The 70,137-nt window shown below is 38.3% G+C and overlaps 1 protein-coding gene across 1 annotated transcript; it reads left to right on the top strand.

Moving 5' to 3' along the window:
• Window positions 1–23,831: 23,831 nt before the first annotated feature.
• UHMK1 (U2AF homology motif kinase 1) lies at window positions 23,832–49,879 on the top strand. The gene is made up of 8 exons (XM_082834412.1): window positions 23,832–24,245; window positions 25,575–25,867; window positions 26,502–26,693; window positions 28,594–28,688; window positions 35,313–35,389; window positions 35,540–35,638; window positions 38,868–38,956; window positions 42,772–49,879. Exons 1-8 carry the CDS (start codon window positions 23,978–23,980, stop codon window positions 42,916–42,918), a joined length of 1,260 nt encoding a protein of 419 aa, XP_082690538.1. The 5' UTR covers window positions 23,832–23,977; the 3' UTR covers window positions 42,919–49,879.
• The last annotated feature ends 20,258 nt before the right edge of the window (window positions 49,880–70,137 follow it).

Here is a 70,137-nt window from a genome sequence, read left to right as displayed (position 1 = left end):
GAAGAGGCAGGATCCTCTAGAGACTGTCATCTAGAGATCGTTTATACCATACACCACTGAGCCACCAGAACTACAGTGATATCAAAACCCCAGCTGTGACATGGGAGAGTATTTCATAAATAGGAAGTCATAAGAGTTAAAATTTAGGGATAAGGAAAAAGAGGGGCTGGGCAGGGTAAGGCTGGGCCCTGACTTCCCCTGCCATCTCCCTTCTAAGCTTCCAGGGCCAATAGCCCTCAGTAGGACCCCAATCCCCAGGTTGGAGAACATGATCCCAGCAGGAAGGAGAGTAAGCTTTGCTCAATTCCATCTCCGGCCAAAGCAGCACCGCTAGGTCTCACATTCTTTTGGGCCCCAACCTGGTAGGGCTATGACTGACTTGGAGACTTAGGGAAAAGGGAGGGTATCAGCGCCAGTTTTTATAGTCATTTCCTTCCTTGTGTTCACAGTTTCACAAATCAGCTCAACCCCATTGATTGTGAACGGGGTCCTGGGGGAGTCTGTAACTCTCACCCTGAAGTTTCCTGTGGAAGAGAAGATCACGTCCATCACCTGGCTTCATGATGGAAAATCTATCGTCTTCACAGAGCCAAATGAAACGCTAAACCAGGTGACTGACCCAAAGCAGAAAGATCGATTGAATGCCACCGAGTCCTACTCCTTGCAGCTCAGCAACCTGATGATGGCAGGCACAGGACCTTACAGAGTCATGATAAGCACACCGACCTTTTCACTGTTTACCAGTTATGATCTGAGGATCTTCAGTGTGTAAGGGCACAGAGGACCAATTCGCTACTGGTCAGGGTGAATAAGACCATCCTCTATGCCACGGGGGTTGGGGGCTAGATGGCCCCTGGTAGATTGTCCCTTGGTTTCACTCTTTTGGGGTGTCCAGAACCTCTCTTAGGTAGATCTTTCTCGTCCCTTTTCTTATTCTTTTTTGTCCTCTTCAGTTGTCAGCAAAGTCTGGCTGATGGCCCTGGCTGTGGCTGGTTAAAAAGCATCACACAACTAGCTTCTTCCTCCATTCAGCCCCTTAAGGGCTGGAATTGGAAGAGTCAGAAATCTTTTCTCCAAAGGGTTGTGGATTCCTTGCTATGTTCTCTCCCATTTATTCCCCGTGTCCTCTCCTCCTGGGATGGCCTAGTAAGGCCCCTTATTGCTATTTTTATCTTTTAAAACTATTGCTTCAAGCAGAGTGACTGCCAAGGCCTCAAGTTCAAGTGGATTCCTTCATCTGTGAGCACAGCACCTGTAATGTCACCTTGAGATGTTCTGTGGAGGCAGGAGGAGAGAACACCATATATGGGTGGACACCAATGGGACCAAGGGCCATTCTGCCCCAGGAAGGATCAGTCCTCAGTGACTCCCAGAACTCTTGTGACCTGAATTGGACCTATACCTGCACACCTATGAATCCTGTTAGCAAGAGTATCTCTAGCCTCAACCTTGTTAGGCAGCTTTGTGCAGGTAACTGACCCCTTCTAGCCTTTCTAGGGCTTCTGGGAAATGCTTTGAGAATCTTTAGAAAGAGCTGGAGGGAGTAGATGCCAGCTCTCAGCACCTACCAACAACACCCCTTCCACTTACACACACATGCTCTGATCCCTCTCACACTACTTTCTCTCTTTCAGGTTCTGAGGCAGCTGCAGGCACTTTCTTCCCAGTGACATGGACTCTCCTAGGGAAGGGGCTTCTTCTCCTTATATTCCTGGGGGTACTAGGAACTTGGTACATCCAGACACAGGTGCTCAGAAAACCTTTTATGTCACCTCAGGGCAATGAAAACTGCTAGTGCCCCAAGGAGAGCCAGGCTGTTTCCTGGATGAGACCATCACTCCTCCATGGCTCAGTTAAGTCACATTTACTGACGTGTAGTCCTTTCAAGGTGTGGTACTATAGATTGTCAAAGGTCAATGGGATTTTTATCCCATTCATATCTTGTCATGTGTGAACCCATGTGCATGCACATTGCATGAGAATGAGGAAGTTTGAGTAAGAAAGGATAAAATAACTTCATAAAAACCCTATTCTAAGAAGAATTTTCCCCAATAATTTAAGGTTTCGGAAATCAAGGTGAGTCAAAATATTAGTGTGTATAACTAAAAGAGATAGGGTGCTTTTCTCTTGAAGGGCTTTTATTAAAGTGATCCTGCATTTAAAAATAAATGGTGTCTTAGAATTCTTAAAATACTGTAGCTGTAATCCAAAGGCAGAGTTTCCTATAGAGGAGCATACAGATTTGAGGACTGAAATTTCTAAAGTATAGGGCATTTTAAGTGAACTTTCAAGAATGCTGATGGTTGGAGATGAGAGAAGAGGGGCCAGTCAGGGCCATGCTAGCCCATTGGAGTAAAATCATAATCATCAATAAGCTCCAACTGTAGGTAAGTGCTATAATACGTTATGGTGTTCACCAGAAACTAATACAACATTGTAAATCAACTATACTTCAATTAGAACAAAAAAAGAAGACGACCCTAAGAGGGACTGAGTAACTTCGCCCAACTCATACAGTTATAAGTGATGAAGTTAGATAGGTTGAGTGACTTAGTGGATTAGTAAGGTAGTCTAAGATGCAGCAGCAAATAGACTCCTAAAGTTTCAGTAACATACACAGTAGATTTTATGTCTTGCTAACATAAAAGTCCTGGATGGAAGTTCACATCAGCAGACCAGCTTGTTTCCACATGGTCTTTCAGGGACCCCTGCTGACATTGCATCTTCAACACACTGCTCCCCATGGCACCCTTGGCATCAATACTGCAATCTGGGGAAAGTGAGCACTGAGGCCACACCTGGGAGAGTCCTAGGACCAAGCCTGGAAGTGGCACACATTATTTTGGACCAAATTTCATTAAAGACAACATAATTATATAGCCATACTTAAGTGAAAGAGAGTTTGATAAGTCATCTAAATGTATGCCCAAAGAGGAAGTTGATTTTGGTGGCTAAAACATACTAAAATAATGTTTCTCTTAAAAAGCTAAACTTTAGCATTGGATGGTGACCAATTCAACAGAAATTCCAATGGGGTGTGATAAGTAATATGTTGGAGGAACTGTGGTGTTGGAGGAATATGTGGTGCAGAACAAGATTGTACGATGAGGGACCTAATCTACTGTAGGGGATTAGGGAAGGTCTTTCAGAGAACACTTTTAAAAAATGTCCTTAATAATTTTTTATTGTGGTAAAATACTTACAATTTACCATCTTAACCACGTTTAAGTATATAGTTCAGTGGCAATAAGTACATTCATGGTGTTGTGTTCCATCATCATCATACATTCACAGAACTCTTTATTTTGCAAAACAGAAATTGTACCCCTTAAACAGTAACTCTCCATTCCCCCTCCCACCTGAGTCCCTGGCCACCACCATTCTACTTTCTGTCTCTATACATTTGACTACTCTAGGTGCTTCAGATAAGTGAAATGATATACTATTTGTTCTTTTGTGACTGGCTTATTTCATTTAGCATAGAGTCCTCAAGGTTCATCCAAGTTGGTGAATTTCCTTCTTTTTAAGGCTGAATAATGTTCTATTTTGTGTGTGTGTGTGTGTGTGTGTGTGTGTGTATCATATATATCACATTTTGTGTTTTCACTCATCCATCAGTGGACGAGTTGGGTTGGGTTTCTTTCACATTTTAAGGTGTATCTGAGCACATTACTTTGCATTCATTCTATCATATGCTTGATAGAATGGTTAATCACTCTATCATATGCTTGATTGAAACAAATAAAAAAACTCACTTCAGTTCTACACTCAAAAAAAAAATGCGTTCCCCTCTATTTCATGTCACTCCTATTTCATACCACAATTACTTTTGTGGTACTTTTCTTACTGTTTTCAAGTTAATCTCCTTTTTGTCTTTCTCCGTTCCTAAGTTTTGAATGCCTCAAGACCAAATTTCTCTTTATATCCCCTGGTGCCCAGCTAGCATAGTTCCATACACACAGTAGGTGCTTAGCGAAGTTTGCCATCAGCAACACTACTTTCTCCTCTCCTGTCCTGGATCCCCTCACTGGGCCTGTCTCAGGCATTTCCTTGACACACATATCTCGCTGTTGTACTACTCATCTCCTTCACCAGTCTGTCTTCTGAATTGTCCCATAGTTCCCCTGATGAATTGAGATACTGGAATGTACATTAACAACAGGGGAATAGGAGACTTTCTCCCAAGTAAAATATAGCATCTCCCAAGTATAAAACCTTTTTTTTTTTGCCTGGGCCCTCAGAGACAGTTCAGTTGCCTCATTGACTAACCCAGGGGTAACTCCAGGTTGTACTGAAGCTCTCTCTAGCACTTGAAATTTAGATAGAATTTCCTCGATCCTTTAATTTAATGAGCTGGGGAAGCATCCCCAAGATTTCTACAAATCCCCAAGAACTTTCTCCTGGAGAGCAGAAGGAGTTAGGAGCATCCTGAGAAGCTGGCATGTGTATATCATATGTGTAAGGCTGCAGTAGGTGTCAAGATAAAATGGTACAGTTGATGGAGCTGTCTCATGAATAGGATGGGGGCATGGATGGGATCAGGAAGGGTGGCATGATACAAAATACTGCATCTAATTTGTAAGAGCAGAAAATATTTCACAAAGGAGTGGCATTTGAGATATTGATCTTGAAAGATGGAAAGACTTTTTTCAATAGGAGGAGGAATACAGGTAATGTATAACATTATTGTTATTTATTGAGCATCTCCTATATTCCAGGTGCTTTGTGTGCTAACTCAACAAATATCCCCAGCAATAGTAGGAAGTGGGCATGCTTACCCCTATTATTCAGATTAAGAAGGAATTCCATTACATTAATATTATATTTCCCTAGTTTTTTTCTCTCTCTAAATGTTACTACTATCGAGCTAGTCTCCCCAAAGCTGGAGATTATTCAAAATTCCTTCTCATTTATCCCTACATCCAATGATTAATCATGTTCTTTCCACCTAAATAGTCTTGTATCCATTCCTTGCCATCCATATGCATGACATAACTTAAATGTACACTCTCATCATCTTTTCTGAGTGGTTCAATTATCTCTCTGCTAAGCCATACCTCTAGTTTTACCCCTTCCAAATCACCAGCATGATCGTTCTGAAATTAAAAAATGATATTTATTTTCCTACTGGAATGTATGAGTTAAGATGGTTTACGTTGCATATAACAGAAAACTTATCTCAAGTTGATTCAATAAGGAAATTCAATAGGGAATGTTGGCTCATGTAACATGAACTTCAGAGGGAAGGCAGACTTCAGTGTTGACTTACTCTGGTGGTTCCAGTACTGTTTCCCTGAAGTTCTCTTATGTCTGCCTTTCCCACTGTGAATTTTGTTCTTCAGGCTGGTTGCAAGGTGACTGCAGCAGTTTTGGTACTCACAGTTACAATATGATGTTCATGGAGAGAGAAAAACACTGCCTCTTCCTTCCTTTCTTAGGAGAGAGAAAACTTTACCCAGAAGCTTTCAGCAAATTCAAATTTCATTAGAACCTATTTCATCATGTGTACAACTCCTGAACCTGTCTCTCTGGTTAAGGGAATCCATCCATGGATTGGTTTAGAGATCCTGAACCAACCACTGGCAAGGTGTATGGAGTTATTAAAATAGCTTAGAGTATTCATGACCTGCTCCCAGAGACAGGGGTCAATCTTCATGCCATTTGGATGGCACACGATGGAGGTGGTGCAAATTTGATATTGAGTAGAAAATCATGAGATCATTAGCATAGGTAGGATGCAAATTCCTTAGCCCATCTGAAAAGAGCTTTTGAGTTTTGGCCTCTGCATGTCTCTCAGGACTATTTCCCTTCTGCTTTTCTTTGCATACATAAGATCCAGCCATATGGAACTACCTGCACTTCCCCAAAGAGAACATGGTCTTTCAAATGACCCCATTTTTATATATTTATATTTACATTTACATCTATGTCTATATTTATGCCATATATTTTCCACTTCCTGGAATACCAGTCTCCTTTGCTTAACTGACAAACATACCTTCAAGATCAAACTTAAATACCTTCTCCCATATGAAGCCTTCCTTGATCTCTTGGACAAGTTTGACCAATAACTCCTCTGTGGCTATAACTGTACCTAGTTCACACTTCAAACATTGCTCACTTTTTTTGCAATTATTTGTTTTGTTTTTCTCCTCAACAAGATTGTGAGCTCCTAGAAGGCAGGGTCTATGTCTTCTCTATTTCTCTCTCTACTGCCTAGTAGAATTCCTAGAACATACTATTCTCTTGAATGAATGAAGCTTGCCCTCAACATCACTGTTTCCCCTCACTTTGTAGGCTCCCCTTGCCTAGTTTTCCTAGCCCTGGCCAGGCTACCCAGTGCTGCCTTGCTGGTCCTCAGATCTTGTATTATCACAGTTCGGTATAAGACCTATACTGGGTATCGCTCCCAGGAGCAATTATTTCTCTAGTTGGGTAACTCTCCAGGTAAACTAATCCACTTACAAGTGCTAGTGGTAAAGGCCCCCTCCCAGATTTGTGCTTATTTCTTTCACCATGTCCTTCAGTGATAATGTCTCTGCCTCTCTGCCTGCCCTTTGAGTGTCTCTAATGGGCATTGGTACCAGGCTGGAGGATAAATTTGGATCCATCACTGGATTACTGCGATAGCCTCCTACTATCTTTCTGCTTCTTGTTTTGCCCCTTTTCAGCCTATTCTCAATACACTCATCAAAGTGATCTTTTAAAAGTTTAGTCAGATTCATGTCTTTCTGTTGCTCAAAATTTTGCAAATGGTTTTTCCTTTCACTCACAGTAAACATCAAGGACCCTACCGGGCTACAGAGTCTGCATGACCTGTTCCCCTACACCTCATCTCTCTGGCCTCACCTCCTACTCTGCCTCATGCTCACTCTGCTTCAGCCACACTGGCCTCCTAATCACTCCTAAACACACCAGGCACGCCTCTGAACCAGAGCCTTTGTACTGACTCTTCTCATTGCTGGACTGCTCCTTCCTCATTCACACGGATAATTCTCTCACTTCCTCCAAGTCTTTGTTCAAATGTCATCTTCTCACTGAGGCCAACCCTTACTGCTTTTTGCAAAACTGCAGCTTCCTGCATACCACCTCCATGAACCCTTGGTTCTCCTTACTCTGCTTTTTCTTTTTCATTTTTACCATTGCACTTATAGCTTTCACATGTACTATGTAATTTACTAATTTATTTATTAAGTTCATTGTTATTGTCTGAGTGGGGTAAAATGTAAGCTGAACAAAAAGTCAGGGATCTTTATTTTGTTCACTGATATATCCCAAGTCCTAGAATAGTAACTGTTCTATGGGTGTATCATACATGCATGTGGAATGAATGAATGAAAGAATGAATGAGTGGATTATCCAGACACCTTTTTTTTTTTTGACACCTTTTTCACAGTGGTCCTCCTGAGAGCAAAGAGGACATGGATTTGCAGAATGCAGTGGTAGAATACTTTTTTTTTTTTGCGGTACGTGGCCCTCTCACCGTTGTGGCCTCTCCCGTTGCGGAGCACAGCCTCCAGACGCGCAGGCTCAGCGGCCATGGCTCACGGGCCCAGCCGCTCTGCGGCATGTGGGATCTTCCCGGACTGGGGCACGAACCCGTGTCCCCTGCATCGGCAGGCGGACTCCCAACCACTGCGCCACCAGGGAAGACCCTAGAATACATTTTTGATACTCACTAAAAGGAGTTATATTCGCAGAAAAAGCTCAAAACACAAACCACTCATATCTTATTACCCAAACTCACAAGAAACTTGCAAGATGTATCATTTGAGCAGTGCTACTGTGAAACTCCGTGCATTGAGAATGTTCAGCCAAACCATTCACATAGATTCTACACCCACTGTATCCATTTCTTCCTCTCTTTAACACTTTACAATCCAGCTTCAGTTTCTTTAATGACTGTATTTATGCTGTGCTTATACTCAGTCTGATTCTATGATTTTTTTAGTTTCCCAAGGCATCTGCTGAGAACCTCCAGTGTAAGAACTACTTCTCAAAGGTAAGAACTCTATTGTACTACTTTTTTTTTTAAATCCCTAACACCTAATACAGGATATTGCACAGAGCAGGTATTCAATAAAAGTTCACTGAATGCATGAGCGGAGTCTCACCCTCTTTCAGTACATTTTCTGCATTATATCACATGAATGATTTTACAACATATTTGATGTGCATGGCTTCAGCATCCTTGAAGGACCTCAACTTTAAATACATATACCTCTGAAACCCAAACTCCTATCAAAATATAGAACTTTACTGGACTTCCCTGGTGGTCCAGTGGCTAAGACTCCGTGCTCCCAATGCTGGGGGCCTGGGTTCGATCCCTGGTTAGGGAGCTAGATCCTGCATGCATGCCACAACTAAAGATCCCACATGCCACAGCTAAGACCAGGTGCAGCCAAAGAAATAAATAAATATTTGTTAAAAATATATAGAACTTAACCATCATCCCTAAGAGTTTACTTGTGTCCCATCTCAGTTAATTCCTGCCCCCATGCCCACCAGAGACAATCACTATTCTGATCTTTCTTTTTTTACTATAGATTAGTTTTGACTGCTCAACAGTCTTCTATAAATGGAATCATAAGGTAAGTATGCATTTTTGTAAGGCTTTTTTTCATTCAGTATAATTTTGCCAATATCTTATTTAGGATATCTGCAATTATGTTCATGAGTGAGACATAAATTTCCTTTCTTGAACTGTCCTTCTTCTGGTTTTAGTATAAAGATTATTTCTTCTCTCCCCATGTTGGTTTCTCCTTTTTGCCCAACAGCTAATACAATGAGTTATACATAGTGAATGAAAAAATATCTAAATAAATGGAGCTATAATAATTTCATAGTTGTTCTGCTCTAGCAAACTCATAGTCCGTGTCAAACTCTAAGGCTGTTCATAAAAAGGAACAAAATTGGGTCATTTGTAGAGATGTGGATGGACCTAGAGACTGTCATACAGATTGAAGTAAGTCAGAAAGAGAAAAACAAATATTGTATATTAATGCATATATGTGGAATCTAGAAAATGGTACAGACGAACAAGTTTGCAAGGCAGAAATAGAGACACAGACGTAGAGAAAAAAACATATGGACACCAAGCGAGGTGAAAAGGGGGTGGGCTGACTTGGGAGATTGGAATTGACATATATACCCTAATATGTATAAAATAGATAACTAATAAGAACCTGCTGTATAGCACAGGGAACTCTACTTCACTTTGCTGTACAGTAGAAACTAACACAACATTGTAAAACAACTATACCCCAATTTAAAAAAAAACAAAAATTCTAAGGCTGCTCAGTTAAGAATGGCAATACCATTAAATTGAACACTGGAAAGTTAGTCTTGACCAGATCCCAATGGCAAACTTGTTAATAACAATCAAATTATAATTTTAATAATAATAAACAAACATTTTTACTATATATTGCAGCTTACACTAATAGTTGTCACACAATATTCATCCATGGTTAACACCTTTAAAGCAGTGGCCACTCTGAAGTACATTATAACATTTTAACCAGGACAAAACATATTTATTCAGATTAAAAATATCTCCCTCACAAGGAAGAGAAAAAATTTTTTGTAACTATGTGTGTTGACAGATGTTAACTAGACATTGTGGTGATCATTTCTCAATATATACAAATGTTGAATCATTGCACTGTACATCTGAAAACTAATATAATGTCATATGTCAATTATAATTTTAAAAAAAGAGAGAAAGAAAAGCTCCCATACAGTCTATCACTGCTTGGTAACTTCTGAGACTGTAACTTATCGCACATGGAAAATGTCAGGCAGAAGTCACCAGTGGGTCCTGAAATTTTAGTCCAGTCAATAATCTTGTTCTATAAACCTCATGCAAACATCTATTTGGTGTCCCAGTCCTTCCTGACATCTGTCTTAGTCAAGTCACGCTTCTGTAACGAAATACCATAAACTGGATGGCTTATAAACACCAGGAATTTATTTCTTCCAGTTCTGGAGGCTGGATGTCTGAGATCGGTGTGCCAGTGTGGTCAGGTTTTGGTGAGAGCCCTCTTCTGGGTTGTAGACTGCCAGGTTCTTGGTGTATCCTCACATGGTGGAGAGCAGAGCACAGGAAGCAAGCTTTTGTGACTCTTATAAGGGCACTAATCTCATGCATGAGGGCTCTATCCTTATGACATCATCTAATCCTAATTATTTCCTAAAGGTCCTGTCTCCTAATACAACACACTGGGGGTTAGGGTTTCAACGTATGAATTTTGGGGGGACACAAGCATTCAGTCCATAACAGCACTCATTCCCTCCCTGTATACCCAAAGCAAAGGGGGTGGTGAATATATAACCAACAAGCCCACAGATATTTCTTGAGTTCTGTTATTATCAGCTATAAGAAACACTTCCTTCCCTGGCAATTCATGTGAGCATAGATATAAAAAGCTACATAGAATGAATATCAATGGAATAATATTAGCAAGAGCCCTGCAAAAGATTAAAGAGGGGAGACCCTGACAGGATGGCATCATCAAAGGCAGAAAATTTCACGGTGGAGGAGAACTTGGAGCTGAGCCTTTAGAAAGTGTTTAAGCTTTTGTGGTACACAGAAGATTCCAAGGAACACACAGATTGCAAAGTGCTTTCATACACAGACCTGTGACGTAGGTTTCATTACTATGAAGACCGGTGGCTTCTATCCTGGCTACCTAACTCATGGACTGAAAAAATGGAATGACCTAGAACTAGAATGACCTAGAAGAAGATAAGTGGACTGCCAAATGAACTGAGTGTGAAAATATCTTCTTGATCTGGGTGTCACTTACCTGGGTGTTTTTTGTTTTTTTTTTTTAACATCTTTATTGGGGTATAATTGCTTTACAATGGTGTGTTAGTTTCTGCTTTATAACAAAGTGAATCAGTTAAGGGTGTTTTTACTTTGTGAAAATTCATTCATCTATAGACCCACAACTTGGACATATTTCTATATATGTTATTTTTTTATTATTATTTTTTGTGGTACGCGGGGCTCTCACTGTTGTGGCCTCTCCCGTTGCTGAGCACAGGCTCCGACGCGCAGGCTCAGCGGCCACGGCTCACGGGCCCAGCCGCTCCGCGGCATGTGGAATCTTCCTGGACCGGGGCACGAACCCGTGTCCCCTGCATCGGCAGGTGGACTCTCAACCACTGCGCCACCAGAGAAGCCCTATATATGTTATATTTTAATCTATAATTTTACTTCAAAATACTTCTTCATTTAATTTACATATTAGAAAATCATCTTTACATCTCTAGAAGACTTAAGGGGGTTGGTCATTCACAAATTGGAATAAATTGGTTTATCATTAGTGTTACCGGAGCCCAGTATAAGCTAGCTGTGTAACTTTGGGCAAGTTAGTTAGCTTCTTAATGCCTCAGTTTCCTCGTCTGTAAAATGAAGACAGTAATAGTATATCCACTTTAAGGAGTGGATCTGAAGATTAAATTAGTTAATGTATCAATATATAAAGTGTGTAGAGCAATGCCCAGCACATATAAGTATTTTAAAGAAAGAAAAATAAAAAGCAGGTGTTCTTGGCTTATTTCACTCTTGTAGTCACAAAAATCTAAATCAGAGTTTACAACTAGGTTCCATGGAAACTTCACATGTGGCTTCAGCAAGAAATTGTGATCGAAAACTTATCATTTTTGTATGTTATGTGCTGCTCAGTACTAGTGTTTACAGTGAGGGATGGTGACCCAACAGCCCTACTAGCAATTTCATTAAGAGGTCTTTTGGTCCCACTGGTTGGCGCACAGTAGGACCATGTTCATTAAATTGACTTATTCCCGGTTTTCAATGTGGTAATTGGTGAGTGCTGACCACATGGAAGGGAGGACTGTAGGCTTGATGATGTCAGCCTCTCCTTTCCAAATTGCCTCCCCCTCAACCTCCTCTTATAAGCCACCAAGCCACCAGCTGCCTTAAAAGTGGTGAGCAAACTCTACTAGCGTAATAGAGAATCACAGGGAAATTTTCATTCTAAAGAAGGAATTTTGGTATGCCACAACTCAGCTGTTCCCTGCAGCTTTGCTATTGTTGTAAACATTGCAAAATATGGATTATCTGTTGGAAGTCAATTGTATTGTAAAGTTTTCATATTTCTTGCAATTTTCTCATTTAGTTATATTTTTATACCCTTCCATTTTATATTATATTAACAGTTATGTTTTACCAACACGACCAATGATCACATGACAATTTTTGAAGATGAGTCATAAGATAAAAGAGTAAGGGTTTAGACCTAGGCCTGTGGAAAGTTTTGCTGAGGTCAGTGACAAAAATTATAGTCATTTGAATAATTTCACTGCACTGGTGCAATAGAGGACATAAAAGAAGTCCATCTTTACAGTAAAGGCTGATTATCAGTGGGTTTTACATAGGCTGGTAATCCAAGTTGTCCTAGACCGTTTTGGTAGGCTCATAATGACTCTTAAAAATAGGTCCACTTCTATTCCCCAGAACTTGTGAATGTCACTTCGGAAAAAGGGTCTTTGCAAACATAACTGATGATTTTAAGATGAGGAGATTATCTCGTATTATATGGTGGTCCCTAAATGCAATCACATGTTCTAGTAAGAGGGAGACAAGAAGGAGAGTTGATACAGGGAAGGTGATAAGAAGGCCGAGCAGAGTTAACATACACAGTTTCCAGGGATATCTTTGGGGGCTATTATTCGGTCTACCGCATGTAGTATGAGAAACTGAGAAGGTTCCACTCTCAAACAGTACAACAAATCAACATAGTAATGACAAGTCACATGATACTGAAGAGGTTTTGTGTAAAAAACTGAAGAATGAGAATTTCTTTATCTAGGTTGATGAGTTAACAGGTTTCAGAAATAAATATGCTGTAGCACTTGTAAGATTTTTTTAATGATATATTTAAGAAAACATTTTCTGCTGCAAAGGGTAGAACAAAACAGGAAAAGGCCAGGAAATATTGTGTCTTTGTGTCTAGAAAAAATAGTTATCTTGGAGGCACTCTATTGGCCAGTATAACTAGTGGTGTCCCATCGATGGCTGGTTCCATATGAGGTTTCATCCTTTGTTGTTTAAAAAAGAAATGCTGATGTTAACTGCCTTCTTCAAAGAGAGGTGCTATTGAAAAACTCTTGGAGATGATACAAAAACTTATGGCGATGTTACAAAAATGCTTAATTTTATTAAACAGAGACCTGTTCACTCAAAAATGTTTAAAAGCCTGAGTAAACACCCAGACAAAGAACATATCTCCTGCTACACACAGATATGTTAGCTGGCAAAGGAAGACTTCTCAACAGGGGGCTTGAGCTGAAAGGTGAATTGCAGGACGCTTTCAAGAAAATAGGAGGCCAGATTTTGCTGGGTGCTTTGAAGATGAAGAATGGCTACAGAAACTAACCTTCTTAGCAGACATTTTTGATCCCACGAGCAAGGTGAATTAAGTCTCTTTAAGGTCCTGAAGAAAATATATGGACTTAGGTGATAAGATTCTTGTATTTAAAGGAAATTGAGTCTTTGGAAAAATCACATTGTAAAAGGAAATTTCACACTGTTTTCACTGCTGCTTGGGATTAGAAGAAACCAGTGAGTTTCAAGTCTTACTAAAAATGACCTGGAAGTACTAGAGAAAAAACTGAACAGTTTTTTTTCTTTTTTCCAGTCCAAATGGATGACTGGGTGAAGAACCATTTTTTTTTCCCCCTGAATCTTCTGTGCTTCGCTTTGAGAGAAGAGAAAGTACTTTGTGATCCACAATCTGATCACACACAAAAGATGAGATGTACTGTCTGACCCCTAGACAAGTTTTGGATTTTGGCAAAATAAGGGTATCTTGTCATTCATAGAAAAACAATAAACATTTTGCTGCAGTATTCAACTACTTACATGGGTAAGAATGTTTTTTTCTGGTATGCCAAGCATCAAGAGGAGGGACAAAAATGATATTATTTTATTTATTTTTAATTAATTTCTATTGGAGTATAGTTGCTTTACAATGTTGTGTTAGTTTCTGCTGTACAGCAAAGTGAATCAGTTATACATATATCCACTCTTTTTTAGATTTCCTTCTCATTTAGGTCACCACAAATCAAAAAATGATCTCATTTCATTTAAAAATGAAATCCATTCATGCTTATCTCAAGTTCAACTGAGAATTAAATATTTGTTTAGCCAAAAAAAATCTAGCACAGATTAGACATTAAAGAAATAAATTTTATGCCTGAAACTAACACAAAACACAACGTTGTAAATCAACTACAATTTAAAAAAATTTTTTAAAAAGGAAAATTTTTTCTGCATTTGTGGTTTCAAAAATAACACGTTCATGCAAAAAAAAAAAACCAATCATGTATATAATAATTTTGTTACTGCTACATTTGTGTTTGAGCCAGGTCATGGCACTCGGTAAGAAAGTATTTTTAAATTCTTGTGTAAATTTGTATCTTAAACTAGAATTTTATTCAGATTGTTTGGCTTATGATTTTAATAGCTTAACTGTTCAATAAGTGTTAATAAAATGTCATGTTGTGGATGATGTTAATTAAAATAAATGTATAGCTTTTATTTAAACTAAATCAACCAAGCCTACCTTTAGAAAAATTGTCTCATTTTGGCTTAAGTCAGTTATTCAACAAAATTCATAGCCTGCCTTATGAATTTTTAAAAATTATGAAAAGAAAAGAAAGATTGATTTAAAAAAAGATAAGCTAAGCTTAACTCCCTATTTTTTTCAAGAAAGTTTGGCTAAAAAGTAATTTTTAGTTTTAAATAGGTGGAAAACTACTCTTCTCCAGGAACTATTCCACAGAGTACACCTCATTAGCATCTCACACAGTAGGAATTTATTATAAGACTTTTAGGCCAAGTTGGGTTAGGTAAAAAAAAAAAAAAGTCAAGGGCATTTAAACAAAGGAAAAACTTTGGAAATTTAGGGAAGTTTTCTCTATCTACACTAATGACTTTCAGTAGAGTTGTGATCCTTTGTGGGAAGGGAGAACCACACAAAAAATACAGTAGTAATTGTACCAAAATAAGTAGATCTGCAGGAAAACATCATTCTCTTCTAAACAGAGCATTGACCATTATTATCTACACCTTCCTGATGGCGTAAGCCAGAGATTTAATAATTTCTCAGTAGGGCTTCCTTGAGACCTGAAAATTATTTCCGGGATTTCTCCAGGGTAAGAAGACTGAGAAAGGCTGGTCTCAACAGTCAGTTGGCCTCCTCCCCCTGATCTCATGTATTAGTCAGGATCTAGTTAGGGGTCAGACACCACACTAGTAATTTGAGCAGAGAAAATTTATCATAAAGAATTATTAAGTAGTGAAAGGCAGTTAATTAAAAGGGGGAAAAGAGGACACTAAAGAACACAAGAATAGAAAATACAGGAAGCAGCTACCACCTCCAGGGTTAAGGGAAGGAATGTCCAAGGAGGAAACAAAGACTTTGGAAGAGGGTACCCACCATACAAGGTTGAGGTTCAGATCCTGTTGGAGAGAGCACGGCCACAGCTTACCTGTAGCACAGCAGAGAAATTCGCTGGGCAAACTCACTGGAGGGTGCGTTCTGTCCGGCCTCTCTCATGTCACTTGCAGCCACACTGGAGGAGGAAAAGAAAGCACCCCAGAAGCAGGGAGAGAAGCCCCATTCTCTGGCAGGGTCCCTCCAAGTGCCCTCTGTTATTAACAGAGACAGCTGGCAATGGAGAAATGTTCACAGGGTCCTGCTCCAGTGTCCCAAAGCAGGTCAAAAAAGGATGGATCTGAATCAGAGGTAATAAATTGACAACTGGCACATCTCACTGTATCTTCACGTATCTTGCTAAACAAGGCATTGTCTCCCAAGTGTACTACTTAGTACATTCTATTTCTGTTAACAGAGCATGGAGAATATTTCCAAGCATATATCATCACATAATTATATCTTCATAAACTTTCTAGCTGAATAAATTGAATGTAGTTATTCCTTAACCGAATACATTTCCCATCCTCCTAATATATTTCTATTCTGATCAGTGAAAACCATCAGATATTAAGTAGTTTGTTCTTTTCACAGATAGCTTAAGTTGAAGGCTTTATGGAAGTGTTATTTTCAAGCTTTTAAAGCCATATGATTTTGCACATGATACAGCTACAACAGCTTAAAATTTTCACTTTCATCTTTACTCTCAAGTAATAAGAGAATACTTTTAATACCTGATGACTTGAGATTTTTTTGTGTGTGAAATAAAAGAGCTAGGGAGCACTGACTTCCAAAAGAATCATGTCTAGTCTACACTGAACATCAGTGCTTTACAATGCACCACTGTTCAGTAGTTTCACCAAGGGGTTTCTTGTGAAGCCCTACCTGAACTTACTAATTTGTAACTCACGTGGCTCTCGCATTTTAATATTATATTTGCTTTTTATATCTGATTTACTAGAATATTTCTCTCATGCTCTTTTTGATATCCATTATATTTTGCCTAATTTATGTGTAGGTGTGTTATACCATTAGTTTCCGATACCACATGTGTAAAATAAACACATACACAGAAAGTATCTTCCCTTAGGCTTGCAAAATTCTTTATACAGAAGACTAATACAGGAAATCTTTATGGTCTATAAAAAAAAAAGAGTAAAATTTACATGTAAAAATCATACGTCTAAAAATTTAAGTTGTTTTGATATAAAAGTAAGAATTTATAGAAAGGTGCCTGCTTTAATAGTGTCTGTTTCAGAATCAGCAGTTTTTCTGATTTTTTAAATTCACTAAAATCATTTGTCATTGAATTTTGTCTAGAGCCTTGGTAGTAACAACAATCAGAAGACTACAAAAAATCCTTGTTTTTGGTAAAGGTGTGGAAAGTGACTATGGCCACCAAGTAGCAACTAATGAAGATTTCATGTCTTGTGAGAAAATTTTTGGAGAATGTAGTTTTCTGACAGGGCCAACGTGGCAAGTTAAAATCATACTAGTGGCATTAAAAACAGAATAGCTTTAAGGGTAATATCTTAGGTTCATGATCACTTGGGGAGGGGAGGGGTTTGGAGGGATCAAGTATACCCATTTGATAAAACACACTGGCTAAATCTCAAAGAAAACAGCTCAAGATGGGGCTCAAAGATAAAAAAGAAGAGGTTTTCCCACTGAACCAGTTTAATTTCCTGCCTACTACACCATCTGCGTCTCTGGCTCTCATCCTTATTCACTGGGTCTGCTGAGGGGGTCCTAGTAGTGCTTACCACCATTCTAGAAAATAGAACAGATGAGGTCATAGCACCATCTGTAGGTCCCAACCAGGAAGACAGTTTTAGAATCTTCAATCTGATTCTCCCAGGCATTTTAGGGGTCAACGTGGTAAATAATTCGAAATCCAGAGAAGAATAACTAACATCTATTGCGTGCTTATTCTGTGGCAACCACTATGCTAAGCTCTTTAAACACAGTATTTCTTTTAGTCGCCATAGTAACCCAATGATGTTTTAATGTTGAAGAACCGGAAGTTTAGTTAGGAGAAGTCACTTGACCAAGATCACACACATGATGGCAAAGTGGTGAATCCAGGGTTAGAAGCCAGACAGTAGAACTCCAGAGCCTAGGCTTTCAACCATCACCCTGGATATCTTAATACGTCATCTACAAAGAAATGGTATTACCTGACTATCAGTTCTGCTGAGGCCTGCTAAATGCTTGCAGGGCAGAGATTTTAGGTGATGATTACTGAATATATTAGAGACACTTTCTTCTTGAGAAATTTCATTTGCTAATTTATGGACTTTTCTCTTTAAGAATTTGCTAACCCCACACTTCCCCCAACCCCACATCCTCCAACTAGAAAAGTTTACTGCCTCTACCTTTCTGACTTTTTAAGGTAGGCTCTGTTAACACCCTATGTAATGGGCTGAGGTTCAGAGCTTGGAATTGCCCTGCTACCATGTGGAGAGAGGTTGAACGCTTTAGTAAGAGAGGAGCAAGATCTGCTTTGGGGAAAAGGAAAACGTTCTCCTCGTCTTTCACTCATCCTTATCATAATTAAGGATTGTTGCTGTTCCTCATTAGGCTTGGGATGGGTGTATGTAGAATACAAACCTATCTTTTTCCACTGGACACCAATTAGGTTTCTTTGTCAAAATCTCATCAATTTGTTCTATATTATAATACAGATCCAGGGCTTCCCTGGTGGTGCAGTGGTTGAGGGTCTGCCTGCCAGTGCAGGTGACACGGGTTCGAGCCCTGGTCCGGGAAGATCCCACATGCTGCGGAGCGGCTGAGCCCATGCACCACGGCGGCTGAGCCTGTGCTCTGGAGCCTGTGAGCCACAACTGCTGAGCCCACATGCCACAACTGCTGAGGCCCGCACACCTGGAGCCCGTGCTCTGCAACAAGAGAGGCCACCACAATGAGAAGGGGGCCTGCGTGTGGCAGCGGGGACACAACATAGCCAAAAATAAATAAAATAAAACAAGTAAATAAATAAAGGAGAAGAAGAAATAAAGAAAATGCATCGTTTTAAAAACAATTAAAAAAAATACAGATCCAGTGTAACCAAAAAAAAATACAAACCCAAAACTTCAAACTGCTAACTTTCACTCTGCATCCATTTCTCCCCAAAAGAATAAATACGATGTAAAACTGTATTAAAAGATATAACATTAAAATATATAGTACCCATATATGGGCATAGCAAGGATCAGTAGCTTAATATCACACATGAACCCATGAAACAAAAAGAGTTTAATGAAATTTGCTCAGGCTGTAGGAACCAGAATAATAATTCATAAGCAGTGTCTTAAAATTTCAGAGGAAAACTGTTAGTACTTGAAGCAATATTAATGCAGCTCAGTGCAAATTAGTAATTAAGGCAGTTTATTATATTAAGTAAAATAGTGACAAGTGATGATTCATATCTCTCTTTTGTGATTTTCATTATTTCAGGATCAGGAATAAAAACACATCACTTTTGAACCTAGAGACAATTGTTAATTTTATATAAGTTTATGCAATTTCTGGATTATCAAGGCCTTTGATTTTCCTTGATTTGGCTGATTATCTTTTCACTGTTTATTAACACTCCCACCAGAAGGTGGAGAACAGAGCAGAGAGGCTGGGAAGTCCACATCACCTGAACGTCACTGTCTGCAAAAGTGGCTTTTGTAAGAGCTGGACCTGGGAGAGAAAGGAAAGGAAGAGAGTGAAATGAATGGCCTGAGAGTGTTGAGAAGAGACTGTAGGAGGACAAGAGTGGGAGCAGAAAGACCAGTTAGGAGGTTATTTCAATAATCTAGGCAAGAGGTGATGGAGGCTTAGAGCAGGCTGGTAGCTGGGAGATGGTTAAAAAAAAAAAGTGGTTGAGTATATTTTGAAGATGGTAGAAAGATAAGAGTCAGGATGAGGCCAGGGTTTTGGGGCTGACTGGGGAGAAAGATCAGGAATATAGTTTTAAATATATTAATCTCGAGATATTAATAAAGTGTTGACTTGGCATTCCCCAGTCAAAATTTTCAGGACAAATAGTTGCTGGGGCCAGTTGACAAGAGTGACATTGAGGCATACCCCCCTCCCCTTACCTAGCCTTGTCCTCAATAGCGTATACAGTGCAGAACTGCCTGCAAAATATTATCTAAAAGCCAGTTTCAAATCAAGAGATAGTGTATCCAGAAATCAAGATCTATCTTGAAGATAGATAAACACTCTGCCCTCCATATTCACGGTTTCACATTCACGATTTTCAGTCTTCTCTGGGGTTGGTAGAATCTGCGGATGTGGAACCTGTGGATACGGGAGGTCCTCTAGGCTACAGGATTTTATATAAGGGACTTGAGCTTCCATGAATTTGGTATCAGCTGGGGTGTTAGAACCAATTCCTCTGCCCCCTGGTAGATACTGAGGGACATCTATATACCATTCCATTTAAATCGACCCTCCTTTTCAATACACTTCTCATTGAAGTTATTTTCTCTTCAAACTTTGACTTCTTTTCTCTTCCCTCTTGGGATGATGATACCATACCACCTTAATGGTAAAGCTTGGGGTCATCAGCATTTTTCAGTTCATCAGATCACTTTCCCACAATCATTATCTTAACTTTCTCCAATCTCAAATAATGAACTTTTCCTTATGTTCTAAGCATAGTTCTTCACTTGTGCTTTTTTTTTTCCTCGTTAAACTTGTCTGTCTCCCTCACCAGACTCTGAGTTCTTTGTCCAGGGAATTACAGTAGTTCTTTATAAATTTTTATTGAAGTCAGGAATAAATGAATAAATGGTTTCAAGCTATCAGGCTTTTCTACCTTTCTGGATTTGGGTCCCACAATCCTCTCTCTCGAATATTCTCTCTTTCCTGATGTTAAGGCCAAGACTAGACTGATTTTCATTAATGCTTGAGTAATAAGTGTTTCTACTATTTAGACCCACCTATATTATTAAGCACCCATTTTTCATACAAGAGTTGGTTGGAGACTTACACGATCTTCTGTTTGTGACTTCTCCACTTCTGCTGCCTTCATCACTATAGGAAAATAATAATAATACCATGTCTTATAGCTTTCAAACTCTTTTCAAGCATAGTATCTTGTTGTATCCTGACAGGAATGAGAGTTGGAAAAGGCATACCTCACCACAGGCATATCTGAGTTGATTTCTCTCCTTTTATATCCCTTCAATTTATTCTTTTGGACTTTTGATCCCAAAGTAGTTTGAAGAAAAAACCATCCCTGTTATGTTTTGACATGCTTTCTTTGAGCAGATAACTTCAAAGGGTAATATAGAGTTCTAGATAGGAAACAATAATTTTGTACAGTTTCTATAAAGGGCTATTGTTTATCAAAGATCCTTCATGATGTAACAGCTCACAGTAAGTGCTCTATAAAGTTTAGTTTCCATATTTTCTCAAAACAATCTCTCCCTTTTGATCACAGGTTAGTCTTTTTCTCCCTAAGTCACTCTACCTCTCCTTGGGCTCTGCTGCTGCAGCTCCAGGGTCAATGGACCTGCCTAGCTCTCTTGTGCCATTTGGCCAAGGACGGTAATCCTAGTGACCCTGGGATTAGACCTGGTGGGTGAATCAGTTGTCCCTCTCAGCTACCTGTTTTACAACCTGGAGAAAAAAAGCCTCCCTATCTCTGTTTTCCTCTGAGTTTGGGAGACTATTTCTGCAGTGCTTTGTGACATGGCTCTAGGGCCTCAGAGGCTGTAATTTCTCCATTGTAACAGAGGGAACCAATGCACCCTCTAAATTTAAGTTCCTCCCAAATCTCTTGAGTCACCAGTAGCCTCTAGTCCATTAAGATTTCAAATTCAAATATTTGGAGGTGATGGAATTCCCTGTCATATCTGGCTCACACTGACTTTCCCGAAAGTGCCTGCAAGATGCATCCTGCACCATATTATCCTCCTGCATCTGAAGGGCAGTAAACTTGAACAGGAAAAGAAGTGTGATTCAGGTCCCTCAGATACCACAAGGGGACAGAATACCTGGAGGAGATATTTAGTAGTATCAAGAAACACAGTTAGTTATCTGTAGCATCTTTGCAGTCCACTGAGGAGGAGTCATGATGAGATGATAAGAAGGTTCTATTTTGTTCTAGTGGGCACTCTAAGTCTAAGCATAGGTAAGTGAAAAGAGCAAATCTTACTGAGAGCCCACTGTGTCTCAGGTACTTCATAAGATAATCTACATTTGTTGTTTTATTTAATTATAACAAAGCAGATATTTCATCCCATCTTAAAATTAGCCAAGGAAACAAGGTCTAAGAGAGTTTGGCTAGTTTACTCAGGGACACATAGACAGTAAGTGGTAAATTGAAATCAGGTCTGACTCTGAAGCTAGGGCTTGGTCTCTAGACCTATAGAAAAAGGACCAGTCAGAGGGCCTGGCTCAGCCTCCTTCTAAAGCTGCTTGTGACATTGACAGGGATGTGGGAATTGAACAGGTGGGAAGTGTCATGACAGACCACCAATTGGTCCACTTACTTCAGGGTGTAGAACAAGGAAATGAGAACAAAGTCTCTTGAAATATCAGGAAGAAATGGGTTCTATTATAGGAATCCTCAAGTGGCCAAAGTTTATGACAATCATTGTGCCTTAGTCAGTTCAAGCTGCTATAACAAATAACCACAGACTGGGTGGCTTAAACAACAATTTATTTCTTATGATTCTGGGGGCTGGAAGTCTGAGATCAGGGTGCCAGCATAGTCAGGTTCTTAGGGAAGGCCCTCTTCTTGGTTTATAAACTGCCAAATTCTTGTTGTACCCTCACACAATGGAAAGCAGAAAGAGAAAGCAAGCTCTCTTGTATCTCTTCTTATGAGGGCGCTAATCCTATCATGAGGGTTCCACCCTCATGACCTAATTACCTCTCAAAGTCCTTATCTCCAAATACTATCACACTGATGACTGGGGTTTCAACATATGAATTTGGGGGCACACAGACATTCAATCCGTAGCACACTGCAAAGAGATATTGTTCAGGAGAGAAGAAAGAACAGGTTAGAGAGGGACAGTAGATTCCTTACAGTTAGAGCCTGCAATTCCAAGTGAGCCTCTGGTATTTCCTGCCGTTTACCAGCCACGTGGAAAGAAAAGGATCTAATCAGAAAAACAATAGGAGTAAGGAAAGTAAAGGGAAAAAGGAAATCTACAAGGTGATCTTGCAAGAAAATTTACAGAAGAGAAAATTAAAATATCTAATAAAAGTATGAAAAAGGTGTACACTACTAACAACAACAACAAATAAAAACTAGGGCTTCCCTGGTGGCACACTGGTTGAGAGTCTGCCTGCCAATGCAGGGGACGCGGGTTCGTGCTCCGGTCCTGGAGGATCCCATGTGCCGCTGGGCCCGTGAGCTGTGGCTGCTGAGCCGCTGAGCCTGTGAGTCCGGAGCCTGTGCTCCGCAGGGGGAGAGGCCACAACAGTGAGAGGCCCGCATACTGCAAAAAAATAAATAAATAAAATAAATAAAAATAAATAAATAAAAACTATATCAAAATATCATTTATTACTTATAAAATTAAAAAGAAAAAATTTTAATCATAATACTTTATAATGATATGGATATGGTAAGTTACACACTGACTGCTAATTAGAGCATAAATGTATACAACTAGTCTACAAAGCAATTTTTCAACAATGTTAAATTTTGCAGACATTAATTTATTCCTTTCTAGTTTAGTTTTTTCACTGCTACATTATAAATTACTCCACAACTTAGCAACTTAAAACAACAATAAACATGTTTTGTCATAATTTCTGCAGGATTGAATTCAGAAGTGGCTTAGATAGGTGGTTCTAGCTTAGGGGTCTCTCAAGAGTTTGCAGTCAGGATTTCAGCCAGAGCTACAGTCATTTGAAGACTTGCCTGGGACTGGATGCTTTTTGTTGAGGCAGCCACAGGCAAAGTAGACTAAGAGGAGACAGAGGCCTGAGCGTCCAGAATTATAGCCACTAGTGCCCATAGGTGTGGAAGTGGTGTTAAACCCTTTCCTTTAGTAACTGGGATATTTCCTCTGGGATCCCGGCTATGAGAAATGTAGGCGGGGTTTTATTTTCCTAGGTTCCCAGTGCTGAGGTGAGGTGCCTCAACAAGAAAAAGGATCAGTTTTAATTCAGGTGACGTGTGTGAAAGCGGTTTACATTGGGCCTGGAACAGTGAGAACTCAAGAAAGTTTCACAACTCTCAACCTCAGTCCCTTCCTCCAAACCTTAATTCCTCTAATCAACTCTAGACCCCGCCCCTTCTGGGCCCGCCTCCTTCAGCCTGCAGGATTGGCTCTTCCTCCATTTCCGGCTTCTGGGACCACCCCCACCCCACCCCCCCACAGCAACTACGGTTTCCGGTGTCATGGCGGCCCGAGGTCCCGGCAGTCGGTGAGGCGGCTGCAGGCCCCTCCCTGCGGAGCCGCTGGTCCGGCGGGCGGGGATGTGACCGCGGGCCCTGCCGGCCTGCCCTGGGCGTCGCGTCAGCTCCGTGTCAGCGCCCTCAGTCCGCACCGATGGCGGGATCCGGCTGCGCGTGGGGCGCGGAGCCGCCGCGGTTTCTGGAAGCCTTCGGGCGGCTGTGGCAGGTACAGAGCCGCCTGGGTAGCGGCTCCTCGGCCTCGGTGTATCGTGTGCGCTGCTGCGGCACACCCGGCTCGCCCCCCGGCGCTCTGAAGCAGTTCTTACCGCCGGGCACCACCGGGGCTGCGGCCTCGGCCGCCGAGTACGGTTTCCGCAAAGAGAGGGCGGCGCTGGAGCAGTTGCAGGGTCACAGGAACATCGGTAATAGCCGCTGTCTCCCTTCTCGTCTTGCTCAGGTCCCAGTCCAGGCATGCACCCCCTCTTGGAGCCTGGCGTTCCGTCTTCCGTCTTTTAGGCTGGACAAGTGGGTCTGGCCCTGTCCTTATCACCCGGTCCAGGGCCCTTTCCCGTCCCCCTTTCACTCTGCAATACGGTGGAGTTGGTGGTCTGCTTTGGCCGTAGTAGATGCTCAATAAATTCTGTTTTGATTCAGTTCTCGTTGGAGAATGCCGCACTTATTAGCACAGAGAATTATCTTCTCTAGTGAAAAGAGGCATATCTTTACTAGATTGTCATGTCTTATACGGAAATGTTTTAATCTTTGCACACCAGTGAAAAATGGGAAATATTTCTAGTACTTGTGACGTCAATGCTAATAACCCGTATAGGTGTTACTTGATACATATTTAGTATGGATTTGGGAGAAATGACTCCCAAATTTTACATAGTAGTCCTTATGGAAGTGTGAAAATTATACATAAGCACTTTATACTTTTACCCAGGTAAGACCATGTTTCATGATTCAGATATTCGGAATGTAAAATATGTGATGGTTACTGATGATTGATGTATGAAAACAGTTTTCATTGTTACTATACCAACAGAGAGCTGATAATTAGTAACGGCTTTGGTTAATAAAGAAATGTCTTATTTCCTGGCAGGCATGATCCATATTTAATTTGAAGGTGACCTTTTAAATATTACCATTTGGAGAAGAATTTCTTAACACTGGTGTTGCTTTTTTAGTTTTTATTTTTTTTAATTTTTTAAGGGTTGCTAAATGGTGTATATAACCCAGGTATTTAAGATGGAAATTTTTTGCAGACCTAAGGAGTTGTTGAATCTTTACAAGATTAGGTTAAAATGTCATCTTGAAAGTCTCAATCTCTCCTTTTAATATTTAGATTATAGAGTGCTATTTTGGATCAAGAAGCAGTCTTCAATTTTGATTTTGCATGTTGTGACATTTGCCGTAAGAGTACTTAGTATTTGGATTTTTCTTTTGATCATTTTTGCTTGGCACCCTAAGTGCCTATTCACCCATCCCTGAGTGCTTGGGAAACACAATTTGAATTATTGTGCCATGTTTAATATCTTTGAATAGTAATCCGCTGTTGAAGGTCGTCTCATTTTATTAAAATAAAGTAACCCAGTTGCCCCAAAATCTTACTCATGGGAAAACTAAATTACAGTGGCTTGCTTGCTCATCAAAGTTATCCTTATCTAGACTACCCCAAATTTGTATCTACTTTAATGGTCACTTACTCGGAGTCTGGTTTTTAAAGTATTATAATTCTTTTCTTTTTCTAGTGACTTTATATGGAGTCTTTACAATCCACTTCTCTCCAAATGTGCCATCACGCTGTCTGTTGCTTGAACTCCTGGATGTCAGTGTTTCGGAATTGCTTTTATATTCCAGTCACCAGGGTTGTTCCATGTGGATGATACAGCATTGTGCCAGAGATGTTCTAGAGGCCCTTGCTTTTCTTCATCATGAGGGTTATGTCCATGCAGACCTCAAACCACGTAATATATTGTGGAGTGCCGAGAATGAATGTTTTAAACTCATTGACTTTGGACTTAGCTTCAAAGAAGGCAATCAGGTAAGACATACTTTCTCTCCCCACCCCCTCAATGGTCTAAACAAAATATTTTTAAATAACAGAGGTGATTTAGTAGAGACTTAAGAGATATTTCTATGTAAAATACTGAAGTGCCTGGGGATGAAGCAAATAAGAATTTCATTGCCATAATCATTAAAAAGGGATATATGTTTGGGTCAGGTAGGGGGAGCTAGTACAAGAGGGCTGTGGAATTATTAAAAGTACTTTACCTACATAGAAGGCTTTTTTTTCTTTGAGCATTTGGTTAATTGCTGAATTACTGTTACTAGTGTCTTCAATGTTGGGACTCTGTCTAATGGCAGAACTCATGTGACAGTTCTGGCAAATGCTCCATTCTCCATGGTTTATCAGCTCTTTGCAGAGTGTCCTTATTTATCAGCAGTGTCTGACAGGCAAGAGAATATCTAAAGAAATGAGCAGTTGTATGGAAAGTGTACAGCTTGCCTTTGAGAAGTACCCAGTTAATGAACCAAAGCATTGTAGTAGCCAAGGACTCAAAATTTTGACATTCGCTTTGGCAGTGGGTCATTGCACTTTCAGAGAGGTAAATACACTGGTTGGATGGAAAGTGGGCAGTTTTTGATTGGTTACAATATTTACTCATCTTCTTTAGGATGTAAAGTACATTCAGACAGACGGGTATCGGGCTCCGGAAGCAGAACTGCAGAATTGCTTGGCCCAGGCTGGCCTGCAGAGTGATACAGAATGTACCTCAGCTGTTGATCTGTGGAGCCTAGGAATCATTTTACTGGAAATGTTCTCAGGAATGAAACTGAAACATACAGTCAGATCTCAGGAATGGAAGGTAAACTCTACCACTGTTTTGCTTTGGGGCCCTTAATCCCAATGTAAGTGTACTCAGTTTATAGTGATTCTCTTTGAAGACACTGATTGCTTCATCTCCTCCATATTCCTCTTACTGTATTCATGTTACCTTCAATGCCATTCCTCACTCCCATAGCTACAGATGTGCTAGTGAGCATTGCATGCTCAGTGTTTTTAGCAGAGGCCTGGCGTGTCGTAAGTGCTTGAATGAATGCATTTACCCAAAGAAGCAACAGTGATTTGTTTAGTAAGGTAGTATTATATTCTAAAATATTACTAATAGTACTATTCTGTGAGGATTGTTAGAATGGATATTGGTTATTCTTTTACAAATGAAAACTTGGAGGCACAGATATGTAAAGCCACTAGCTCCAGATAGTACAACTGGATGTTCTAGACCTGGGCCCCCAATTCTGTCCCTCCTACTCAGAAGTTCAGTGTTCTGTCCACAGTTCCACTCCGCTTCGTGTTTATTTGTATTCTATATGTGAACTATCCTGAGAAAGTGCTGCTAATAACATTGTTTCTTTGGGAACATGGGTTCTAAGTTCCAAACCTCTGACATAGGAATTAACCTTTCACATATTCATGAGTTAGGAATTAACTACATTATGTTTTCCAACATATTGGGGCTTTAATGTTGTGATGATATCAGTATCCTTTAGGTTAGAGGTTTGATAAACAGTACAATGTTTAGGAATTATTATTGGTTTTGATATTAAACAAGTATTTTTTTGAGCATCTAATGCATAGTGTGTGGCCATTATACCATACAGAGTTTTATTTCTTTTAAACCCCTAGTCATCTATACCTGGTGAAGCAGTTCTTGGAATAAATACTTTAATAGCCTAGTGGGTGTACCTAATGCTTACTTTTGGCAAAAAAAGTACTGCCATGTGAGTAAAACCAGTATCATTCTTTATCATTAGTACCCCAAACAGTCCGTTCTTTCTCTAGTGCTAATATAGATAAACGGATCAATTTTCTACATTTAGCTTTGACTAACTTTGAGCTCTTTGGACTATTTCTTCTTGAGCCAGAGCCAATCAGAACTAGATCACATTTGGGCATTTTTTTGGTGAAATTTAGAGGCATGATGTGTACTAAAGCATTCCCCATTATTTGTCTCCTAGATATAAGCATCATTATTCTGTATTTTATCACTTTCTATAGAGGCAAAATTTCCGAGTATGAACATAGGCTCTGAAGTTAAACCTGTAGGGTTTATATCTTCCCCCACCTCTAAGTTATTTATTTAGGTTTACTAAGCTATGGTTTACTTTCTGTAAAATGAGGATAACAGTGTTGAGGTTAAAAAAGAGATGATACCTGGTTCCTAGCATAGAGTGTGGCCTGTGGTATTAGGTGATGATGATGATATCGGGTCTTTTTACTCATGTACTCACTTCCACAGTACTCAGGGAGAAAATGTTATGTTCCACAAGGATTTAAGGTATGAATAATGTGACAGATGAAATTTTTAAATACTGTCCTGGTTTCTCTTTGATAGTTTATTTTATTTCTGTCTGAAAACCAATTGAAGACTCATCATGAAGACACTGACTCACCTAGCACACATTTACTTTCTCATTTTGCATTAAACTACATTTCTGTGTGGTTGCTTTGGTATTTGTTTCTTTATTCATTCATCTGGTAAGTCTTCATAGAGTGTCAGGTACTGAGAATGGAGAAAAGATGTTCCTCTTCTCAAGAAGTTTTATAATAATGTACCAATCTCCTTCATTAAGATTGTAAGCTCTCAGAAGAGAGTGTTTTCTGTTGCATTTAATTTACCAAACCGTTCAGTGCTATGTGTCCAGTACTTAGTAAATACAGACTGAATTGAATAACCAAAGGAAGACTTTTCTCCATCTTTTTAGGCAAACAGTTCTGCTATTATTGATCACATATTTGCCAGTAAAGCAGTGGTGAATGCCGCAATTCCAGCCTATCACCTAAGAGACCTTATCAAAAGGTATGTTACGTGTACTTTAAGCTGGCTTTTTTTTTCTGAATGGATTTATATTATTATTTCTGGTTTGCTTAATCATGTAGAACTTTTCCTTCCTTAGAATCAAAAATCTTTAGATATTCTATACAGTCTAGCTTCTAATAAGAAAGCAATCAAGTTGTTTTACTAAATTTATTTTCAAAGGAGTGTTCTTTTTTCCTGGTGAGTACCAGGTATTAGGCTCTTCCTAGCAGTTATTCAGTGGAAGATAGATGATGGATCACTGTACCTTGGGCCTTTCGTAGCTCTGACAGTTTTATATATGATAGAGAATAGGTGTTTATTAACTAAAGACTAAGTTTACTTTGGACTACCAAATAAAAGTTTCAAGTAAAGTAATTATATATTATACTTTAAATAATTACCATTGAAAACTCTGGGGACAGATACAGTGTTTTTTATTTAATTTTTAAATTGTTTTTTAATATAAAAATAATTCCTGTCTTTAAAAATGTAGTGACATAAAATAGACTTTCTTTGAATTGACAAAACATGATTTCTGACAAATGGTTTAATTAAAAGGATGTGTAACCCTATTCTTAAATATTCTCCAAACTGGCTTTTAAAGCTTCATTAAAACTGCTCATTAGTCCATCCTTCTACCCAGGAATGTCTGTTTCTCAGAGTGAACCTACGGCCATTCAGATTTGGTGGCAAGTTAGTCATGCCCTTATGATAGTCGTTGTCAGACGTATTTGAGAAAGCTGGTCCACGTGACTCCTGGGCCAGGTGTTGCTCTGCAGGGTGTTCTGATTAGCGCCAGTTATTGTAAGTGAAGGTGTCTGTTTTTATCTGGCATGATTGATTGTTTTATAAATCTTGGTGTCTAAGGAAATGACACTGCGGTTTTTGATCAGAGATAATTAAATTACACATGTGTATATAATGAAATGAGTCAGGCCATCATGGAGCTTTGTGCTTAAAGTATACAGATGTATTGTTTTGATTTCACCCAGTTTCCCCTAGTGGTAACATCTTATGAAACTAGTACAATATCGAAATCAGGAAATTGACATTACAGTCCATGGAACTCACATCTCACCAGTTTTTTGTTTTGTTTTGTTTTTTAATGCTTCAAATCATTTAATCCCAAATTATCAGTCACAGATACCAGTTTTTAAAGGATTAAAAGACTGCTCCCCTCAAAACATGTCCTACTACAGTAAGCAGTTCTGTAAGTTAAAAAAAAAAAGTGTTTTAATAAAAGTGATAAATCATTCTATCTTTAGGATAGTTATATTCAACAAACCCACATATGCTTGATATCTGCATCTTACCTCCTAGGATCTCAAACTGTTTATTTTATAAATAAAAACATGGGGAGAGGACAGTTCATTGTAAAATATGAAAAAGCAATGATTCAAGCATGTGAGTTTTTGCTTTATATTCCTAGCCAGAGCACAAATGACTGGATATTCTCATCAACACCAAGCTAAAAAAGAAACAAAAAACAAAACTGGAACCACCATGAAGACAACGCCACATTAAAATCTCTTTCTCTTGATACTTTCTGGCTTCCAGCTGACTGGATGAGTTTCTTCTGTAGTTGTATCATCCTCTCTGTACACTTTAATGGTTTTATCAGCTTCAGCTGTTAATAACCGACTTTCAGACTGATCAAAAGCACAAGCAAATATTCCTGACTCACTGTCCGAAGACCCAGGCTGCACTGCTGCATGAACTCTCTGGAAATTGTAGCCAGTTCTCCAGTCCCAAAGATGCATAGTGCCATTGTCAGCCTCACCAGTTTTACTTGCACTTATTTGTGTGTGTGTGTGTGTGTGTGTGTGTGTGTGTGTGTGTGTCTTACAAATTACAGTAGTTTTAAATAGCTGTCAGTGTCTGATTGATACTAGATATTAAATGTTGCATTTTATATTGAAAAGAGGCGGTGTAAAATTATATAACGGATTTTAGGATAGAAGTCAAATTATGTAATGGATTCTGGGATAGACTTAAAAGTCTAATTGACCTTGTTATTTAAGCTTGAGGGGTTTGGTTTTATTTTGTTTTTAATAATACTTTTTTTTCCCCTTTTTTCTACAAGTAATACTAGATTTGGAAGCTATAGAAAATTGTGACAAGAAAAATAAAAATTATAAGCTCATTTTCTACTGTTACCACTTTGGTGTATTTCTTTTCAGTATTTTTCTTCATATTTTGTTGTGTATGCATGCAAATTATTTCAACTTTTTTTTTTTTTTGTAGACTAAAACATAGATACTGAAAACAAATGTGTAGCTTAGTGAATGCTTAGGAATACTCTTGTATCCACTACACTCAGGTTGAGAATTAGAACTTTACCAGCTACTCCTGAAGTCCTCTACGTACCCTATCCCAATCTCAAGCCCCTTCTTCCTCCCTAAAAGTAACCGCTACCCTGACTTTCATGGTTATTACTTCCTTGTTTTCGTTATAGTTTTATTACCTAAGTGTGCATTCCTAAACACTATGGTTTAGTGTTGCCCTTCTATTAAAGAAAAACAAATCCCTTTTAAGTTTCATTTACTCTAAAAGGTCCCTTTCCATCTCCTACTCTCCCTGTTCCTTTGTTTATTTGTTGAACAGCCTGGGTTGTTGACTCAGTATAGTTGTCCACAGTCTGAATTTTACAGATTGTGTTATTGTAGTATAGTCTAGCATATTTCCCTATTTTCTGTAAATTGGTAGTTGTATATTTGTATCTAGAGGGTTTTTTTTTTCCAGACTGTAGATGGTATTCTGTTTTTTTATGTCAGCACATAATGTGGCCATCTCCATTTTATGTGTTAAGAACTATTAATACTTAGTGCCTAGATCCATGACTTTGTTAGGGTTTGTAGAGTGGTGATGTTCTTATTATGTCATTTTCTCTTCATTTAGTTAAGACGAAATAAATGCTTGATTGTCTTGACTTGTTTTCATAATGAATTGATTCCCTGTCATCTTCCAAAGCAGACCATCCCCTTTTTGAAAGGTCAAAGTATCATTATTAACTAGTGAATTTAAATATATTTGGTATATTTCAATCCATTGCAGTTCTTATCCTAATTGAAGCTGAAATTATCCCATCGTTGAGGAATGTGAGCCTCTGCAAGTTGGTTTTGGCAGACCTTGTTATCTGTAATAGTTTCATTTTTATCTGGTGTGGTAAGATGTTCCTAGTTCAAGGTACACATTTCCTGCCCCAGACCTGGAAGTAGCATTTCTCCAAGAAACCTGGTTTCTTTTAGTAGGAAATGGTATTTTAAAAACCACAATCTGGGTATTAGGAATACTCACTGCTACTGGAGCGGTCATTGTTTCAAGGCCTATTAAGTGGACAGAGTTCATACCGATGTTTCCAATTTAAATTCAGAACCACAGTGTTTCTACTTCTTCTGTTTTCCATCTCTTTCTCTTTTCTTTTATATCAAAAATTCTGGTTCTTAAGGACAAAGAGAATGCCAGATTAGAATATTTCATAATTACTCATTTGCTTCATTCCACATTACACTAAAACAGTCTCAATAATAGTGGTATAGTAAGATTACTGAAAACAGTTGTTTTTGCATATGCTTTTCCCATTCTTCCCTCATTTGAAAAAGTTATATCTGCATTGTCAAATTATATAGCTATTACACGCTGTGCACTCTGTTTTCAAGCACTCTCATTTAATCTCAGTTCTATGTGTAACTAGATATTTAATGTTCATCACTGATCCTTGTGTTGATGTCTCTCTAGTCATTTTAGTTTACTGAAGCTTGTTCTCTTGATCATAGGATTAATATTCTTTGAGTTCTTACATGTTTTTTTCTTTTAACATTTTGTTTTCTTTTTTTTTTTTTTTTTTTTTCGGTACACAGGCCTCTCACCACCGTGGCCTCTCCCGTTGCGGAGCACAGGCTCCGGACGTGCAGGCTCAGCAGCCATGGCTCATGGGCCCAGCCACTCCACGGCATGTGGGATCCTCCCAGACTGGGGCGCAAACCCGTGTCCCCTGCATTGGCAGGCGGATCCTCAACCACTGCGCCACTAGGGAAGCCCTAACATTTTTCTTTTAAATACTGTTTTATTTATTTTTTAATTTATTTGTTTTATTTATTTATTTTTGGCTACGTTGGGTCTTCGTTGCTGCACGTGGTCTTTCTCTAGTTGCGGAGAGCGGGGACTACTCATTGCGGTGGCTTCAGTTGTTGCGGAGCACAGGCTCTAGGCGTGTGGGCTTCAGTAGTTGTGGCGCATGGGCTTAGTTGCTCTGCGACATGTGGGATCTTCCCGGACCAGGGATCGAACATGTGTCTCCTGCATTGGCAGGCAGATTCTTAGCCTCTGTGCCACCAGGGAAGTCCCTTGCATATTAATAATAGTTAAACTGTGCTTATTATACTTGAAAGTCTGTTTACCTGGGTATAAAAATCCTTAGCAGACACTTTTCTTGAGTGTCTTAAATTACAGTTGACCCTTGAACAACATGGGTTTGAACTACAAGAGTCCATTTATACATGGATGTTTTACAGTAGTAAATAGTATGTTACTACATGATCTGCAGTTGGTTGAATCTGCGGCTGCAGTACCGTGGATACAGAGGAACTGTGAATATGGAGGGCCAGCTATAAGTTATATGGATTTTACACTGTGGGGAGGGGGCATGCCCCTAACCCTGGAGTTGTTCAATGATCAACTGTACTCTGTTTTCTTCTAGCATATAATGTTGCTGTTGAAAACAGCGTGTTGATGACACTCTGTCTTTGTATTAAAAGTCACTTGGGGCTTCCCTGGTGGTGCAGTGGTTAAGAATCTGCCTGCCGGGCTTCCCTGATGGCACAGTGGTTGAGAGTCCGCCTGCCGATGCAGGGGATGCGGGTTCGTGCCCTGGTCCGGGAAGATCCCACATGCCGTGGAGCGGCTGGGCCTGTGAGCCATGGCCGCTGAGCCTGCGCGTCTGGAGACTGTGCTCCGCAACGGGAGAGGCCACAACAGTGAGAGGCCTGTGTACTGCAAAAAAAAAAAAAAAAAAAGGTCACTTGGTCTTTTGGCCTAGATGCCCTGAGGATGTCATCGTTTTCTTAAAAGTCTAGTGATTTTACCAGAATAATAGATTTTGATTTTTCTAGGGTCTGTATTCTCAGGAAATATGTAGTTTCAGATCTTTTTGTTTGTTTTATGAAAGTATTCTTAAGTAAGTTCTTAGTATTTGTTCCCTCGCTTTGTTTTTTTCCTTCAGGCACTCCCATTATATATATTAGATTTTCTTTGACTCTATTCAGTATTATCACTTTTTCTTGAATCTTTTTTTATTTCATTTTTTTTATTTAAAAATTTTTTCTCCTTTCTGCCTTGTTTGTCTTTAAGACATTATCTCTTGTGTTTATTCATCCTTATGTCTCTTCTAGCTTAAGCTTATTTTATGAAATTATTTTTTCCTTTTGTTTCTCCTGAGTTCTGTTATCTGATGTTTGAAATTTTCTAATTTGATTTATGTTACTCTTTCATATCTTGTATCTTTGTAAAAAATGCCTTTAGCTCATTTGAAATGGTAGGTTATAGTGTTCACCTGTGTTGTGGTCATGTCTTTCTTGCATGCATTCGTTGTCTGAGGGCAGTTATTTTGCAGTTCTCTTTTCTTGCGTAGTAACTTTGTTATAATACTTTTTATGTGGTTCATTTTTATATGAAATACATTTTCCTAAACTTACAGAAGAAGGTGTAGCTTTTCTAACTACACAGGGCTCCTTCCTCTGTTGTTTTGTGTAATTTTTTTTGAAAAAGTGTTTTTTTTCTTTTCCTGAGATCTCCTGGCTCTTCCCCTTGCCTGCTTTTTTCCTGGTGTCTTTGTCTCTTTCTCTCTCAATTTATTTACCCCATCAATGTGGATTCTCTTCCCAAGTTTTCTTTTCTTTGCAGGACTCTGCCCTGGAAGGGAGCTTCAGCTGGTTGGTTTTGAGAGGTTCTAGTGTCTAGATTACTTCAGCCCCCTCAGGTCTTACAGAGGACCCCTTGCATTCACTTGGAATTAGAATGTATAACCCCTGGTAGTTTCAGCTGCTTTTCTCAAATTGGCTAACTGTGCTTTCCAGTGAATACCTGTTGGTTCTTTGGGATTATTTTTTTCTCTGGTTCATCAGATTAACTGTTATTTTTGTCTGCTTCCTTCTACATACATGCCAATGTGGTGCAAGTCCTACTGCTATTGATGGTTTCTCCTAGCCTCTTGTATTTTGGAGTCTAGTGGGGTTACCTACTTTTGTTAGAGATGTTGTCCATAGATTTTTGATTTTGCTATCAAGTTGCTTTATTATTAGGGGGATTTGACAAGGCTCAAAAGTCATCTCACCTCTTTTTGTTTTTTTTTAATTGGATTACCCTAAATCTATGTCTAGCTGTTTTTCACTTAGTGTTACAGAGTGTGGATCACTTTCCCATGTTGTATTTATTAATCAAAAAGATTTTAATTTTTTGAACTATTTACTCGTAAATAGCATTTATTTTTTTGTAGATGAATGATTCAGTAAGTCATGCTAATATGATTAATGCTGTGGTGAACATTTAGACGTTTTTAGTTTCTTTAATGGTTGCATTTTCAAAAGATTTGACAAAATTGTAAAGATACCTATTTTTGTGTTTTAGCATGCTTCATGATGATCCAAGCAGAAGAATTCCTGCTGAAATGGCATTGTGCAGCCCATTCTTTAGCATTCCTTTTGGTAAGTTGTATACATCTTTATTTTTTTCTTGGTTATTTTACAATCAAATGAGACATCAGAACTAATTTGTATTCCCAAGCTCCTTTGCCTGGTAGTCGTCAGTTTATTTGGGAGAGTTTACATTTAACCATGTTATAATGAATTTAACAGCCCCTCATATTGAAGATTTGGTGATGCTTCCTACTCCAGTGCTAAGACTGCTGAATGTGCTGGATGATGATTATCTTGAGAATGAAGAAGAATATGAAGGTCAGCGTTTCCTAAATTATATTTTAATGTGTCTTACCTAACTGTGTGGAATAGTCATACCAATTCGTAAGGTTCTCATATTTTACAAATTTATATAGTGAGGGTATTGAACTATATGATCTCTAAAGTACTCTCACTTTTGATTCCTGCTATAGATTGAATATGTCCCCCACCAAATTCATATGACAAAGCCCTAATCCCCAATGTGATAGTATTTAGAGTTGGAGACTTTAGGAGGTAATAGGGTTAGATTAGGTCTTAAACGTGGGGTCCTCATGATGGACTTAATGCCCTTTAAAAAAGAAGAGACAGGAGAGGTGTCTCTCTCCTTCCTCTCTTTTTTTTTTTCTGTCTCTGCCATGTGAGTATATAGCAAGAAGGCAGCTGTCTACACCAGGCAACAAATCTGCCTGTACCTTGATGTTGGAATTCCAGGCTTCAGAACTATGAGAAATAAATGTCTGTTGTTTAAGCCACTCAGTCTGTGGCATTTTGTTATAGCGGTTCGAGTACACTAAAACAGTTCCTAAGGTCCTTTCAACTCTTTTACAACTCATAGGTCTTTACAAAATTAATAAAGAAGGCTATCTTTCCCAGCAACTTCTTTCTCCCTGTCTATTCTAGTCCTGCTCTAATCTTTCACTTCTCCTTTTAGCTCTCTTGTTTTGCTTTTAATAATTCATTCACTCAAGACATATTTACTGAGTATATACTTGCCACTGTGGAATTATTTCCTGACTTTAGTGTGATAGGGGAGACAGTTATATAAACAATTATAGTTTTGATAAATCTGAAGGTAGGGTAATGTACTGAGACAGAGAGGAGGTGTATTTAACACAATCTGAGTGATGCATGAATGGGCATCTCTACAGAGGTAATATCTGAGCTCTGTTAGTAATTAGAATTGCTTGACTAAGAGTTGAGGTTGAGCTAAAAGTAGCTGAAAGACATAGAGATGAGAGAAAGTGTGGCACGTTCAGAGAACAGCAAATTGTTTGGTATGGCTGTATCTTAGGATATTTATTGGGGAACAGTCAGTTAGAGCTAAAGAGGTAGCCAGAATACAGATATCTAATAGACTTGTTTGCTGTGTTTAAGAATTTGGACTTTAATCCCAGAGATAGTAATATTGGAATATAAACTACACAAGAGAACTTTGCATCAGGGGTAGAATAGTCCCTGGCTTCTGATAAGTACTCAATAAATATTTGTTCTTTGTTAAATGTAATAAAGAGCCATTAAAATTTAAACTAGGAGAGTGATATAGTCAAACTTGTGTTTAATAAGAGCGTTCTGGAAGCAGAGTGATGAATGGACTAAAAATCAGGACCAGGGGCTTCCCTGGTGGCGCAGTGGCTGAGAGTCCGCCTGCCGATGCAGGGGACATGGGTTCACGCCCTGGTCCGGGAAGATCCCACATGCCGCGGAGCGGCTAGGCCCGTGAGCCACAACTACTGAGCCTCCGCGTCCGGAGCCTGTGCTCCGCAACGGGAGAGGCCACAACAGTGAGAGGCCCGCGTACCGCAAAAAAAAAAAAAAAAAAAAGCAGGACCAAACATAAAAATATTAATTGCTTAGTATTAAACATTTTCTTTGTGGAAAATTAAACCATTACAGATGAAGCTAATTTTACCATACTGTCTCTTGTAAGGGTAAATCAGCTCTATATAGTTATCTGACAAATGAAACAAACATAATTTCTTTGAATCTGTGACAGTTGTAGGAATCTCCAGTCTCTACTTTTTAGGATGCCTTTTTATCTGAAAGAATAGTCTTGCCCTCAGCATTGTTTTAATCAGGTCCTTATGGTACAGTAGTTCTAAATAATCTCGACATCTAATTCAAATTACTACTTAAGTCCTTTTTTTTTTTTTAGGTAAGTTTACCTTGCTAGAAATCATAAGTGTTAGGACAGCTGTCTTGTAATCTTGATGGTGGTGGGGAAGAAGTTAGATTCAGACCTTCCACTTTAGACCAAAATAAATTGCAAATCATGTACAGGTTAGAGTTTAAAGCAAAACAAAGAAGGGAGGGAGTAAAACAGGGAAAAAAGAAAAAGAAAGGAGAAAAGGAAGGAAGGATGGAAGAAGGACAGGCAGGAAGGAGAGAATAAAGGAAAAAAAGTTGAACTAAAAAATCATGGGAGATTAAAAATATATATATTCTTGGAGTGGGGAAGGCCTTTTACTAGTCTGGCACAAAACTCCGAAGAGGTAAAATTTTAATTCAACAAATTTTACCTTGCATAAACCACCAAAGACAAAATATTTACAGCTCTTATCACAGAAAGAACCCCTATAAATCAAGCCAGTAGATAATGGGTAGAGGATACAAATAGACAATTTATATGAAAGGATGTACAATATATCTCACACACATATTTCATCCTCATTTATTGAAATGTTAATACCATACTATGATATCTTTGTTACCTATTACATTGACAGTGAAGAAAATATATGAAAACCCTCCTGTGAGTGAGGTACAGGAAAACATATTCTCATACATCCCTGGAGAGAGTTTAAGTTGGTGAACCTTTATGAAAGGCAAATTGGTAACTCTAACAATTACAAATTCATATCAATTTTGACCTAGCAATTCCATTTCTAGAAAGTTAATTTAGAAATACACAAGTGAAATGAGATATGTACAAGTTTATCTATTGCAATATTGTTTATAATGGCAAAAAGCTTGGGAATAGTTTAATTATTCAGCAGTAGGACACATTAGAGAGTTTATCAACCATGTATAGAGTGAAATACTACACAGCCATAAAAACAAATGAGAAAATGTCATGTAATGAAATTGAAAGATCTAAAAATATAATGTTAATTTTAAAAAAGCAAGATTGGAACTTTTTACTTAAAGCATATATGATCATGTTTGCTTGTATAAGCTTGTAAGATTTATGGAAGGATACAGAAGAAACTGATAATGTTTATTGTCTTCAGGGAGAGGAACAGAATGACATTTTGGAAAGTGGGAAGGAGACTATTTTTTTGGATTTCGAGTCACTTGAATGTATTAACTATTCAAAAAAAATTAAAATATAAAAAGAATTATTAAATGCATTGAATTTATATTGTTCTTAACTTAAGCTTAATTTTAGAAGTTATATAAAATGACCTCATTACTTAGATATGGATTCCTGAATTCTTTAATTTAAAATATGAAAATAATGAATGCTCATTAATTACATCTGATTACTGTTGTGTTTATTAATAACCAGATGTTGTAGAAGATGTAAAAGAGGAGTGTCAAAAATATGGACCAGTGGTATCTCTGCTTGTTCCAAAAGAAAATCCTGGCAGAGGACAAGTAAGTGAATATTTTCATAATTCCAGAATGATTCAGAGGTTATTAAAATCCTGTACAAAATGTTTTAATTTTGTAGAAAGATGTACACAGAATGTTGCTAGGGATTATGAATTTTGCATTATGGCTGTTTTTATTTTCTTGTACTTTTCACTTTTTCCAAAAGTTCTATAATATGCATGTACTTTTTTATCTGTTGAAATTTGTTTTTTTTAAAATATTAACCTACTTTTAAGCCATTATATACAGGCCAGCTGAATCATATGCTAATTTAGGTCAGGGTCAGCTACAGAAATATTTGGCCCAATTTTGTTCTAATTAAGTATAGTTAGGAAACCATTTAGGTTAGATTCTGATTGTAATAGAATTATCAGTGATAATTTAAACAACAAAAATACACTGGACTGAGAATCCTGAAAGCTGAGTTCCAGTTTCAACTTGACTAGTTTTGTGATGAACCGTAGTTTTTTCATCTATAAAATGTATAGGCTAAAACTATGATCACAATTTCTAAAGAAAACTCTGTATCCTAAATTAAATCTTTCTTTTATCTGTAGTTTTTTTTTTATTTTTCAGAAAACAGAATATTGTTTTACTCTAAGTGTTTCTCAATCTCAACACCACTAACATTGAGCTGGATAATTCTTTGTTGGGGGAGCTGTCATGTACATTATAGGATGTTTAGCAGCATTCCTGGCCTCTACTCACTAGATGCCCTCCCTCCACCCTCCTCCTCAATTGTGACATCAAAAATGTCTCTAGACAGTGCCAAATGTCCCCTGGTGGGTGAAATCCCTTCTGGTTGTAGATTTTGTTTTTCATGGTTCAATATTATGAAAATTCTTGGCAACTGAAAAAAAAAAACAAAAGAAATCTCACTCTAGTCTTAGTGAAAAGTTATTGCCAGTCTAGTAATAACGGCACTTACCTCATTCAGTGTCAGGAACATACTGAATACATTATTGCTGCTTATTTATTCAACAAGTATTTATTGAGCATCTGTTATTTTCTACGCACTGGGATACAACAGTGATCAAAACATAAAAGAATATATAGTGAAAAGTGCTATGGGGAAAAAGAGATTGGAGAAGAGATTTAGAGAGTGCTGTGGAGGGGGGTGGATTGCAGTTTTAAATAGGCAGGTGAGGAAGCACTAGTGGATTACACTTGAGTCAAAATTTGAAGGAGGTAAGGAAGAGAATTTCAGCAAAGAGAACAGCAAGTTCCAAGGCCCTGAGTATGCCTGGTAGGTTTGAGGAGGTCAGTGTGGCTATGCAGAGTGAGAAAAATGGGGAGTAGTGGGAAATTAGATCAAGAAAGTATGGGAGTGTAAAGGACAAATCAAGTAGAGTGAGCCTTGTAGGCCTTTGAGATAACATTGGCTTTTACTCTGAATGAGAAGGGAAGGTATTGGAAGATTTTGAATTGAGGACTAATGTGATCTGACTCGATACTAATCTGAGTGGTCAAAATAGAATGGGAAACACAGCATAGAGAAACAGTGGGAGTATTTTCAGGGGGGAAGTATCCATCTTTAAGATGATATGAAAAAAATAAGTCTTTATGAGCAAGAAGACATTTGCTTTATCACTAAAAGAAATAAGAAGCTTCTACTGATATTCACTGGAGAGTGAAAGCAACTTTTGATAAACTCTTAGAATCACAGATTTAACTTCCTTGGGTTATTGAAAATGTCTGTTGCCTAGTTGGTAAAGCCAGTTTGACTATTTCAGTTCAAATTAACATGTTATTTTTTTTAAGGAATATTAAAAAAATACTGGAAAGTAGACTATGGGATGCATCTTACAATTATAAAAGTGGTCAAGATTAAAATGATAGAGCTCTAATATAATCATTTAATTACATAGTAAGTTATAAAATATGTTTCCTCTTTATTTAGTTCAGAATTATATAATGTGTAAAATTATAGGTTATCTATGAAGCAAGGAATCTGATAGAAAGCTTGGTATTCCTTCTATAATTGCATGTCTACTCATTTATTGAACTTTGGTGTATGGATTTTGGAGTAATTATGAATCAATTTTAAAAAGTCAGAAAGAGCTTCATTTTTCTCACTGGAGATCATGTAATCTTCCTTTTGTATTTAGTGAAAAAGTATGTATTGCTAGAAACTACAGCTAAGCACATTTTTTTTGGTAAGAAAAGGAGATATAAAATATTAAGTATATCTAAGGTGAAAAGATGAGCATCAATTTTTAGCGCTGGATGGTCTCTACTTTGTGTTCAAGAGTAATGCATAGCTTAAAATGTCATAGAATGGAAGAGACGAAATCAGTTATACCTGTCCCTTTTACAATAAATATGAATTCAGAAAATCCCATCACAGGCCAAAATATCCTAGGTCTAATGTCACACATCATTCTTAACAGAAATATTTGCATGAGACAGGGAGTGAACAGTCACAGGCAGGGCATGGAGCTTTGTTTATCAATGAAGAAACAGTCCATTAAAAAAAGTACTGTATTTGAAATTGCTTCTTTTTATGCCCTGAAGGTTTTTATGCCCTTTGGTAATAACTTTGCTTCGTCAGCTGGGAAAAGGGCTCCTATGAAAGGGGAAATGAAAAGGAATAACCTGCCTGAACTTCTAGGTAGATCCAGTTTTAGGAAAAGGTACAAATGAAAGTTAAGAATTTGGAAGTTGATGTCCTTAAAACTGTCTATTCTTGCTTCCACTTTGAAAGTCTCTGAGTGTCCTAGGATGCTCGCATCTCAGTTTGAAGAATATATATATATATTTATATATATATATTTTTATATATATTTTATATATATATTATTTATTTTATATATATATTTTATATATATATATATATTTTTTTTTTTGCGGTACGCGGGCCTCTCACCGTTGTGGCCTCTCCCGTTGTGGAGCACAGGCTCCGGACGCGCAGGCTCAGTGGCCATGGCTCATGGGCCCAGCCGCTCCGCAGCATGTGGGATCTTCCTGGACGGGGGCACGAACCCGCGTCCCCTGCATTGGCAGGCGAACTCTCAACCACTGCGCCACCGGTGAAGCCCTGAGAATATTGATGTAACAAATGAGGCATACAACTGAGGAGGGAAGGCAGTTCTTTTCCTGGCTCACGTATTTACGGGTAACTGAGGACAAGTCATTTCAAGTCATGTCACCTCCCTGTAACTTTTGCTTTAGATCATCAGAAAGAACTAATAAATTATTATGCTATTTCGTTTACCTATGGGAAAGGAAATTACCTAGTTTTAAACCTCTTCCTTACTATAGTTGTGGCTTCTGCAAATCTTCTTTGAGACACTGTCAAAATGTCATTGTTCTCTGGGCTCTTCAGCCCTGTCTTCAGCAAATGTCTAGCACTATTCAACTCTTTTATGAACCTGACAAAAGGATGTATGTTTTGATGGAATATTTCAGAATTGAAATGAGTTCTAAGGAAGTATTCTAAACTTTGCTGTTCAAAAATGTGGTCCCTGGGCCAGCAGCATTGGCATCACCTGGAAGTCTGTTTAGAAATGCAGAGACTCAGGCCCCACCTTAGATCTACTGAAGTAGAATCTGCATTGTAACAAGGTCCCCAAGTGATTCATATATATATATATGTATATATATATGTGTGTATATATGTATATATATGTATATATATATGTGTGTATATATGTGTGTATATATGTGTATATATATATGTGTATATATATATATATATATATATACACACACACACACACACACATACATATACACACACACATTAAAGTTGGAGAAGCACTGTTCTAAAACAATGTTGATAAAAATGAAGTTACTTTGTTTTCTCTGTCCTCTTACAGGTCTTTGTTGAGTATGCAAATGCTGGTGATTCCAAAGCTGCTCAGAAATTACTGACTGGAAGGATGTTTGATGGGAAGTTTGTTGTGGCTACATTTTACCCACTGAGTGCCTACAAGAGGGGATATCTGTATCAAACTTTGCTTTAATCAGTAACCTAAGGACTATTTCCTGTTTCTCCTCTTCTGTTTCCTGGGTTATTGTATTCTACATCTGAATGCAGAAGTACCCCCTTATCATTTTAAGGGAATACTTTGTATATTTATTCCATCCTACCGACGTGCAGCCATTGCTTAGGCAGTGACTGCATTGCAGACATTTGGCACTGAGTAGGACAAGACCTCTCAGCTATACATTGAGGGGTTTTAGAGCATCCATGTGGGCAACCTATTTTTGTGCAGTAGGGCAAGTGCTGCTCTCCAGTACGTAACCTAAAAAGATATTAACTCTTTCATGTGATCATGAAGCAAGGATGAATAATATCATGTTGTAGTGAATATTATGAACAAATTTGTTAGAGTTGGTGACATCACTTACAGATTATTCCTTTATGTTGTCAGAGGGGTCTTCCTTATTGATATCTGTAGTTGGCACTGGATGCTCTCAGTAATGTTAAGTAATTGTTAAGCAGCAATTCCCTACTGTGTTCTTAACACTGAGTTATGAATTTTTTTAAAGGAGTACTGTAGTACTGAATATTCCTTTAAAGAAACTGCAGTGAGCCTATCTACATTTTTTTTTTAATTAAGGCTTTTAAAATAGAAAGCTAATGCTTGATCTTGCACAATTTTTATGTCTGGTATGTATGCTCGAGTGAGTGTGTAGGTGTGAAAGATTAGAGAAAATTTGAGTAGCTTTCTTTATAGTGTGAATCTTGTGAATTAATACAGTCTATGCCCATCTCTTCGCTACCTGTTTAATATCTGTAAGATTTAGGATACAAGTTTTTTGGGAGTTGGTCTGTCTGATAGAGTGAAATGAGAAAATAGTTCATTCCTGAGAGGCCCAGAACACACAAGTCTAAACTGGGTTACATTGAAACTCTCTTAAAGTGAGAAAACTCCTGTAAAAGTTTTGGTACACATAAATTGCCCCTTTTTTCAGTCTGCTTTAGACCCTGCATTAGCTCATCTGTTTTGTACTGAATCTTCTAGGATCACTGTAAAATTTCTCAAGATAGAGTTCTGTCTACTATGATGAAAAATTGACTTGGGTCAGAAAGAAAGAATTAGTTGTTCAGTGAAGGGAAAAGGAAAAAAAATAGGCAAAGGGTGCATAGTCAAGGATTATTTGTTTCTTTCTTTCTCTCTCTCATCTCCCTCCCACTCCTTCTTTTCCTCTTCCCCCATTCTTTACCTCTATCCTTAGCTGAAGAGACGTTAGAGGAAAGCATCCTAGGTGGTCAGGTGATCTGACTTCTGATTACAAGGAAGTTAAGAAAGGTGTAGCTATAATAAAGTAGAAATAGAAAAGAAGAAAAACTTATGAAGAATTCTTAAAAAGATTCATAGCAATCTAATGTGTCCCCCAGTAGAGGAAACTAGTATTCGTGAGTTCATGGGCACAGGTTGACTACATGGTTTCAGGAATTATAATTATGGATTCCTCCCATTTTACAGTAGATTGTCTTCAAAGGTTTAAATCTTAGGAAACCTTTATAAAGCACTGATTATACAAAAAAAGAAAGGTATACAGGTTATGAATTTTTTGTTTTCTTAACTAAATGAAAATTTTATTTATTTATTTATTTTCCTAAGGAAAAAGCTTTTATATCTTTCCCTGCTGGAAGCCTCCTCATATAGTCTTCCCTTGTGTGTGCCATGCAGGTTATTGAGAGCCCAATTAAGAATTTACGTCTTAGAGGATGAATTATTTTACCGTATTCAGACAATTACCATTTGATATTTTAGTTATTCACAGTTACCTAATTATTCAGGACTCTCCTTAATATTTGTTATGAAGCCAAATTTGGTATAATGAATTGCCAAAAGATCTGTGGCGTGGCGCCCAAGGGAGAACTGTAGAGTAAGCTTCTAATATGTGCCCTTAGAAGGAAGAGCTATTATTTTTCATTTTGGCCTTTTCAGAGGTTGATTAGCTGGTTTGGTTTCAAATAAAAATTCAAGAGAGTATTGTGGAGACCAAAGCTTTCCTAAAACATAAACGTTTGGATGGTAGCAGCTTCCATGGTGATTAAAAACACCAGGTCTTTCCATACATACTGATGAACACAGAATGCAAATGAATTCATTTTAAGGGCAAGTATTCTAGGTTAGCACATATACCTTTCTCATTCTCCCTCCCCCGACTACCACCAAAAAGAAAAATCCTTACAAGTAAACTGCAGGTAGGCTTCTAAGCTTAATGTTGCAGTATGCTGCTAACATCTTGATGCTGAATTTCACAGCATTCTTTGATCGTCTTCTTATTGCTGATGTATTCATGCGTATATGTAGTGTTTAACACTGTAGAATTTTATTACAGAAGATGCTAACTAGATTTTAAGGGAGCTGAGGGAATAATTGATAAGCCTAAGTAACCATGCATCGAATTAAATATTTTATATTTAAGCCACAAAATTGAATGGAGGTGCCTCCTTTGATTTAAATTGTTATTTTATAGCTCTTAGCCCATTACAACCAAAGATGACATTTGCAGATTCTCCCTCCCTCTTCTGATATTATAAGAAGTTTAATCTTGTTATCTTTTTTAAACCTGAACCAAATATTGAATGATGCAATTTTCATGATCCTTTAGGATGAAATATATACACAGAGATTTTGATTCCTTGAAGTTTTAAAGACAGAAATTTTCTTTTTGAGAGGTAGGGTAAACATGTGAGGGTTCATGTCACTTAACCCCTACCATTTTGGGAAAATTTTATCTCAGGTAGTTTTTCTTTCCCTAAATTAATGTCTGTGCTTCCTTCCCTCTTGCCTTCCAGTTTCTTCCTTATTCCATGGTATTTTCATGGTACATTTTTGTCCCAGAAAAGGCATGTGAATTGATAATTCTATAGGAAATCTTTGGTTCTTTGGAAACATATTTGGAGGAGGTCGCTAGTTGGCTACTTTCAAAACTTTAATGCTGTATTTAGAGAAGAATAAGTAGAGTTGGACACCTCAGTGAAAGATAGCACTGCTAAAAGAAACTATTTGCTGCATTTTAAAGGAGTAACAAAATGAGCCTCTTAAAATAAGAGATTGCATTTATTATTACTGAATGTCTTCCTTGTTTTGTGGCCATCAGTATAGAAAGTCTTCAGAGAAAAATTCCCTCTCTGCTATTCCTTGAGCCAATACTAGGCTTCTTTTAGAACAAAACCATAAATATAGTTTTACTCATCCTTCTCCCTGTTTTCATTGAGACAAGTATTGCCTTCTTTTTGGTATTCCAGCTGCTAAATAAAGAGGGCTGAGCTATGTTAAATTAACCTTTTTAAAAAATCTCTCAATTCTTATTTAACTTGCCTTCTAGATTCATATTGCTTGTACTTATATTTTAACCTTTGAACAAATTTATTATAAGGAATGCTGCCAGAAAGAGTGCTGCCATGTAAAGGAAGTTGAAGAAACTATGAGCATAAGGTTTGTTTCTGTCTTAGTACACTGGGCTTTCACCCTGGTAAGGGAATCAGTTACCTTTATGGAATAAATTATAGTCAGAGTTACAATACTCAGATGCTGTTTTATTGAGTTATTCCTCAAATGCAGGTAACTGGCATTTTGGCATCATTATCTTTTTAGGCTTATATTCTGACCTTATAAAATTAGGCCTGTCTTACCTAATTTCTACTATTATACTTGGCAGCATGACATTTTATTTTTTATAGTTTAATGAAAATCAGCACCATAGTAACTGATGATAAGTATAATAACATAGTTACTGGGTGAGGGAGTGAGGGAGACACTCAGTAACCACGTGTTTTACCTGGACTTTTATGCAAAGGTACGTGCTAGGTGGCTTTATTCAGATAAGTGTAGAGATGGAATTGCATCATGACTTTTAGTCTGGTGGATGTGTAGACAGTCAAAGATTTAAGCAAGTGCCTTGTGTTTCCTGGAAAATATTAAAACTCATTTGGGTGAAAGCTTCCCAAATGATGATAATTATTGCTCCTTTGCCTTTTCCTTGGAATAACTTTTGGATTGAGTCACTTAATATAAAACTCCAAAATTGCCTGGGTTTGCCTTTTTTTATATGTGTAAAACTATTCATATTTGATTTTTTTCCCCAATATTACATATAATGGAAAGCCAGAGTTATCTGGCAGAATCAAATTCTTCCTTGGATCTAGTTCCATTTTTAATATTAGGTTCCTTCTTCAAATCTTATTACTCTAGCTCTGATAAAATTTATTTATTTCTTGTCAAGTGTGGTCACAATACAGACCAGCCTTTGGTCACAATTAGCTCAAAAGAATTTCCATTTCTTCTTAAGGTGCTCAATAAATCACCTTTACTTTGAGATGTTAGCCTTTTCAGGTTAGTATTACTTTCTGGCTTTCTCAATGAATATAAGACTGTTGAATCTCTATGATATGGAATTCATCTGAGCCTCTTACGGTATATTTGGGTAAGTTATATTTTCTCAGTTATAGAGGAACATGGATGTTTTAGTTTTTGAAGTACCCCAAATTTTAAAGATTTTGTTTTGTGTTAGGTTAGCTGCTTCTCTACCTGACACCACAGGGTGTATCATGTTTGTTATCTTAGCCACCTCCCCTTCTCCAGTGTCTTTCACTGCTTTTTAAATTCACACAGTGAATGACCAATAGATTTACACAGTGACATGCAACTGACAAGTACTTATGGATATTTAAGAAGGTAAACAATTTTAACTGTTTTTCCTGCAATTTTATAGGAGAAATGGGCTGTAAAAGAAATATCTATAAACCAGAGAGCATTTAGGAAATTGTTTATTTTATAGGTGGTCATGAAGGTGATCTTCAGGATATCAGCTGTATAGTTTACACAATCTTTGTTCTCCTGATATGAAGTTTTTATTCATTTTCCTACAACGCAGCACTTTTGTTGTCCCTTATACTGTTTAGAACGATTAATGTTTTATTTGCTTTATTTGTGCTTTTCAGAGAGTTGTCATAATCATGGCAGTTATGTTTGTGACACCATAAATGCTGGAATTCATGGGAAATTTATCAAATGATTGCCTGAGTGTTATTTCCCTGAGTAGCTGTCACAATATCCTAAATAAAATTGATTTTTTGTTTTTGAAAGTCATGTATGTTTTATGACCTAGCTTTGTGGTATTTTAATTTAAAAGCAAAGAGAAGCTTTGTGTCTTATTTTGCCTTATATGACCGTTGATCCTTGTTGTGTTGTGCAGAAAAGAGCTTCTTTTGCTATACTACTTTGTATAATGAAAATAAGTCACATTCTGAAGAAAAAAAACCCCAAAACTGGAATTGTCAAAATTTTTGTTCCTTTTTGGGAAACCCTTATGTAAACATCAGAGCTATTTGTTATCATAAACTCTTGATTGTCAGCAAGAGAATTATTCATAGTCACTTCTATCCCGGGGTGGAATTGCCTTCCCCTTCTAAGCTCTCTCCTTAATAGTATTCATGATGGTCAGGACAGTGAGTGTGTAAAAGCAAATGTAGTGAGGTGTTCTAAATCACACATCCAAAATCATGCATTTGTGGTCTCAAAAGTCTTTTCAGTTATTTGAATTATCTATAGCTGTGTTATTTTATTAGCATGAGTTGTCAGAAGTCTGCCAAATTTAAGAGTTAAGAAGAGAAAGGTAAGTGATAAAAATAGAGAGATGAGGGGAGGAAAAGAGCATCCTTATTGGTGTTATTAATTGTTCATATAGTTTATGACCTAAAAATGATATTTATTTTTAAAAATCCAGGTTTGGTACCTGTAACATAGAAATGTTGCTGTTTCTACACATTCCTCATCATTGTTTCCCCAGAAAATTATTTTAAGAGTGTATGAGATCAGACTAAATATCCATATTCAGTTTGGTCTAATTTTTTAAAATACATATTTCAGTTAAACTCCATCTTTTGTGTATTTGGTATACATCAACACTTATGCAAATCAAGGATCAGAAAGAAACGGGATTAGCCATCTCCTTCCTTCCCTTTGCACAGTGGGTACAGTGGGTGGCATTAGTATGCACTAGCTGCAGTGTTATAGCACCTTATGAAGTAAATAGTGTTTATTATAATAAAAAAAAAGTTAAGCTGCATCTCTGTAGAATATTTACTTTGCAGAGTGTAAAGCTGTCATATCTTTTTCCAGTAGGATTTAACTCCTTCATTCTTAATTTTTTTGAAAAAAAAATCTTCAGTAATTTAACATTCCTTTATATCCTCTTAACAGTGGCAAATCTGGGGTAGAAGGGATTTTTTTTCCCCCAAAGGGCTCCATCTTTGTTATCTTTTGGTCACTCTTTGAAATCCAGTTATGATTAATAGATTTTTAACAGTTTATGGCTTCCCATATCAGCACTGGAGTGGCTGGTTGTGAATATTAAAACCTACTACTATTTTCCCTCAATAACATGTAATTGCTATGTTTTTGATTAGAAGGTATGGTTAGAAAAAATGTGAACGATCACTTAAACCAAAGCCAGTTATAAGGAGTATTCTCTCCTGTTGGTTTACCTTCACCTCAGAACTACAAGAATATTACAGTACATAGTGCATAGTTGTCTGTAACATTTCTACCAGTTGTTTCAATAGCGTATTGGTCTTGGCATTTCTTGGCACTATGGTTCTCTGTTCTTGGTGATGTCTTACTATTTTGTGATTTTTTTTTTTTAATAACTAAGTGGGACTATAAATGTAGATGTGTATCAGTACCAAGAAGTTCTTTTCTCAAATCCCTATATTTCTGATTTCAAGTCTTTTAAACCTGTTTTTCTTGCTGAGTAGCAAAGAACTTTTATTTTCCACTTTCCTATATACCTAAAAAGTATGGACACTGCGTTTCAATTAATTGTACTGCATATAGTTTTTTGCTGCAAACGTTATCTGTAAACACAATTGCCTTGTTCAGTTTTGTTGTAAACTGACTTACCATAAGATGCACTGTTGATACGCTTTCTGATGTGTGTTTGTTTGATAAGGGTGATAAAATAAAGCTTAAAAATAAAGGAATTGCTTTTTTATTTCAAATATTTCTGTATTTAGTATAAATATTCAAGCTTAGATAACAGGTAAGTATACTTATTTTACGATTTCATTTTTACTGAGAGCTACCATTGAAAAATTTCCATGTAGCTTCATTCATTCATTTCTAAAGAATGTGATTTTTCATCTTTGAAAATAGTACATCAAACTGACAATACTGAAACATATATATTTTTTTGGAATAAATGTTCTTGATAATTTAGAAACAGCCTTGTCTCAGGAAAAGAACCAGAATTCATAGTTGGGAGACTTGTGTTCTAATCTTGGTTCTTTTATCAAGTTGGATGACTTTAATCAAGTGACTTGATTTCTGACAACAGTGTGAGATAGTAGGTTCAGCCATCAGTTGTGGAGCATCTCCTAGATGATGGTACTATTTTAGATAGTTTATGTCATGTTTAATGTTCCCTTTTACATATGAAAACTGAGGCCCAAATAGGTTAAATAAGCTTGCCCAACATTTCCTGTGACTTAGAGGTGGTAATCATATACTGGTCTCTCTAGTAGTGGCATGTTTTTTAGGAAGCCTATGGCTGTTCTGTATGATGAATTCAAGGGAAAGAGACTGCTGAGACGGATACCCTAAGAGACTGTTTTAAGAGCTCAGAGTTGAGAAAATGAATGTTTAAATCAGTAATTCTCACAGTCACCATATAACAGTATCACCTGGGAGGGCTTGTTAAAATACAGATTGCAGGTCCCCCACCCCTAAAGGTTATAACTGTAGTTCTTGCTGGGTCTGAGAATTTGCACTTCTACCAAAGTTCTCAGATTATGCTGCTGCTGCTGGTCTGGAGACCGTACTTTGAGGAGCACTGATCTAAACAAAGGACTTGAGCTGTAGGATTGAAAAGCTACTTGGGAGTCGTTCTCAATCCCTCCTTCTCCCTGATAGTTGCAGTAAAAATAGTAACTAATTGAGCACTTATTTTGTGCCAGGCACTGTGCTAAATGCTTTTTGTTCATTATCATTTATTCCCCCACACTAAATCCTTAATCACAAACCTGTGAGGAAGGTACTGGTATTCACTTCATTTTATGTTTGGGAAAATGAACATTTAGATGATCTTACTTCCTATGGTTACATAGTGGGTAAATGGATGTCTGGCTCTAAAATTATGTTCTTAACACCACTATGCTGGATTGCCTTCTAGTCAACCCAGTAATTCCTCTCTGATCCATCTTCCCTTTTCCATTTCCTTTGATACTACTTAGTTTAGTCCTTGATCTCTCCTCCTTACTCTAGCTTCTCACAAGATCCTCATCTTTAGTCTCATGCCCTCCAGCCTCTGCTTCACAATGCTGACAGTTTTCATTCTTAAAAATAAACCTGATCATGCTACTCCCCGCTTCAAAAATTCTTCACATTATTTCCTATTTCTTTTCCTGCCCATTTGCCTTCAAAATAATATCTAATTCCCTCAGATTGGCATATAAGATTTTTCACAATCTGGCTCCTCCTACAAATCTTGCTGCATTTCCTCTCTGTTTATACTTTATGCTTCGTCTGGACTAAACTATCCATCTTTCTACAAAGACCTTTTTCTTGTATCTGAGCTTCTTATCAAAATGTCATTCAAATCTCTGTCCCCCCACCTTACCTGTGTGATAAAATCCTGCTCATCTTTTAAAACAGCTCAACTGTCACTTTCTCAAGTTATCTTCCCTAAACTCCACCCCCAACTTCCCACCTCCCCCCAAAATATCATTAATGCTTCTGTGCCAACTTCGTACTTGTATACATGTATTTCCAATGTGGTTAGACTTACCATTTTGTTTTGCCCAAAGTGCATTCCTTGAGGACATTGGGTCACCATATTCTGATCTGTATCCCTAGCACCTAGCACCATGCTGGACTACAGTAATTGCCCAATAAACGTTTGTTGATTTGAAAATGAGTTTGTAGAACTGGCGGCCAGTTGGTTATGGATGACTTCAGTATTTCAAAGAATGACAATTTGGTAGTTTCTACTTCAATTACAAAGCAAAAGGGAACAGTTATAAAATGTTAACCTATTGACACGTGAATAATAACATTGGCAGTGAATCACGTTATTGAATTTGGAAGGGTAGACTTTCTTTGGACTTTTTAAAGATATGGCTAATTATTTTTGTGAAAGAGTGTATGTGGTCTTACAGTTAGAGAATTTGGGTTTTTCATTTCCTTCTACTGCATAAAACTGTATGTCTGAAAAACCCAAATCCTTGAGTCTTAGCATGATTATATTAAAAAGCAAAGCAAATTTCCAGTTTAAAAACAGGAGGTGTTTCATTGTAGTTTGTACTTCTCGCCACCATTCTGCAATTTTTAGTAAGAATCCTTGACTTATAAAACAGGATAGAACACAAGAGAGTTTGCAACACATAATTACTAAACCATTTCCAAAAGCCCATTTTCCGTGCCATATTTTTTGTTTGTTTAAAAAGGCAAACCTGCATTTCAGAGCATGTTTAGACAAACTGTTATGAGAGAAAGGATCAAACATCCAAAGGCGCATCTTTAAGAATGAAAGCCAAAGTTTAGTTAATCAGGAACTGAACAGTTGAACTTAGAGAAGAGTCTATTAGTGTTTAGCTCAGCATTTCCCAGACTATATCCTTGGAACACTAACATGCTGTATGATATTAAGAGAAGCTTTGGGGAGCAGGGTAGGATGAAAATATTCCATGGTTAAATAAGTTGGATATGCTGCATACATTTTCCCAATTTTATTAGAGAAGTCTTGAACAGAAGCCTGTTTAAACAAAGAGTTAGAAGGATAGTATAAGTTGATGCCAATATACTTTTCACCTAAATTCACCTATTGTTAACATTTTGCCACATTAAAAAATTTTTTTGTGAAGTATAGTTGATTTACAATGTATTGGTTTCTGGTGTACAGCAAAGTGATTCAGTTATATATATATATATATATATATATATATATATATATATATTCTTTTTCATATTCTTTCCTATTGTGGTTTATTACAGGATATTGAATATAGTTCCCTGTGCTATACAGTAGGACCTTGTTGTTTACCTATTTTATATATAGTAGTTTGTATCTGTTAATCCCAGTCTCCTAATTTATCCCTCCCCCACCCCTTTTACCCTTTGGTAACCGTAAGTTTGTTTTCTATATCTGTGGGTCTGTTTCTGTTTCATAAATAAGTTCATTTGTGCCATATTTTAGATTCCACATATAAGTGATATCATATGATATTTGTCTTTCTTTGACTGACTTCACTTAGTGTGATAATCTCTAGGTCCATCCATGTTGCTGCAAATGACATTATTTCATTCTTTTTATGGATGAGTAATATTCCATTGTGTGTACATACCACATCTTTATCCATTCATCTGTTGATGGACATTTAAGTTGCTTCCATGTGTTGGCTGTTGTGAATAGTGCTGCCATGAACATTGGAGACCATGTATCTTTCTGAATTATAGTTTTGTCTGGATATATGTCCAGTAGTGGGATTGCTGGACCATATGGCAACTCTATTTTTAGGTTTTTTTTTTTTTTTTTTTTTTTTGCGGTATGCGGACCTCTCACTGTTGTGGCCTCTCCCGTTGCGGAGCACAGGCTCCGGACGCGCAGGCTCAGCGGCCATGGCTCATGGACCTAGCCGCTCCACGGTATGTGGGATCTTCCCAGACCAGGGCACGAACCCGTGTCCCCTGCAACGGCAGGCGGACTCTCAACCACTGCGCCACCAGGGAAGCCCTATTTTTAGTTTTTTAAGGAACCTACGGACAGTTTTCCACAGTGGCTGCACCAATTTACAATCCCACCAGCGCTGTAGGAGAGTTCCCTATTCTCCACACCCTCTCCAGTATTTATTATTTGTAGACTTTTACCTTTTTAATACATCTTTATTGGAGTATAATTGCTTCACAATACTGTGTTAGTTTCTGTTGCACAACAAAGCGAATCAGCCGTATACATACACATGTACCCATATCCCCTCCCTCTTGAGCCTCCCTCCCATCCTCCCTGTCCCACCCCTCTAGGTCATTGCAAAGCACCAAGCTGATCTCCCTGTGCTGTGCTGCTGTTTCCCACCAGCCAACTATTTTACATTTGGTAGTGTATATATGTCGATGCTACTCTCAGTTCGCTCCAGCTTCGCCCTCCCACCCCATGTCATCAAGTCCATTCTCTATGTCTACCTCTTTATCCCTGCCCTGCAATTAGGTTTATCAGTACCATTTTTGTTTTTTTAGATTCCATGTATATGCGTTAGCATACAGTATTTGTTTTTCTCTTTCTGACTTACTTCACTCTGTATGACAGACTCTGGGTCCATCCACCTCACTACAAATAGCTCAATTTCGTTTCCTTTTATGGCTGAGTAATATTCCATTGTATATATGTGCCACATCTTCTTTATCCATGCATCTGTTGTTGGACATTTAGGTTGCTTCCATGTCCTGGCTATTGTAAGTAGTGCTGCAATGAATATTGTGTTTGAATTATGTTTTTCTCAGGATATATGCCCAGTAGTGGGATTGCTGGGTCATATGGTAGTTCTATTTTTAGTTTTTTAAGGAACCTCCATACTGTTTTCCATAGTCATTGTATCAGTTTACATTCCCACCAACAGTGCAAGAGGCTTCCCTTTTCTCCACACCCTCTCCAGCATTTATTGTTTGAAGATTTTTTGATGATGGCCATTCTGACTGGTGTGAGGTGGTACCTCATTGTAGTTTTGATTTGCATTTCTCTAATAATTAGTGATGTTGCGCATCTTTTCATGTGCCTCTTGGCCATCTGTGTGTCTTCCTTGGTGAAATGTCTATTTAGCTCTTCCACCTGCTTTTTAACTGGATTGTTTGTTTTTATGATATTGAGCTCCATGACCTGTTTGTTTTGGAGATTTATACCCTGTCTGTTGCTTCGTTTGCAGATATTTTCTGTCATTCTGAGGGTTGTCTTTTTCGTCTTGTTTATAGTTTCCTTTGCTGTGAAAAAGCTTTTAAGTTTCATTAGGTCCCATTTGTTTATTTTTCTTTTTATTTCCATTACTCTAGGAGGTGGGTCAAAAAAGATCTTGCTGTGGTTTATGTCAAAGAGTGTTTTTCCTATGTTTTCCTCTAAAAGTTTTATAGTGTCTGGTCTTACATTTAAGTCTTTAATCCATTTTGAGTTTACTTTTGTGTATGGTTTTAGGGAGTGTTCTGATTTCATTCTTTTACATGTAGCTGTCCAGTTTTCCCAGCACCACTTACTGAAGAGGCTGTCTTTTCTCCATTGTATGTTCTTGCCTCCTTTGTCGTAAATTAGGTGCCCATATGTGCATGGGTTTATCTCTGGGCATTCTATCCTGTACCATTGATTTATATTTCTGTTTTTGTGCCAGTACCATACTGTCTCGATTACTGTAGCTTTGTGGTATAGTTTGAAGTTGGGGAGCCTGATTCCTCCAACTCCGTTTTTCCTTCTCAAGATTGTTTTGGCTATTCGGGGTCTTCTGTGTTTCCATACGAATTGTAAGATTTTTTTGTTCTAATTCTGTGAAGAATACCATTGGTAGTTTGATAGGGATTGCATTGAATCTGCAGATTGCTTTGGGCAGTATAGTCATTTTCACAATATTGATTCTTCCAATCCAATAACATGGTATATTTCTCCATTTGTTTATGTCATTTTTGATTTCTTTCATCAGTGTTTTATAGTTTTCCGAGTACAAGTCTTTCACCTCCTTAGGCAGGTTTATTCCTAGGTATTTTATTCTTTTTGTTGAAATGGTAAATGGGAGTGTTGCCTTAATTTCTCTTTCTGATTTTTCGTTGTTGGTGTATAGGAATGCCAGAGATTTCTGTGCATTAATTTTGTATCCTACAACCTTACCAAATTCATTGATTAGTTGTAGTAGTTTTCCAGTGGCATCTTTAGGATTTTCTATGTATAGTATCATGTCATCAGCAAATAGTGACAGTTTTACTTCTTCTTTTCCAATTATATTCCTTTAATTTCTTTTTCTTCTCTGATTGACGTGGCTAGGACTTCCAAAACTGTGTTGAATAAGAGTGGTGAGAGTGGATATCCTTGTCTTGTTCCTGATCCTAGTGGAAATGCTTTCAGTTTTTCACCATTGAGTTTGATGTTTACTGTGGGTTCGTCATATATGGCCTTTATTATGTTGAGGTAGGTTCCCTCTATACCCATTTTCTGGAGAGTTTTTATCATAAATCGGTTTTGAATTTTGTCAGAAGCTTTTTCTGCGTTTATTGAGATGGTCATATGGTTTTTATTCCTTAATTTGTTAATGTGGTGTATCACATTGATTGATTTGTGTATATTGAAGAATTCTTGCATCCCTGAGATAAATCCCACTTGATCATGGTGTATGATCCTTTTAATGTGCTGTTGGATTCTGTTTGCTAGTATTTTGTTCAGGATTTTTGCATCTATGTTCACCAGTGATATTGGTCTGTAATTTTCTATTTCGTCATATCTGTTTCTGGTTTTGGTATCAGGGTGATGGTGGCTTCCTAGAATGAAATTGGGAGTGTTTCTCCCTCTGCAGGTTTTTGCAAGAGTTTGAGAAGGATTGGTGTTAACTCTTCTCTAAATGTTTGATAGAATTTGCCTGTGAAGCCCTCTGGTCCTAGACTTTTGTTTGTTGGAAGATTTTAAATTATGGCTTCAATTTCATTACTTGTGATAGGTCTGTTTATATTTTCTGATTCTTCCTGGTTCATTCTTGAAAAATTGTACCTTTCCAAGAATTTGTCCATTTCTTCATGGTTGTCCATTTTATTGGCCTATAGTTGTTTGTAGTAGTCTCTTAAAATCCTTTGTATTTCTGCAGTGTCAGTTGTGATTTCTCCTTTTTCATTTCTGATTATATCGATGTGAGTCTTCTCCCTTTTTTTCTTGATTAGTCTGGCTAAGGGTTTATGAATTTTGTTTATCTTCTCAAAGAACCAGCTTTTAGTTTTATTGATGTTTGCTATTGTTTTCTTTGTTTCTATTTCATTTATTTCTGCTCTGATATTTATGATTTCTTTCCTTCTACTGACTTGGGTTTTCTTTGTTCTTCTTTAGTTGTTTTAAGTGTAGGGTTAGATTGTTTATTTGAGATTTTTCTTGTTTCTTGAAGTGAGATCAAATTGCTATAGACTTCCCTCTTAGAACTGCTTTTGCTGCATCCCATAGGTTTTGGGTCGTCCTGTTTTTGTTGTCATTTATTTCTACGTATTTCTTTATTCTTTCATTCCTTCAGTGATCTCTTGGTTATTTAGTAGCGCACTGTTTAGCCTCCATGTATTTGTGGTTTTTATAGTTTTTTCTTTTAATTGATTTCTGATCTCATAGCGTTGTGGTCAGAAAAGATGTTTGATATGATTTCAGTTTTCTTAAATTTTCCAAGGCTTGATCTGTGACCTAAGATGTGATCTATCCTGGAGAATGTTCCATGTGCACTTGAAAAGAAAGTGTATTCTGCCCCTTTTGGGTGGAAAGTTCTGTAAATATCAGTTAGATCTATCTGGTCTATTGTGTCATTTAAAGCTTGTGTTTCCTTATTTATTTTCTGTTTGGATGATCTGTCCATTGGTGTGAGTGGGGTGTTAAAGTCCCCTACTATTATTGTGTTATTGTCGATTTCTCCATTCATGGTTGTTAGCATTTGCCTTATGTATTGAGGTGCTTCTATGTTGGGTGCATATATATTTATACTTGTTATATCTTCTTATTGGCTTGATCCTTTGATCATTGTGTAGTGTCCCTCCTTATCTCTTGTAATAGTCTTTAGTTAAAGTCTATTTTATCTAATATATATATTGCTACTCCAGCTTTCTTTTGATTTCCATTTGCATGGAATATCTTTTTCCATCCCTTCACTTTCAGTCTGTATGTGTCCCTAGGTCTGAAATGGGTCTCTTGTAGACAGTATATATATGGGTCTTGTTTTGTATCCATTCAGCCAGTCTTTGTCTTTTGGTTGGGGCATTTAATCCATTTACATTCAAGGTTATTATCGATATGTGTATTCCTATTACCATTTACTTAATTGTTTTGGGTTTGTTCTTGTGGGTCTTTTTCTTCTCTTGTGTTTCCTGCTTAGAGAAGTTTCTTTAGCATTTGTTGTAAAGCTGGTTTGGTAATGCTGAATTCTTTTAGCTTTTGTTTGAAAAGCTTTTGACTTCTCCATTGAATCTGAATGAGATCCTTGCTGGGTAGAGTAATCTTGGTTGTACGTTTTTCTCTTTCATCACTTTAAGCATATCCTGCCACTCCCTTCTGGCCTGCAGAGCTTCCACTGAAAAATCAGCTGATAACCTTATGGGGATTCCTTTGTATGTTTTTCCCTTGCTGCTTTTAATATGTTTTTCTTTGAATTTAATTTCTGTTAGTTTGATTAATACATGTCTTGGTGTGTTTTTCTTAGGGTTTATCCTGTATGGGACTCTCTGTGCTTCCTGGACTTGGGTGACTCTTTCCTTTCCCATGTTAGGGAAATTTTCCACTATAATATCTTCAAATATATTCTCAGAACCTTTATTTTTCTCTTCTTCTGGGATCCCTATAATTCAAATGTTGGTGCATTTAGTGTTGTCCCAGAAGTCTCTGAGATTGTCTTCAATTCTTTTCATTCTTTTTTCTTTATTCTGCTCCTCAGCAATTATTTCCACCATTTTGTCTTCCAGCTCACTTATTCATTCTTCTGCCTCCATTATTCTGTTATTGATTCCTTCTAGTGTATTTTTCATTTCATGTTCATCTCTGTTTGTTTGTTCTTTAGTTCTTCTAGATCTTTGTTAAACATTTCTTGTATTTTCTCAATCCGTGCTTCCATTCTATTTCTGATATTCTGGATCATCTTTACTATCATTAGTCTGAATTATTTTTCTGGTAGATTGCTATTTCCTCTTCATTTATTTGGTCTTGTAGATTTTTACCTTGCTCCTTCATCTGTGACATATTTTTTGGCCATCTCATTTTTTTTCTTTTTATGAGTGGGATTGTGTTCCTGTTTTACTGGTTTTTTGGCCTGAGGCTTCCAACACTGGAGTTTGTAGGCTATTGGGTAGAGCTGGGTCTTGGTGCTGAGATGAGGAACTCTGTGAGACCTCACTCCGATGAATATTCCCTGGGGTCTGAGGTTCTCTGCTAGTCCAGTGGTTTGGACTCAGAGCTCCCATTGCAGGAGCTTCCGCCCGACCCCAGGCTCGTGAATCAAGATCCTACAAGCCGCGTGGGGCAGCAAAAAAGAAAAAAAAGACAACAATAACAAAGTAAAAACTAAAATTAGACTAGGAAGCTAACAGATATGTTAGAAAGAATGTAAAAATAAAAATATAGATGAATCAACAACCAGAAGGTACATCAGTAATGCAATAATAAAAAAGAGCAGGAGGGAAAAGGAAAAAAAAAAAGGGTGGGGAGGGGAAGGCCTTGGCTGTGGAGGGTGGGGCCTACAGCAAGGGCAAGGTTTGGATGGTCGGTGGGGCCAATGGTCAGGACCTACAGGGCTGGAAAAGGCCCTGGGGGATGTGGGGGATGGAGTTTAGGCTCAAGGAACATAAGGGGCCCAGGCGTGCCCCCCACCCCTGGTTTTAGAGAGCAGGGTACCTCACCAGGGAGCCCAGCAGGCTTCCTGGGCTTAAGTGGGTGGGGCAGATGCCCTCCTCTCCTGCTTCTCAGGTCTGGGGTCTGGGAGGGCCCCTCCTGCCTGCCTATCCTGATCTCCCTGGTCTCCCTCCTCTGCCCCCAAGGACCTACATGGCCTAGAGGGGGCTTTGGAGGGCAGGGCATCCACCTGGGAGCTCAGCAGGCTTGCTGGGCCCCAGTGGGTGGGGCAATCGCCCTCCACTCATCTCCTGCTCCTTCCTGAGGGCCTCTCCCACCTGCCTCTCCTGATCCAGTAACCCCCTCCCCACCCCCGGCCTCCCTACTGTGCCCCCAAGGACCCATGCATCCTGGAGGGGGCTTTGGAGGGCGGGGGATCAGCCTGGGACCTCAGCAGGCTCCCCAGGCCTGAGTGGGCAGGCCAGTCACCCTCCGCTCCTCTCCCGCTCCTCCTGGGTGTCCCCTCCTGCCTACCACTCCTGATCTCCCCTGGCCTCCCTCCTATGCCCCCAGGACCCATGTGGCCTGGATGGGGCTTTGGAGGCACGGCAACTGGCTTGGGGGCTCAGCAATTTCCCCGGCCCGAGTGGGCCTGGAGATCGCCCTCCACTCCTCTCCTGATCTTCCCAGAGAGTCCCTCCCACCTGCCTCTCTTGATCTCCCTGGCCTCAGGGGTGCTATCTTGTCTGGCCTCCACTTCTCCTCCCCCCTTGGTCCTCCTACATTCTACCAGTTCACTCTGGGGTTCCTCCCATCTCCTTGGGGGTCAGAGTCTCCCACCAGTGGCAGGCAGGTGCCCTAGACGTGGGGAGATGCTAACTCTTATCTTCCCACACCGCCATCTTCTATTTGTAGAGATGACCATTCTGACTGGTGTGAGGTGGTACCTCATTGTAGTTTTGATTTGTATTTCTCTAGTAATTAGTGATGTTGAACATCTTTTCATGTGCCTATTGGCTATCTGTATGTCTTCTCTGGAGAAATGTCTGTTTAAGTCTTATGCCCATTTTTGGATTGGATTGGTTTTTTTTGTTATTGAGTTGTATGAGCTGTTTGTGTATTTTGGAAATTAAGCCCTTGTCAGTTGCGTTTGTAAATATCTTCTCCCAGTCCATAGGTTGTCTTTTCTTTCTTTCTTTTTTTTTTTTTTTTGCTGTACGCGGGCCTCTCACTGTTGTGGCCTCTCCCGTTGTGGAGCACAGGCTCCGGACGCACAGCCTCAGCGGCCATGGCTCATGGGCCCAGCCGCTCCATGGCATGTGGGATCTTCCCAGACCGGGGCATGAACCCGTGTCCCCTGCATTGGCAGGCGGACTCTCAACCACTGCGCCACCAGGGAAGCCCTGTCTTTTCATTTTGCATATGGTTTCCTTTGCTGTGCAAAAGCTCATTAGTTTGATTAAGTCCCATTTGTTTGTTTTTGCTTTTATTTCTATTGCCTTGGGAGACTGACCTAAGAAATCATTGATGTGATTTATGTCAGAGAATGTTTTGCCTATGTCCACTTCTAGGAGTTTTGTGGTGTCATGTCTTATATTTAAGTCAAGCCATTTTGAGTTTATTTTGTGTATGATATGAGGGTGTGTTCTAACTTCATTGATTTACATGTGGCTGTTCAGCTTTCCCAACACCACGTGCTGAAGAGACTGTCTTTTCTCCATTGTATATTCTTGCCTCCTTTGTTGAAGATTAATTGACTGTAGGCGTGTGGGTTTATTTATGGCTCTCTATTCTGTTCCATTGATCCATGTGTCTGTTTTTATGCCAGTACCACACTGTTTTGATTACTGTAGCTTTTTGGTATTGTCTGAAGTCCGGGGGGGTTATGCCTCCAGCTTTGTTCTTTGTCCTCAGGACTGCTTTGGCAATTCTGTGTCTTTTATGGTTCCATCTAAATTTAAGATTATTTGTTCTAGTTAATTAACCAGAAAATGTCTGGTTAATTTGATAGGGATTGCATTAAATCTGTAGATTGCTTTGGGTAGTATGACCATTTTAACAATGTTAATTCTTCCTATCCAAGAGAGTGGGATATCCTTCCATTTCTTTGAATCATCTTCAATTTCCTATATTAATATTTTATAGTTCTCAGCATATAGGTCTTTCACCTCCTTGGTCAGGTTTATTCCTAACTATTTTTTTGGGTGCAATTTTTTTTTTTTTTTTTTTTTTTTTTTTTTGCGGTACACGGGCCTCCCAATGCTGTGGCCTCTCCTGTTGTGGAGCACAGGCTCCAGACGTGCAGGCTCAGCGTCCATGGCTCACAGGCCCAGCCGCTCCGCAGCATGTGGGATCTTCCTGGACCGGGGCACGAACCCGTGTCCCCTGCACCGGCAGGTGGACTCTCAACCACTGCGCCACCAGGGAAGCCCTGGGTGCAATTTTAAAAGGGATTTTCTTTTTTTTTCACTTTCTCTTTCTGATATTGTTATTGTAAAGAAATGCAACAGATTTCTGTATGCTAATCTTGTATCCTGCTACCTTGTTGAATATATTTATCAGTTCAAGTAGTTTTTGTGTGCAGTCTTCAGGGTTTTCTCTATATAGTATCATGTCATCTGCATATAATGACAGTTTTACCTCTTCTCTTCCAATTTGGATACCTTTTATTTCTTTTTCTTGTCTGATTGCTGTGGCTAGGACCAATACTGTGTTAAATAGAGAGTGGGCATCCTTGTTTTGTTCCAGATTTTAGCGGGAAGGCTTTCAACTTTTCACCTTTTAGTATTATGTTGACAGTGGGTTTGTCATAAATAGCTTTTATTATGTTGAGGTACGTTCCCTCTATACCCACTTTGGTAAGAGTTTTTATCATGAATGGATGTTGAATTTTTATCAAATGCCTTTATGCATCTATTGCAATGATCATGTGGTGTGTCTTTTCTTTTGTTGATGTGGTGTATCACATTGATTGATTTGCGTATGTTGAACCATACTTGTGACCCTGGGATGAAGCCAGCATGATCGTGGTGTATGATCTTTTTTATATGTTGTTGGATTCAGTTTGCTAATTTTGTGTTGAGGATTTTTCAGTCTATATTTATCAAAGATATTGGCCTGTAATTTTTTTTTTTGGTAGTGTCTTTGTCTGATTTTGATATCTGGATGATGGTGGCTTCATAGAATGACTTTGAGAGTGTTTCTTCCTCTTCAATTTTTTGGAAGAGTTTGAGAAGGATCAGTATATTTTTGTATTTCTTCTTTGTATTTTTGGTAGAATTCCCCAGTGAATCCATCTGGACCTTGACTTTTGTTTGCAGGGAGTTTTTTTTTTATTATTATTATTATTATAGATTCTATTTCCCCTCTATTGATATGTCTGTTCAAATTATCTATTTCTTCTTGATTCGCTTTTGGTGGGCTGTATATTTCTAGAAACTTGTCCATTTCTTCTAGGTCATCCAGTTTGTTGGTATATAACCGTTCATAGTATTCTCTTATGATCTTTTGTATTTCTGCAGTGTTGGTTGTTATTTCTCCTCCTTCATTTCTTATTTGTTTATTTGAGTCCACTCTTCTTCTTGGTAAACCTGGCCAGAGGTTTGTCGATTTTGTTTACCTTTTCACAAAATCAGCTCTTGGGTTTTTTTGTTGTTGTTGTTTGTTTTTTAATCTCTACTTTATCAATATTTAATTCCCTCTGATGTTTATTTCCTTCCTTCTGCTGACTTTAGGTTTTGTTTGTTCTTGTTTCTCTAATTCTTTTAGATGGTAGGTTAGGTTTTTTATTTGAGATTTTTCATGTTTTTTGAGGAAGACCTGTATTGCTATGAACTTCCCTCTTAGGACTGCTTTTGCTACATCTCATAGATATTGTATGGTTGTATTTTCATTGCCATTTTTCTCAAGGTATTTTTAAATTTCCTCTTTGATTTCATTGTTGACCCATTGATTTTTTAGTAGCATGTTGTTTAGTCTTCATATAATTGTTTTTTTCTCATTTCTCTTTCCGTGGTTGATTTCTAATTTCACACTGTTGTGGTCAGAAAAGATGCTTGAAATAATTTCTATTCTCTTAAATTTGTTGAGGCTTGTTTTGTGTCCTAGTATGTGATCAATCCTAGAGAATGTTCCATGTGCACTTGGAAAGAATGTGTATTGTTTTTTTTTGTTTTTTGGATGTAATGTCCTGAAAATATCAATTAAGCCTAAGTGTTCTGTTGTATGATTTAGGATCTCTGTTGCCTTATTTTCTGTTTGGAAGATCTGTCCATTGATGTGAGTGGGGTGTTAAATTCTCCTTCTATTATTGTATTCCTATCAGTTTTTCCCTTTATGTCTGCTAGTATTTCCTTTATGTATTTTGGTGCTGCTATATTGGGTGCATATATGTTAATGAGTGTAATATCCTCTTGTATTGATCCTTTTATCATTATATAGGTCCTTCTTTATCTTTCTTTATGGCCTTTGCTTTAAAGTCTATTTTATCTGATATGAATATTACTACCCTCACTTTATTTCCATTTGAATGAAATATCTTTTTCCATCTTCTTACTTTTAATCTATGTGTGTTATTTGCCCTGAAGTGGGTCTCTTGTAGGCAGCATGTTGTAGGCTCTTGTTTTTTATCCAATGTACCACTCTCTGTGTTTTGATTGGAGCATTTAATTCATTGACATTTAAGGTAATTATTGATAGATATGTATTTATTGCCATTTTATACCTTGTTTTCCAGTTGATTTTGTATTTCTTCTTTGTTCCTTTTTCTTTTTGTTTTTCCTTTTGTGGTTTGATGGTTTTCTTTTGTATTATGCTTGTGTTCTTTGCTTTTTGGTTTTTGTGAATCTATTGTATATTTTTGATTCCTGGTTCCCCTGTTTTTTAAGTATGTTAACCCATTACTATATTTACTTGCTTTAGACTGGTAGTCATATAGGTTCAAACACATTCTAAAAAAAGAAAAGAAAATCTACATTTTCTTACTCTCCTCCCTGCCATTTTATGATTTTGATGCCCTCCTTTACATCTTCATGCTTATCCTTTTGCTGTTCATTGTAGTTTTCATCACTTTCACAAAAATTTGAAAAAAAATTTTTTTTTGATAATCTATGTACAGACTTATTTAAGTGATTTACTCTATAGTCATTTTCTTTTTCTTATAGATTCTTGCTTCGTTTCTATTGCAAAAAGACCTTTTAATATTTCTTTTAGGATAGGTTTAGTATTGCTGTATTCTTTCAGTTTTTGCTTGTCTGGGAAATTCTTCTTCTCTCCTATTCTAAATGATAATCTTGCTGGGTAGAGGATCCCAGGTTGCAGATCTTTCCCTTCCAGGACTTTGAATATATCTTGCCACTCCCTTCTGGCCTGCAACATTTCTGTAGAGAAATCAGCTGATAGCCTTATGGCAGGGGGTCCCTTGTAATTAACTCTGTTTTTCTCTTGCTGACTTTTGAATCCTGCCTTTAACTTTTGCCATTTTAATTATAATGTCTTGGTGTAGGTCTGTTTGGGTTCATCTTGTTTGGTATCCTCTGTGCTTCCTGTTCCTGGATATCTGTTTCCTTCTTTAGGTTTGGGAAGTTTTCAGCCATAATTTCTTCGAGTACATTTTCAGTCCCATTTTCTTTCTTTGCCTTCTGGAACTCCTATTATGCACAGATTGGCACAATTTGTATTATCCCATAAGTCTCTTATGCTGCTTTTATTTGTTTTTCTTTTTCATTTGGCTTTCTGTCTGCTGTTTTGTTGGGTGATTTACATTATTCTATATTTCAGATCACTTATTCATTTTTCTGCGTTATTCATTCTGCTATTCATTGCCTTTAGCTCAGCTTTCATCTTGGCAAAAGAGTTTTCTAATTTTTCTTGGCTCCTCTTTATAGTTTCTAGTTCCTTTTTACAGTGATCCGTATTTCTATGAATAGGCTTTCTTTTTTAAAATAATTAATTAATTAATTAATTATATTTTTGGCTGCCTTGGGTCTTCATTGCTGCGTGCAGGCTTTCTCTAGTTGCAGTGAGCGGGGGCTACTCTTCGTTGCAGTATGCGGGCTTCTCATTGCGGTGGCTTCTCTCGTTGCAGAGCATGGGCTCTATGCACATGGGCTTCAGTAGTTGTGGCATGCAGACTCAGTAGCTGTGGCTCGCGGGCTCTAGAACACAGGCTCAGTAGTTGCGGCACATGGGCTTATGTGCCCCACAGCATGTGGGATCTTCCTGGGCCAGGGCTCGAACCCATGTCCGCTGCATTGGTAGGTGGATTCTTAACCACTGAGCCACCAGGGAAGTCCTCAATAGCCTTTCTTAATTCCTTCAGTATTTTAATTATCTCTTTTTTGAACTTGGTGTCTACCAGACTGAAGAGGTCTGTTTCATTGTTTGTTTCAGGGGAGTTCTCTTGACCATTTAACTTGGAGTGGTTCCTCTTCTTCTTCATTTTACTTATATTTCTCTGACTCTATATGAGTTTAGGAGAAACTGTTATCTACTGTGGTCTTGAAGGGCTGTTTTTATATAGGAGTGTACCTGTGTAGCCTCCATGAGTCCAATATTTTTGGTGCAAGGGCTGTTTTTAGTATGGATGCCTGCCTTATTTTTCCTCAGTGTGTGCTGGCCGTTATCCCCTTGTTAGGGGATGTGATTGTTGTTGTGATGATCAGAGCCTGAACTGGTTGTTGAGTGGAGCCTCCTCTTTGCTCTGTGGTTGTCACAGACCTGTGGAGACAGGTCTGCTCTCCTGTTGTTGGAGTAGACTCCCCCACATCTGTTTCTGAGCTGCGGTGTGAGGTAGGTGGGGCTGGAGTGTTCCTGCTGAGAGAGGAGCCACTGAGTATTCCTTCACAGGAGTTGTCCACCGGGAAGTGTGCTCTGTGGTGTCACCTGTCACCTGTTGTGTGGGCTCACAAAGTACACTGTCTTCGGCACTGCCATCGGCCCTGCCTCAACTGTGGGAATTCAGCTAATCAGACTAGTTTTCCCTCAGGCACTGTACACAAAGCCACAAATGCAGATCTGTTGGCACAGAACTGCTAAGGTCAGGCACAGGGACCACTGCAGTAACGCATCTGGACCCGCAGTGGGAGCTACTGAGTCTGCCCAGACCCCAGCCCTGCCTCTGCATGTGCGCACCCACAGAGCCCACAGCCACCATTGCTGGACCCGTGCAGCTGCAGGAGCACCAGTAATCCACTTGGATGTCCCGCGGGCAATGAGTTTACAAAAACACTGCCAGCACATAAATCTATGGATTGCACAGCCGCTGAGACAGGGCTAGGATTTCAGCTCCGCTTCTGCATGGGGGCAGCCGCCAGTGCTTGCATGGTCCCAGAACTCTTAGAGGTGGAACTGCACCAGCTGTGAGCAGGCCGAGAATGAGGCTGCTATGGTGGGCCCAGCCCCTCCCTTTGAGCACGCAAATTAACAATGGGGCTTCAGTGGCGGACCTGGGCTCCTTCCTGCACACACCCTGGGTGTGGCCCAGACCACACTCCAGCTCCTTCAGACTGTCTCCATGCAGCCTACCCCAGCCCTCTCCCTGGGTCTGCTTGCTGAAGCCAGAGTTTCAGCATCCAGCCCCCATGTGCACCAGCAGACACGTCTTGGGCCTGGGGAGTGTAGAGAGGTGGCACAGACCCTCTGTGCTGGTCTCTCTCTGTTCTGCCTGCTGCAAGCTGGCTGCTGTACTCTCCTCTGAGCCTCTGAAGCTTCCTTTCTGTCCTGGCTGACCTCCCCACTGGTGAAGGGGCTTCTCAGGGTGAGGGAACATTTCCTCTTTCACAGTTTCCTCCTCCGGTCCCGATTCCTTTTTTTTTCTTTCATCCTACACAGTTACTTGGTGATCTTTCTTGCAATTTTGTTTTATGAGATCTGCCAGCGTTCAGCAAGTATTCTGTGAGCATTGTTCCACATGTATTTTTGATGTGTTTGTGGGAGAAGGTGAGCTCCATGTCCTTTTAGTCTGCCATCTTGATCCGGCCCCCTCTAGGAATTTGCCACATTTGTTTTATCTCTTGCTCTTCCCCCTTTATATACATAAGTGAATGGTAATTTCTCTTTTTCTGAACCATTTGAAAGTTGAAGATATCATGACACTTGACCCCTAAGTACTTCAGCATGACTCTCCTAAGAATAAAAACATTGGGGACGTCCCTGGCGGTCCAGTGGTTAAGACTCCACACTTCCAATGCAGGGGGCGTGGGTTCAATCCCTGGTCGGGGAACTAAGATCCCACATGCCACGTGGTGCGGCCAAAATAGATAAATAAATAAATAAAAACATTGTCCTCTATAACCATGAAACCTTTATCACACCCTTGGAATTTAGCATCGATACAGAAATATTCAATATACAGTCCATATTCAATTTGTCTCAATTGTCTCAATGTCTTTTATAACATGTTTTTCCTCCTCCCCAGGACCCAATCAATACTCTTTTGTATTTAAAATACCTGTTGGGAATTTGTGGGATGTTAGTGTTCTGCAGAACTGAGTTTGGGAAAAAGTAGCTTAGATTGTATATTTAAATCTGTCCCTTTTCTTGTAATTTAATAAATGCTAACACTTCATTTAAAATGTGTTTTCCAGGAATTCCCTGGTGGTCCAGTGGTTAGGACTCTGTGCTTTCACTGCCAGGGCCTGGGTTCAATCCCTGGTCAGAGAACTAAGATCCCGCAAGCTACATGGCACAGCCAAAAAATAAAAATAAATTTAAAAATAAAAATTTTTTTAGGGGAAACGATATTGCCTGAACTGTATATTTTATCCTTTGGATTTCTCAATTATGACTGCAGGGGAAAGCAGAGCTATAATTACTAAGTACCTGAATATGCCTGACAAAATAGTAAATATCATACGAAAAAATTAACTATCTTCAGGACTATGCCTTTTATTTTTTAATTTTTTTTAAGATTTTTTTTATGTGGACCATTTTTTAAAAGTCTTTATTGAATTTGTTATAGTATTGCTTCTGTTTTTTTTACATTTTGTTTTTTTGGCCGCAAGGCACGTGGGATATTAGCTCCCTAACCAGGGATCAAACCCGCACCCCCTGCATTGAAAGGGGGAGTCTTAACACTGGACCACCAGGGAAGTCCCAAAACCATGCCTTTTAAATTTAGTATGTGTTAATTGCTAACAATGTATGGAAAACAGTAGATTTTTTTAAAAATTCTGTTTCTAATGACAAATTCCATGGTCAAAGAAAATTTGGAAGAATTAAAACGTTTCCTTCCTGTCTTTTTTCTATGTCACTAACTATGGATTTGGGACAGAAGAATGGCATGTTGAAAATGGCATATGCTTCAGGGCCTAAACTTTAAAACAATATTTTAATGGAATGTGTGACTTCAAAAGGAAAAAGAAGGAACAAGTAAGATCCAAGGAACCATCATAACTGACAAACGTCTTAGTGATCTTTAATAAAAAAGTTAAACATTTTATTGCCCAAAGTCCATGACAAATAATGCTTAACACTTGTTTGGAAATCATCCCAGACCACATCCCAGGGCCACTGCTAATTTAGTAGGTGTGGTAAAGTTTTGACTCCACGAGGCATTCTGGTCCTCATTTGTAGCTAAACTAAGAAATCCTTCCCAATCTCTTTAGCAAATCAGTTGTATTGCATCCTGAATTTCTGCATTCTGTGAAGTAGGTGATAGGGTCATCAAAGCTGTCCAGTAGTAGTTGGGTTTTCCTGAAAGGAAATGGAAGGCACTGCATGAACATTCTTGCTCCACTGGAGTAAATACTACTATGTCAAATTTGCATGTAGAGGTTTCTTTCTAATAATGTCTGCCATTACTCATCACTTACAGTATTATTAGATTAATTATGTTTTTAGACCTTAATCATACTTAATAATTCTAAGAATTAGGGAAGATTCTATTTTTAACCACAATAACCAAAGGATCTTTTCTACTCCCTCAGAAATAACAAGCCTTTAACTTTCCTCCAGAATCATTTTAATGTCTAGATAGCTTATATTTATCTCCTTTCCCATGATCTAAGTGACCATAACCATTCTCACTCAACCTCAACCTATATGCCAAACACAGGCAAATATGTATTTCATCCCAGCCATTCCACCGCTTTTTTGCACACCAGACTAATGTATCAAACATCCTACTAGATGTTTTCACTTGGATGTCCTGTGGATACTTCAAATTTTGATATGTCCAAAACCCAGTATGCGGTCTTTATCCCTGTATGGCACATAAAAGAGAGCTGAATTGAACAGACCAGAAAACAAAAGAATGTATCATAAGGACACAGTTGAGTTTATGAAATACAAGAGTAGCAATACAGCCAGGTCTTACACAGAGGTTGGAACCAAAAATGGGAAGCTGCCGATATTCTTCCTGGTTATTTTCTTAGTCTCTGCTAATTTGGGGGTATGCCTGCTTTAGTAGTGCCTCTCCTCTTCCTCTTCTTCCTGCTACTACTACTATTACTATTGCTGTCTTCTCTCTGGATATGGCTGCCCACAGCACAAACAATTAAAATTCCAGCCACAGTTTAAAAACTCTGGTTTTCCATAGGTCCAATCACAAATTACCAGAAAAGAATCTAATTGGCATAGTGTTTTTAAGTGTCCATACTAGATCAATAAGATACGACCAGTCCACACTGTGCAAAGATTATTGTGGACTCTTCCCTTGGAGAGGGGGCAGTGCTTACAGAAGGGACAGTTGCTCATTA

The sequence above is a fragment of the Leucopleurus acutus genome, assembly GCF_964270905.1.
Source record: "Leucopleurus acutus genome assembly, chromosome: 2".
Lineage (NCBI taxonomy): Eukaryota > Metazoa > Chordata > Mammalia > Artiodactyla > Delphinidae > Leucopleurus > Leucopleurus acutus.
This window is presented reverse-complemented; position numbering and strand designations above follow the sequence as displayed.

Excerpts from the sequence above, each read along its gene's own strand:
- UHMK1 (XM_082834412.1), top strand. The coding sequence starts at position 23,978 with ATGGCGGGATCCGGCTGCGCGTGGGGCGCGGAGCCGCCGCGGTTTCTG. Across the intron at positions 28,689-35,312 it reads CTAAGAGACCTTATCAAAAG|CATGCTTCATGATGATCCAA; the intron begins GTATGTTACGTG and ends TTTGTGTTTTAG. Across the intron at positions 38,957-42,771 it reads AAAATCCTGGCAGAGGACAA|GTCTTTGTTGAGTATGCAAA; the intron begins GTAAGTGAATAT and ends GTCCTCTTACAG.